General features: G+C 49.2%; 2 protein-coding genes across 3 annotated transcripts; one reads left to right on the top strand and one right to left on the bottom strand.

Moving 5' to 3' along the window:
* Positions 1-11296: 11296 nt before the first annotated feature.
* VANGL1 (VANGL planar cell polarity protein 1) lies at positions 11297-59759 on the top strand. Of its 2 annotated transcripts, XM_032361734.1 has the most exons (9): positions 11297-11471; positions 12227-12395; positions 20573-20778; positions 27635-27767; positions 31718-32325; positions 49797-49930; positions 51406-51538; positions 52418-52652; positions 56908-59759. In XM_032361734.1, the coding sequence occupies exons 3-9, from the start codon at positions 20708-20710 to the stop codon at positions 57166-57168; spliced, it is 1575 nt and encodes a 524-aa protein (XP_032217625.1). In that variant the 5' UTR covers positions 11297-11471; positions 12227-12395; positions 20573-20707; the 3' UTR covers positions 57169-59759. The 2 variants fall into 2 exon arrangements, with proteins under 2 accessions (XP_032217625.1, XP_032217624.1); XM_032361733.1 differs by lacking the exon at positions 12227-12395.
* Positions 59760-68591: 8832 nt separating this feature from the next.
* On the bottom strand, positions 68592-69219 carry LOC116567402 (bromodomain-containing protein 4-like). The gene is made up of 2 exons (XM_032302431.1): positions 68959-69219; positions 68592-68600 (listed from the first exon to the last, which is right to left on the bottom strand). Exons 1-2 carry the CDS (start codon positions 69217-69219, stop codon positions 68592-68594), a joined length of 270 nt encoding a protein of 89 aa, XP_032158322.1.
* Positions 69220-70517: the final 1298 nt, after the last annotated feature.

The following is a 70517-nucleotide window of genomic DNA, read 5'->3' as shown; positions in this document are numbered from 1 at the left end:
TACTCCCCAGCCTCCTCGGTCCCTTGGTCCCTTGGTCCCTCCCCTCCTCTATCAGTGTTTTTTCAAGGGTGGCCTGTGATCACTCGAAATCAGGTGCTTGTTAGAATGTCAAACCCCAGGCCACACCCCAGATATACTGCATCTCTGGGGATAGACACAGCAGTCTGCCTGTTTGAAAGATGACCTATGCACAGCAGAGTTTGAGAACCATGCCCTCCCTCATTGTCTATGCCTTCCTTGGATCAATGGAGGTGGTATCCTATTCCCTATCGTGAATGACCTTGGAGTGAGGGCTCTCTTTACCCTCTGCTTGTGGACATCACCTCTTACCAGCATGACCTTTGCAATGAGTTCCTCACTGGGGGTAGTATGCAGCCAGGTTACTGAAATCTCAGCGTGCCCTATTCCATGGCTGGACTTACTATTCTTGCTGAATTTGACTTCTTTAATTTCTTATTTAATGATAATTTATTCCACAGATGTCCCCCACACCGTTTTAACAACTTGAAATGCTAATGGCACTGTTAAATTTCTCTCTTGGCTAAGCAAAACTTCCACCTAATCAGGACATTCTCTGAGAGGCCATTAATCACAGACTGGTGCCCTTCAGGCCAAAGAACTACTTCCGTCAGTTAATCACAGAACCGGAAGCCCGTACTCAATTGTGCAGCTACAGTGGGATGCACTTCCGGGCAGGGAGACAGCCCCCTTTTGGAAAGGCAGTCACTTCTCTTTGGAAGACGCTTTCAGGTTCAAGCTGCAAATGAAGAGGTCACTCAGCTGCTGGGCTGGCCAGGCTGCTGGTGAGCGAGTCTGGGCAGCTGACTCGGAGAAGCTCCAGGCAATGCTGGGAAGCCCATTTTTTGTCCCCCTTCTGCTAAGGAATAAACTGTCATGTCCCTTCAGGTGGACCCCCAGTCCTGCCCTTACCGGCTGTAACACCACCTGCCTTTGTGGGTTCTAAGCATCCTATCTTCCCTGGCTTCCCCAAGTAGACAACTGCTAGATGGACCCACACAAGGTATTAATATTTGGTTGTGTTACCTCATCTTCTAAGTGTATCTGCAGGTTCATGGGATAGCCACAGAACCTCAGTATGTCAGACCTTAGATCATCTGGTCCAGCTTCTCCTCCATGGACAAAGAAATGGGATCGAAGTTGGGGAATCACCTGTAGAAGCACACATACTGGAGCCTGGGTAGGAGTTGTCAGAGCCCACGCTCATTTCCAGAACCTTCTCTAAACCCTCCTCCAGTCCCCTAGCTAGATGGTGGTGGGGGGAGGAACCCTCTCCAAACACTGCCCTACCTCTCCCTGTCCATTGCTATCTCCAGCACATTCACTTTCTATCCAGAACCTCACTTGTCACTGCCTGCACAGTTAGATCAGCCACCATTTCCTTGTATTGCAATGGCATTCTAAACAGTCTCCCTGCAGTCTACACTCCAAGCAGGACCCAGGAGCCCATGGCTCTGCCCTCTTACAGGCCATCATGGCTCCCACCTGATAAAGCTGTAGTGTTCACGCCCCAGGAGTCTTGTGTGACATGATGCCTCTTGGTCTCACTTCTCCCATGGCTCCCCGCTGCCTCACGCTGCTGCAGCCACCCAGGGCTCCCTATACTCCCCCTCACTTGCCCAGCAAGCTGGGGTCTCCAGACCTCTGTTTACCAGCCCCCCCTCCACCGGCCCGAGATCTTAGAAACTCATTCCCTCACTTCCTTCAGGCCCTACCCAAATTTCACCTCATGAAAGAGGCCTTCCAACTACCCTACAGAAAATTCTAATAGTGGCCCTTCCCCCAGGATCCCTATCTTCTTATTTTATTGCTCCCCAAAGTACTTACTATCTGACCTATTTCATACTTCCTTGTTTAGTTATTTTTTTATTACCCTGCTCTAGAACATGACCTCCATGATGGTGGAGAATTTGTTTGCTGCTAAATGTAGAGTGGTACTTGGTCAATAAATATTCGGTGAATGGATAAACGGACAATTCTTTTGGCAAGATGCACATTATCTCATTTCATCCTCATGACAGACCTGGAAGGTGGGTATCATTATCCTCCTTTTACCCATGAGGAAACGGACATTCAGAGAGTTAAGAACTAAAAACAAAAGATTGAAAGTGCTCATTGTTGGCAATTGGTAGAATCAGGATTTGAACTCAGTTCTCATGGATTCAAAGCCTTTGCAATTAACGTAAGATTGAACCAAAAGAATGAAACTTATCACCCTTAGAAAAATTAGCATTTTAAAGACATGGGTTGGAGAACAGGGAACAGTATTGAATCGCTGAAGGTGGGACTCCTACACTCTGGCATTAGACTTTCCCCAAGCCCTCAAGGCATTCACGAAGGTGCCTCAACCCTGCCTCTCAGCTCACTCGGTCTGCACGCCAGAGAGCCTCACCCAGTCCCCCCAACACAGCCCACCTGGAAGAAGATTCCCAATATGAGCTGTCATTGTTACCCTGCTGGGCTAATTCTGTCTCATGTGTAGCTGGACACCTGCATCTGAGCAAAACATCCACACTCAAAGATGAGGCATATCTCCAGAGCTGTTTCGAAATTATAACAAAATTAGCAATTTAATTTTTGCCCGTCTCTCCTCCCCTTTGAGTATCCTCGGAGTTGTCTCCCACCTTTGCTGGAGCGCTCTCCTCCTGCGGTTCTGACTCACAGCCTTTCTTTCATTTCCCATATGCAACACCAACCCACATCTTTCCCCCATCCTCAGCTCTGGACGGGCAGAACCTCAGGTGGAGAGAGGAGCTCTGCGGGAGAGGAAGGGCATTGCAAGTTAGAGGATACCTTGAAGAGGTCCATAGCGTCAGGAAAAGGAATGGCATGCTTGAGAAATGGCGAGTAGGTGAGTATGTCTGTATGGTCCATGGTTGGGGGAGGGGGCAGGCTGGGTGTGCCGGGAGAGCGCAGCTGTGAAGGTCAGTGGGACAGACAGTAGAGGGCACAGCGCAAGACATTGGCCTGGCCCCTGAATGCAGTGGAGATGCTCTCATCACACCATCTCAATGCCCCTTCACCCTGGGTGGGGCAGTTCTTGGCCAGTGAGTTTTCAGAAAGCCACCTGGCCAGGCTTTTTGTTCTTGGTTGATCGCTGGATTCTTGCCTCTGACTGAGGCATGAGTACTGTGGCCCTCACTCCATGGACAGCCTCAACTCCCCATGCACTCTCATCTGCCAGGACCCTCAGCCTTTCTGCCTGCCCCATCCCAATAAAGCCCTCATACACTTCTGGTAGTGGAGAAGTCCCAGAGCCATGACCTACCAATGGAGAGCAGGATCTCTCCAAGAGCCCAGCTTCCCATGTGTAACATGGGGGACTCTCCTCTTCTGGCTCTTGAGAAAAAGAGTGAATCTGAGGATAAGACAATGAGGCTTCCACTCAGGATGAAGAAAGCTGGAAAGAATGTTGTTCCCCCCCAATGATGACGAAAAGCTGGATAAGCTACAGAATTATAATTTCTTATGGAGCCCATGAGAAGTCTGACTTCACAAAGCTGCCAAGTAAACCAAATTCCACAGAGGGACAGAAGGCAAAATGGGACCCACAGCGGCTCTCCTCTGGCAGAGTGTGAGGAGTAAGCTCACACTCTGCCAAACAAAGGAGTAAGAAGTAAGCTAAAGTGTTAAGAAATTCTTGGAGGCCAAGGAAGGGTCAGCATGTCAGTTTAGAACAGCTGGGGCCCCTAGACACCAGCAGAGCCGGTTCTGTTGTGAGTTCTTCATGACCCCCCCACTGGGCACTCCCAAGAACGACTGGGGCAGGGAAGGGGACTGGCAGAGTCTCCTCTCTAACCCAGGAGGCAAGAGGTAGCAGAAGGCTGAGGGGGATAGGCACAAAGCCCTGCTTGCTTCCCTGGCCCCTTTTCTCCTCTGAAGCAAAAGCACAAAGCCACTGAGGGAAGGATAGTGAACTTTCTAGATCCGTGGCTCCTGGGAGAAGGTAGAAAAGCCTCTCCCAGGAGACAGGCAAAGAACCGTTGTTGTGGGAAGAAGAGTAGACGGAAAAACCCTCTATCCCCAGGGACAGAAAGAAACATCTTGGGTCCAGAATTCTACACTGGTTCCAGGAAGATGCCGACAAGGCTGGGGAAGAGTAGATCCATGGAAAGGTCTAGCGAGACCAGAAACAGACTCATGTCAATAGAGTCAACCATATCTGCCAAAACACAAAAGCAACGCAGTGGAGCAAGATGGACTTTCCCACGAATGGTGCTGGAACACCGGAACCGGACATTCACGTGCCGAAAATGTTACTATTTTTTTTTAAAGATTGTATTTATTTATTTGACAGAGAGATCACAAGTAGGCAGAGAGGCAGGCAGAGAGGGGGAATCAGGCTCCCTGGCAGGCTCCCTGCGGAGCAGAGAGCCTGATGCGGGACTCCATCCCAGGATCCTGAGATCATAACCTGAGACAAAGGCAGAGGCTTAATCCACTGAGCCACCCACACATCCTCAAAAATGTTATTGTTGACCTGAAAATGTAAAAATAATTAGACGTTCAGAACTTCAGGTCTTTTGCAATTAAAAGAAGGAATTTCATTGTATCTTGGAATTTATGATTGATTTGTCTTTCAGTTTCTCACCAAGGCGGGAAAGAAACACAAAGATCACGGCAATGGAATTTTTTTTTTTTTTTTAGGAAAGGTAGAGAAAAAGAAAAGTAGTGGAGGATGGGGAGGGTAGTAATCATTAGAGAAGGGGAGAGGGAATCAAGAAACAAGAAAAAGGAATCTGTCTTAGCGATCTATGACCAGCCAGTGAGAAATTCCTGACTGGGAGCCAGAAGGCCCGGGTTTAGGCTCCAGCTCGTGAGCTTGGGGATGTCCCTTTACCTGCCTGAGCTTTTGTAAAGTATACACATTATAGTATTACCAGGAAAATACCACTAAATGAGATAAGAGATAAAAAATGACAATTATAATGCCTGATAAATAATTTTTAAAAAACCAACAAATAATTTCTTCTCTCTGGTCATTTATATGGTTCACAAATCAGCAAAGTTTCCAGAGAAACTTGCAGAAAATAAAAAGTCAAGATGAATACTTTTATGGAGTATTCCTTAAAAGCCATTAATCCACCATAGTGACCCAGTCATAGTGACTATAGTCACAGTCTAGAGAGACTATAGTCACAGTCACTATGACTGGGTCACTATGGTGGATTAATGGCAGTGTCCTACCCTGCCCAAACTCGCCCTTCCCCTCTGCAGTACCCAGGAAGACCCTTGACGACACAGGGGGAGGTGGCTCTGTGTGGGGGCCAGAAGCCGGGGCCTTCTGTCCATGCCTGTGGCTGCTGCTCAGCCCATAGGGGTCTGAGCCCAAGCCTGCAGTGCCGGAGGCTGCTTCGCCCTCAGGAAGTAATGCCACCTGGTGTTCGTCCAAGTAATTAGCTTAACGCGGTATGCAGGGTGTTATTCGTGTTTCTCATAAATAGGTAATGAATTACTGATGATGACTCCGTAGATTAAAAACAACACCGACGAAGAAAACTTCCAGGCCCCAGAAGGTATTATTAGCCAGTTCAGCCCTGCCCACGGCGGGCCCTGCGTGTGATCCCCTGCGCTGCCCAGGCAAGTGGAATGGCCCTGGGAACACGTAGAAGCGCCAAGGCCATGTGCACAGACTGGTGTCTCCATCAGGCTCCTCGCCCCTGGCGCTCTCCTTCCACTGATAACAGGGCCACCGAAGCTGCAGGGGTTGACTGTGGGCTGGAGGATCCTGCTGCGGAGATCTGAGCCCTACCTGACATTTCGCTCCCTCCCAGCCCCCAAGGTAATGATAGCTGCAGGGCCTGGGAGTGGGCCCGCCTGCCCGGACCTGCTGAGCAGCGGCGTGGGCACGGGAGCCCGGCCTCACTGGGGAGCCAGGAGTGCACTTGGTCTGTGGCCATGACTGCTTGGTTAAGCTCCCGTGGGCCCCGTGTCTTCACACGGAGCACGTCTGCTTTTTCAATGTCAGTGGCTTTTTCAAGTTACCACTGCACATCCTTCCCTCACCTCACCTCAACTCCTTAAAGATGACAGATCTCAGATGCAGAAGAGACTTCAGAGAGCACTCACTACGTCTGGGGTCCCCGAAGGCCTTCGGGGTATGTGAGTCCATTCAGATTATTTGAAAAACTGGGGAATGTGTATTTTTCTGTGGTTTCCATCCCAATGGCAATCAGATTCTCAAAGACCCCTGGGAAGCCTTCCATATGCCTACCCACCCTGGCCTGACTTCATCTCCCAGCTTCCCAGTTTCTGTTGGAGCTTCCTGCCTCCTACCTCATGGAGAATACCCAGACGCCCTTGACCTCTGATGCCCAGCGGTGCACTCACCTCTGTTTCTCCTGCGCAAGACTTGTCCTTCCAGCTGTCTCCCTGGTTAGTCTTTCTTTCTGATATTTCGAAATCTAAGATTTCTTCTCCTATAAACAAGCTTGAGGGCTTCCTCTGTCGAAACAGCACGACTGTGTCACCTACCTGCTCACCTCTGTCGGTCCCTGTCTTATCTCTCTGCCTCTCAGTCTGCGTTTTCTCTACCCGCTTCTTGCTCCTTTATCTATTGCATTGTCAACAAATCTCCAAAACCTTTCTGCAGCCAGTCTCCTCCCGGTACTAAAACCACACTGCCAGAAAGCCAGAGAGCTCGGGGATTAAAGGGGGCATCTGCGGTCAGCCAGTCTGGGTTCAGAGCCTGGCCTCCCTTCTTAGCTGCTGTGGACCTCCTGTCACATATTTCACTTTTCTATGCCTGAGTCGTCTTCTCTGTAAAACGCAGATGATATAATACCCACACGGTGAGGAATAAGTAAGACCTGTAAAATACCAAGTTCTGTTATCATTTACCCCTATCCACCCCAACGGTACTGACATTCAACATGCCTCGAACGGACCTTCTCTTCCCTCTTTGAACTTCTTCCTCCTGGCTCCCCACCTGCCCAGGATGGTGGCATCTGTCATTAGGATTCCCTGTGTCTCACCACCCCTCATTGGGTCCTCGTGCCTTCACTCCTTCCGCAAATCACCCTGCACGCCTCAGACAGGTTCGTCCTACTCCCGACTGCCTACCAGATAAAGCCCAGTCGTCCTGCTCACCACATAAAGCCTTCAGGACCGTGGTGTCCGCCCCCTCTTCCAGGCTGTGTCCACCCCTCTCCCGCCCACCCCAGCCCTGCTCCTTCCCTTATGCTCACCCCCCTAGACACACTGCTGGATGGTGCGTGCCGCTTCCACATCTCGGCCTTCCTGTGCTTGCCCCCTGACACCACAGGCCCCGGCGTGCCTCAGGCCTCCAGATCTGCAGTCCCACGCCGCGTCCTCCTTGCCCCGCTCTCCACCAGTCCGTCAGGGCTGCACACCGCCACCTGATACGGCCTCCTGGACATGCTCTGCCACACTTCTGTGCCTTTGCCCAGAATGTTTCCTCCCTCTTTATCGGCCAAATACTCATCCTCCAACTTTGGCTCCCAGGGTCATGGCCAGGGGAAGCCCTGCTGCTTCTGCAAGCCGAGCTGGTCCTTCTTTCTCTGCACCCGCAGTTCCCATCCCATGCCTGGGTCCATCACAGGGCTCTCATTTTGGCTACAGGGCTGTAAGTAGCAGCCTAATCCAGCAGCCTGAGCTCCTGCAGGAGAGTGAGGGGCACACACTCACCCCCCTCCCTTATCTCCTCTCCTGCTTTGTTTTCTCCTTAGTGCTTGTACCCCTCTGACCCCAATACACATGGTCCTCATTTGTGCATCTCTCTCTCCCCTCTAGAATATACACTTGACGAGGGCAGAAGCTTTTGTCTGCCTAGAACAGGGACTGGTACATAGTAAGTACTCGGGAAATATTTGTTGTGTTACCTGTGTATCCCTAGCAGCTCAGACATTGCCTGGCTTGTAGTAGGCACCCAGTGTATGCTTTTGAAAGAATGGATGGGTGAATGAACACTTTACCGTGTTGCCAGCCCTATTTTAAAAAGTTCAAACACTAGAGTTGGACTCAAGATTTTCTACCTTCTAATCCGGCCACTCAGTTCTGAAGGCTCTGTGTCTCAGTATGAGTGCTTATCTTGAGCCCAGCTGCTCTGCCACTGCCCTTGACCATATCTCAGACACTGCTCTCCCCACACCCCTATCCATACTCCAAACAGAAATACTATTTACCCATTTATTCAACTCGTATTTATTAAGCACTTGAGGTAGCCAATCCCTGTTCCAGCCTTGTCATCCCCCTCGGCTCATGCTGTTTCTTTCTTTCCTCAAGGTAAGGACAAGTTGACCATGACTGCCATCCAGTCCCCTGTGACTCTCTCCTTAGACACTAATAACCCATATTTTAGCATCCCATCACTGGCATTGTTAACCAAAATAATACGTGGCTTTTCCATACGTGGCCTTCACAGAACATTTCCTTTTAAAGAATCAGCACTTTATAACATTTCAAACATTTTGGATGGAAATCCTTCCAATTTTTTTTTTCAATTTTTCCTGTCTTCTTAGACTACTGTATACAGAATATCCATCTAGTCTTTATAACTCAGGCTCATCGCTATTATTCTGTGATGTGACAGTGTGCCAAGAGAGGTAACTGGCATTTAGGAGTTAAACAAGCTTCCCTTTGCAGAACCTGGGGTCTCCTGAGGTCACCTCCTGCTCTCCGTTGTTAAGTGTCTAATTGACAGTAGGATTAGAAATCAGATGATGAAGCTTATTAGAAAGGTTTGTAAACAAAGTGTAAACAATATCTAATGTGAGGGTGTGAGAGAGATTCTCCTACTTATAAAGTCTGTCCACTTCAAAGAGTGGATTTTGTACGGTCTATTTTGTTGATCAGAGACCCAAATGCTGTTTTTCAGGTGTATTCAGAATTCTCAAGGCTGGGTAAGTGACTTCTTAAAAAGTGTGCCTTTACTGCATTTAGTATTTTATATATTTTCTTCTGTTATTAACTCCGTTTATGTGCATCTGTCAAAACTTTTCAATTAGATTGTTCCCTGATTAGATTATTAACTTCCCAAAGGCAAGTTGTATTTTATAGTCCTGCATTCATTTGCTACGGTTTTTTGGGGTTTTTTTGTTTGTTTTTTTGTTTTAAAGCAATGACTATGTGGAAAGATCTCTACTGGAAAAAAGATAAATAAGACGTGCTATTACACATTATTGGAGAGTGGAATAACCAATACAAGGTAAGAAGGTGAGTATGGAAACCCAGAATGCTACGTGAACTCAAATAGGGGAGAGGAATGTTTTCAGCTTGTGAGAACTAGGGAAGACTTTGGGAGGAGAGGGCATTTGAGCTGGATGTTGGCAGACCCAGGAGAATTTTAGTTAGTAGAATTCTACCCATGAGAATGGGCAGGAAGGGAGAAATACACACATTAATTTGTGAAACATATATTGCCATGCTGGAGAGAGCACCGAGCACAGAACCACACTTTCCTAGTTAAGTCTGGAACAAATGGAGCAGTGAAACAATGGAGTGGCAGATGGAACCCACAATTTTACCTTCATTACTAATTCAGGTTAAGCTGGAGAACTCAATTTTAGGCAAGCACGAAATAAGCCTGACCCACTTGCTGGTAGAAAATGGGAGCCAGGGCAGGCCTCCAGGTTATACAGACTGTCCTTCAGCTTCGGAAAAGTTTTCCAGCTCTTACCTTTTACACTTGTATACGTGAAATTATCAAATTAAAATACAGAGTAGATGGCATTTAAATGTGAATTTATTGTCTTAAAATAGAGTTTATTTTGCACTGTTCCCCTTTCCCACAGAAGCACATGGTGAGGTGTCTAGATTTCATAAGCTACAGTGAATTCGAGTCAGTTCCCATCAAGATTTAGTGAGGATCTGTGTATTTCACAGGGACTATTCAGGAGCCTCATAACTAGGAGCAGAAATCCCTGGCCTGTTGTAACCTTGGAGGGTCTGCATTTTAAAGATGAAAGACACGCTTTAAAAAATAAAGCTCTGTATTTCTGCATCTGAGCATGGTGGCTAGACCACTGGATTTACCCTTCGGAAGCCGGCTGCTCGAGTCAGAAGCCCCTGGCCCCTGGAGATAGGTGACAGATTGATGAGGGGTGGGCAGATGTCCTGAACTGCCAAGGGTGAGCAGAGGAAGATGGTGGCAGGCTGGGGGTGGGGGCCAAGGTTGGCACATTGAACATGTGATGTCCTCTGAAGAATTGCAACATATAGGAGAGACCATGGGGACTACAGGGATGGGGGAGAGCGATGGAGAGGGGCCAGCAACAGCTTTGGGAGCTCAAGTTCCCCAACTAAGGCTAGCTCAGGGTGGGTGTGTGTTTCCCCACACCAACTGCCCACAGTACTTGGTTAGGCATGCCTCTACAAGAGAGCTCATCATGTAAGCAGCTTTGGGTTCCAGCCAGATTCCAGACTCTCCACAGGGATCCCTAGCCCTACCCACACAAGACAACTAAGTAAGAAGAAGGCAAACATTCACAGAAACAGTTGACAACTGTTCAGTGCTTACTGGGCACCAGCTACTGCCCATACTCTTCACCTGGAGCCTGCAAGATTGCCATTCTTAGCCCCTCACTTTTTGGACAGGGAAACAGAGACTCAGAGATGGAAGCCCACCCTGTTAAATCAGGACCGAAGCCTGGGGTTGCCTGACTGCCTTCCGAGGTGTGTTCTTCCAGCAATTTCCAGAAAAACGAGGTGGTGGTGGGGGTGGCCACAGTGATCGTTCTGTTAGAGGAGGACGAGGGGGAGGGGTGGCTCTGGGGGTCTGGGTGTGTGTGGTTATTTGTGGGGTCATTTCCCAGGCTGTGTGTGAGTTTAAGTGTGCATAATGTACATTGGTTGTGGTGTGGGTGTATATGGATATTTATAGTTCAGTTCTAAGAATGTGTGTGTATATGTGTGTGTGTGGGGGGGGTCTTGTCCCTGGGCTGTATGAACCTATGTAGGTCTCCGGTGAAGGCAAACAGGCTTGGCTTATGTGCATGATTGTGTGTGTGTGTGTGTGTGTGTGCACGCGCATGTGTGTGCGTACACGCGTTTGAGGGTGCAAGTATGCTGGGGTGCAGGGCGGGGTCGATCCCGGGCCATGTGTTAACTATGTCTGAATGTGTGCGTGGTGAGTCCCGGGGTCTGTGTGTGCATGTGTGCACGAGCGTGTGTGACTATGAGCGCGCCGTGGCTGTGGGGAGACAGGGGTGGGGGGCGGGGGCGGGGAGACGCCGGCCGGCCCCGCCCTCCGCTGCAGGTGGGCTGGGCCCGCGGCGGGGCCGGCCGCGCTCGCTGCTCTTGGCTCGCGGCCGCGCCGGGCTCGCAGGGCTGGGCTCGGGCTGCGGGGCGGCGCCGGGACAGGAAGCGGAAAGCGGCAGTGCAGCGGCGGCGGCGGCGGCGGGGCTCTGCCTCTAAGGGAGCCCAGCGCAGGCCGCAGAGCCCGGACGCTGTGAGCCGAGAGCGCGGGCCGCGGAGCCCGCACGGCCGGCGCAGAGGTGAGTCCCGCGGGAGGCCGGGCGCGGGGTGCATACCGCGGGCGCAGAGACGCCCCCGCCGCGGAGTCCCCGCACCCCCTACCCCGCACTGGGACCCCGGGTCCCCGCCCTCCCCGCCTCCGCGCCGCACCCCTACCGTGCCTCCCGGGATCCCACTCCTTTCCCAAGCCTGCGAGGTGCGCCTCTCTTGCCCCGGCCCCTGCCTGCCCCGTGTTCGCTGCTGCGCCCCACTACCCCGGCACTCCCTCCCCGCGCCTTGGACGCCGCCTGCTGCCCTGGCCGCACTTTGGGGTGCGCCCCGGGGTGCGCGTTCCGGCCGGCCGGCGGGGAGTGGCCGACGTTCCCGGGGCACCGGGTGGCCCTACCGGCCCTGCGGCGGGGGGGAGGGGGACGGCGGGCCGCTCTCCGTTCCCCGGGAACCGGGCGCGCACCGCCGCTCCCAGCCCGCCGCGGGGCTCGACTCGGTAACCGCCGGCGCCCGGAGCCGCGGGGTCCTCCCTGGGTCAGAAACCCGCACAGAGCCGGCCTGTGTTCGCACCTCGCTTACAAAATTGAGCCGGCCCCAGAGGCCTGGGGGGCGAGTCCGGTTGCGCCCGGGAGAGCGCAACAGGCAGGTAGGAGTTTACTTTCAAAAAACGCCGGGGTGGAGCGGAAGACATCCGGCAAGTCTCTGCCCGAGGTGTCCCGGTTGGAAGAAATCTCTCTCCGCGCCGGGGCAGCCTTCGCCACGGGCAGGACCTCATTTCCTCCTGCAGTCTTTGAACTGCCCCAAGCAACGCGCCCAGAGAAGTGTGAAGCTTTATAAAAATTTAAACGCGTCGCCGGTGGAGGCAGGCGTGGGGCCGAGCCGTGGCCTGGCGGAGATGAGCTGGTGAGCCTCGAAGCTGAGAAATCTCTTGCTCAGTTTTCACATCTACAGACCAGGTATAATGGCCCAGCCGGGAAGGTGTCGTGAGCCCGTTTAGCTCCTCGTTAAGAGACGTCAGAGCGCTTTATTGTGATGATTGTGTGGCTGGCGCGTGCATTTTGTTAAACCCTTAGACCCGGCTGTGGTTGGAAATGCATGTATTTTTAGACCTTTATGCCAAAAGCTAGCAAGCTGTAAAGAATCTGGCATTTTCCCTGATATGTTTATGAATTTTACAGAGTTGCTGGAAAATATTATAGCTTGTGTCACCAATCAACAATGCTAATTAGCATTCTTCTTCCTGGGGGGTGGGTTGTTTGATTACACAGCTCCTAGGCTTTTTAGTGACATGGCAGAAACTGTCTAAAACCGGGGAGAAGTAATTAGTCATTTTATGTAACCACTAATTAGAGTTTTTAGAGTTGAATTAAATCAGTGTGATATGGCTGGAGCTTTGATTTCTGGGAGGAAACTGTTTTATTCTGCAGTTCAGAGAAACAACACTCTTTACCTACCCATGGGCTTTTAGCATTCCCAAACATTGGTGTCTCTCAGGGTAATTAGTGGAACATATAGTGTGAAGTTTTCACTTTGCAGGGTGACTCGGTTGCAATTTAATTTGTAAGTAGAGTGGGAGAAGAATTTTGGGAATGGCCTATTTGTAAGGACAGCTTACCAAGCAGGACATTTTTGTTGTCTTAGGTGTTTGAACAACAGGACAGGACCATAAAGGCGAGTTTCCCTACAAGCCCCAATTCCATGTCACACCAGCCTGCTGAAGAATAAACAGATGTTGGGTTAAAAACATCTTCTCCCTCCATCCCCTAACATACACAAACACACATGCTCTCTGCCTCAGACCTGGCATTGCGTGCGTGCTTATCACATTGTATTTTAATAGGCAGTGTGTACCTTTTGGCTGGGAACCCCTTAGGAGCTCCAGCTGTTTCTGATTCTTTTCTCCCGGACGCCCCACAATGCTTGGGACGCTGAACCTGTGAGCAGGAGTTGGAATTGCAAAATTCTTTGTGGGTTATGTATGTTTTGGGACGACAGTCCGTGATTGTTGCCTACCCTCTGAGATGTAAATAAACAGTTCTGGTAATTGCTGTATTGCTGTACGTTTTCCATGGTTCAAGCCCTGGATCCTTCGCTTACTGTGACCTTGCTTTCCTTAACTGTAACTTGACCTGAATGCTTGTTGTTCCTTATATGGCGTGTTCTGAGGATTAAGTGAGATATTACATACAAAAGACTTAAACAGCCCACAGCATATAGTAAGCACAGGATGAACTGTAGTCTGTTTTTTATTAGTGCCAGGCACTCTCTCTGTCAAGTGAACTAGCTATGGTTATGGGACTAGCTGTGTGTGGACATGTGATGTGGGCATCGTGCTGTGCCATTTTCCAGAAGGTGGACAAGACAGGTGTAAGTGGAGGGGCGCCTGGGTGGCTCAGTGGGTTAAAGCCTCTGCCTTTGGCTCGGGTTATGGTCCTGGGGTCCTGGGATGGAGCCCTGCATTGGGCTCTCTGCTCGGCGGGAAGCCTGCTTCCCTCTCTCTCTCTGCCTGCCTCTCTGCCTACTTGTGATTTCTCTCTGTCAAATAAATAAAATCTTAAAAAAAAAAAAAAAAAAAAAGACAGGTGTAAGTGGACTTGAGCCTGGACCATGTCTTCGCTAGTGGCTTTGGTCTTGCCTGAAGCCTGATGAAAATGTGTGTGCCTCTCTCCCATCAGGGTCTTTCTGAATCCCATTTATTGGACAGTGATCATTGGACTTGGCACCATGGGATTTACAGAGAAGGTAGTACTCGTAAAATCTATTTGTCGAAGCTTAAAAATCTAGCAAGGGGATAAGGGGGTCACTTGATAATAGATATGCATCACAGAACCCCAGACATTTTAAGCATTCACAGCTCTTCGGAAATCTATACGTAGCTGCTGGGGGTGTTTCAGAGGTAGTTAGGGCCTGGAGCCAAGAGCAGTTATTCTCGAAGGTGAGTTGAAATCATTGGCAAAACAGGTAAAATGAGGTTGACATTTTCTTTGCTTGTGTACAGTGGCCCGGGACCATTCACCTGGAAGAGGTCTATTGTAATTCAAGTATCACTGGATTTGTCACAGATGTCACAAGCCCTCTGATCCCTGTATCAGTCACCTGGATGACGTGTTATGGTTTATAGACCACAAGTTCATCAAAATGTTTTGCAGAGCTTGCCATACTTCTTCCCACCTTCCCTTACAACCCCAAGGTCCTCCAAATAAATGCAATAACACACAGTCTTTTCTGATCTGCCTGATATTCCCTTCCAACCTGGTACTAGCAAAAGGAGTCCCAGGGAACAGAATAGACGTTACTAGATTAGCTACAGTTAATGGTATTCGTTCAGGATAGAGTAGTACTGACCAAACAGTGCATGTTAAGAGTATGCAAGGAATACAGAGGTCTCATGCCATACCCACATAACCTTCCTAACTTCACTTTACTGATAAACAGTAATGCCTAACAGTAGTGCTTTCTGCATACAAGGCCCTATTCTTAATGCCTTTGAATTCTCTCATGTATGCAAGCCGTTAAGTAAAATATAATTCTGTTGTTAGAGTTAGGGAAACAGGCACAGCAAGGGTAAGTAACTTGATCTGAGGTTATACAGCTGATACACACCAGAGCCAGGATTTGAAGGGTGATGGTGTTAACTCCAGAACTTTTGTTCATTGCTTCTCCTCCGTCGAGGAAGAGCTGACCGTGAACAAAATTATTTCAGTTTACGTGTTCCCCTTGGGTGCCCTCTAACCGAAACGGGGTACCTTGAGAAAAATGTCCACCGTAACACACAATAAAAATAACAATTAATGGGGAAAAATAATTAGTGGAGTAAACGCTTTAGCATTCTATGCATGATAAAAAGTAGTAAGCACCACCTACCTAAACGTAAGAGTACCAGAACCTTCTTTCCCTTGGAAATAATCTCCTCTGAGGAAGAAGCAGAGTGGCTCTTGAGATTCAGCGTGCCTCCCTGTACCCCTTGAGAGAGAACTTTCTACCCTCCAAACCAGAGTTCCCTTAATTACTTAATAGCTGTAGGCAGAGCCGTTGATGTTTTTATAATTTCCTTTTCGCCAAGGTTAACTTAATGTTTACCACTGTCATTACTGTAACGTATTATTTCCCTCAGATGATTTTCTGAACACTGTGTTTTTCTTTTAAGTAGTAGTCAGGCACATTATATGTGGGTGAACCTAACTTTAGGGAGAGATTCTCTTGGAGGCCACTGATGGTCATTTTGTTCTGAATAAAGTGTGGCGAAGGGGCTTCTCTGGGACCTTCTGCCGCACAGCAGAAGTGCACTGGTCTCAACTTTGCAGAGATGTGAACTGACCAGCTCCAGCCCCATGCTGGCTTTTGCAACCAGCCCCCCCGCCCCCCCTGCCCAGGCAGTACCTGCAGCTGCTGCTACAGCCAGGGTGCAGGGTGGTGGATGGCAGGAAGGCAGGGGGAGGTGGTGGGGCCAGGCACTATCGGGCAGCAGCGGGACTGACATCATAGCCGACTCCTACCCTAGCATGTCTGGAAGAGAAACGTTGCCGCTGAGGACACTGTCCCATGATCCAAAAGCTGGCGGTTCTGATGTTGCTGCTCCGCTCATCGCCGTGTTGCCCTCCCCTCCTGGAGTGCGGAGAATGGCAGATGGGCAGCCTCCAAGGTTCCGTCCGTGGTGCCTCTGTGGCCTCCACAGCCTGAGGTCAGCCACAGACACCCTCCCTCAGCACACAGTTACTGAGCATCTGGTGCATTCCGGGAACTGCACAGACGTTGCCGATGGTGGTCCAGGGTGCTGTGACGGGCCCCCTGTCACCTGGAGGATCTGGAAAGGCCTCTTGAGAAAAGCAGTGTTGTCATTAAAAGCCCCAGAAGGGGAGTGCAGCTGGCCAGGTGGGCAGGACCCTGCGGACCCAAGGGAAGTTTTCGTGTTGTATTCCAACTGTAGTGGGACCCCACGGAAGGGTTTGAAGCAGAGAGGTGACATCCACATTGTGACGTGGAAGATCACTGTGGCAGCTGCCTAGCTGCACTGTGTGGGTCGTCTCCGGGGGCCCACCGTTCCAGATTCTAGGATCCATATTTCCACCTTTACGTGGTGGTTCTGTTCAGGCCCGTGCTGCCTCCTGTCCATTTATTACCCCGGGGGTGGGGGGTTAGGGGTGGTGGACCTGATTCCTTGTCATTGCTTTATTATCTTCCTGATAACGGGTCCCTCTGACCTTATTTGAGTTCTGCTAATTTCTTGTGCATACAAGCGAACTGTCTCCTAAACATATCATTGCAGTGATAAGCTTCACGATGGGTGTTTTATTAACTACATCCACGCTCTTTCACTGGCCCTTAAAATGAGTCCACTCTGGATATTGTCAGTTTGCCTCCGTTGCTCTTGCTTAATCCTTACTCAGATCTGGGACAGGAGTCGGTAACTATGAGAGGAGCAGCATGACTTAGGGGAAGGAGCTTGAGCTCAGCGTAGACTGTAGACCAGATTCCATGGGGAAACTTGCAGGCTTTGTGACAGGTTAGCCCTCTGTCCAGGGAGCCTGGGGCAGGTGGGTGGCCGCGCTCCAGGAGAGTGAGGGGAGGCTCCTGAGGACAGTGACAGCGGAATGTGAGGGAATCCCGGGAGAGAGTGTCACACCTGGCATGGGGCTGGGTGGACAGGATTGATGTGATGACTGTATCCCCCGGCAGAGGACACTGGAGAGAATAGGCCAGGACTCCAGCAAGCACTGGTGGGGATAATGATGATCCCAAGGGGAGCAAGAGGCAGCCGAGTGGGAGATGTGCACTGGGGATTTACTCTTTCAGTGTTTGTCAAGTACCTAATACGTCCAGAGTATGCTGCGGTAGGGAAACCGTGGCTCCTGTCTCCAAGAAGCTTACACTAGAGTAAATCCATGGATGGAGAAGAAACATGGATGAGTTTTGAGCCTTAAGGGATAACCTGATGGGAGAGAGGGTGGGAATATTGGAGAAGCGGTGGCAGCAGCGCTATCCTGTCAGAGGATGGACGGCCGCAGGAAGCTCTGGGAACACAGGCAGGGCGCCAAATGTGCGCCTTGTCATTGCTGTGTCCTAGCATCGCCTAGCGTGCTCTCCTGTGGCTGCTTGCTAAATACAGAGAGAGATGAATACAGAATGGGATCAGAAGGTCCAGGGAAAGGAGGACGAGGGTGTGACCTTTGGATGTGGCCCACTTAGAGCTGTTTCAGTGGAGTGTTGAGGGAGGAGGATTGGGATGGCAGTTGAGAGGGAGGGAGTGGCAGCATATACAGACCACCCCTTTGAGGAGTACAGGGAGGACTTGGGGAGAACCTGGACATGGGTGCTGGTAGAGTCGGGTAGAGCCTTTCCCCAGAGGGCACTTGGGAGCCCTTGATTGCCTTTGAGGGACGTGCCTGGAGTTGTCTTAATGGATGGCCAGAGATTTTAATGAGGACTTGGAATGATGTCCTCTTGCAGAGGGGGAAGGGGAATGGAGCCTGGGTTACCATGAGCCTTACATAGGGAGCCTGGTTTATTGCTCTCAGGGACCTAGGAAGAGCTCGCGTTAAATGGCCTCATTTTATGGGGGGCGGGGCAACAGTGGCTCAAGTGATGTCTCCATCAGGAAGCATGAATAGCACCAGCCCAGGTCTGTAGGGCCTGGGTCATCTGCCTCTGAAACACCCCAGCAGCATTTAGCCAGAATTAGCTGGAAGTGGGGACAAGAAGGGGGGTGATCCGGAGGGCCTTCAGGGAAAGAGGCTCCTCCTGCTGGGCAGTCCTGGGGATTTGGCTCACCTCTTGGTGTAGGTGTCAGCCAGGTACAAAGCAGATGAACAAGCAGCAGACCCCAGAGCAGAGAGATGAGAACCGAGGGTGCTGGCAGCTCCCTGAAATCGCTGGTGGAAAACGGTGGGAGGCAGAGTTGGGCGCAAAGAGGGTGATTGTGATGGTCTCTTGCTGTCTTCTAAGGAAGTGGAGGTGGTCCAGAAGCAAAACTCACATTCTGAAAAAAATGCCACTATGTTTTCACAGTCAGCCCACAGACTAGGGGCCTCATTTGCATTTTATGGGTGGGAAACTGCCTTGCTTGAGTGCACAGCTGGTTACCAACCCCCGGGGGCTGAGATGCCGTCTGGAGATGGGCTGCCAGTGGCGGGGCGAGCTGGGCACTGGCTCTGCCCTGCTCCTGTCCAGGGCTTTCTCTTGCTGAGAAAGACAAGGAGGGACATGAGCTTTCAGAGCCTAAGGGAAGTCTTATAGCCCTAACTCTCACTTACCCGCTGCCCCTGCCGCCTGTGCTGGGCCCACTTGCAGCTGGAGCCCCCTTGTTTCTCCCGCAGCCCTGGTTCTCATACTCGGCAGTGCGGGTTCTCAGAGCTCAAGTAATGTGACTGAGGTTACGGAACCAATATGTGGGGAAAGCCAGGCATCGGAACCCAGGCCCCGATTCTGTATGTGTTTCCTTTCTCGGATCAACCCTGTGATTTTTTAAAAAAGATTTTTTTATTTACTTTTTTGACAGAGAGAGAGCACAAGTAGGCAGAGTGTCAGGCAAAGGGAGAAGACTCCCCACTGAGCAGGGAGCCAGAGGCGGGACTCGATCCTGGGACTCTGGGATCATGACCTGAGCGGGAGGCAGCTGCTTAACTGACTGAGCCACCCAGGTACCCCTCAACCCTGTGATTTATCCCAGTTTGACAGATGAGGAGTCTGAGGGGGAAGAGGGCAAGTGGCTTCTCCTGGGTTCTATCAGACGGTGAAGAGCTCTGACTAGAACCCACTGCTCGCCTGGGGCTCTTGATGGCAGAGGAGGTGGGAAACCATGAGTCACGAGACTCAGGACAAGGGAGGCTAGCCCCTTGGTCACAGTGCCTGGAAGTGAATGCATCTCACTTTCAGGCAGAATGAACGCTAAGGGCAAAGCCCTCTTAGGTGGTATTTGAGACTGGGAGCTGTGTTGGTGTGTGGCAGTGACCAGGAGGTTGGTTCTGGACCTGCAGGTTACTGGGGGCGGGGTGCTTGGGAGGGGTACTAGCGGGGGTGCCTTGGCCCCTTCCCAGTAGGGGTAAGGCTGTGGCATTTGCAGCTCCTTTGTTCTCCCTTCACACTTAAGTCACTGGCTCTGTTTGCACTTTCAGCTCCCAGGGGAGGGCAGGGGCACTGGAAGGAGGAGCCTTGAGGGGCAGAGACCAGCACTGGGGTGCGGGATGCTGGGAGAGACAAACTTGTGCTTCTCAGGCCTTTAGAAGTAAAGGGTTTTTAGCACTCAGGCCTCAGGAATGTACTTGGAAGTGTTTCCAGTGTATTTTTATTGCAAAGCAATAGCTAATGGAAACGTGGGGCAAAGACCCCAGAGCCTGCAACTAATAAGTCACCTGCTTTCCTTCATTTTCTGATGTTCCCTCTTAATCACTGTGTTTACGTAAGCCTGCTATATGATTTTAACTGTAACAGCAGGCTCAGGGTGTATCCATGATCCTGTAGTCTGGCCTTTAAATTTACCATTATGTTGTAAAACTTCCCATTCTTCCTGATTATTTTAAACAGCTATGTGATATCTGTCTTGGGTGGAGGAACGTGTTTTCCTTACCTATTCCAGCACTTTGGGGCATTTCGCTTATTTCATGCTTTCTTCTGCTGTAAACAATGCGGTAATAGTTTTTCTTTGAAAAAAATCAGTTCTTTAAGATAAATTTTCTGGTGTTTAGATCCCTGGTTTAAAGAGATAGAGAATTTTTTTTTTATATTGTTTTTTGGAAACTCTGAGCAAAAATCCCTTAAAAGCCGCTTTCCTGCGTATTGTTCTTGTAACCAGCAAACTGGCAGCGGGGACTGGGCCCTGTCTAGGCTGTGGGAAGCCACTTCCTCCAGCGTGAACCCGGGTGGCGAGGTTGTGTGAGGCTGTGTCCAGGAAATGGCCGGGGGCCAGGTCTCTCCCACGTGTGTTACGCGGCTGCTGTGCTAGAGGGGTAGCCTGCCTAGTCCCTACCTGTCTCCCTCCTGGACCCCTAGGGAAGCACTTAGCGTTCAGATGCTCCTTCCCTGCTTCCTTGTTCTCCAACAGAGACCCAGAGGGGAGGTGGCTGCTGTCATTTATCTTCAGAATCTTTAGGTTGCCTTTGGAAGTTGATTATCCTTTTTTCCTCCCTGCTTTTCTTAGAATTTGTTCCTGTCGAAGCGCGGCTCCTGGATCTCCAGACCCTTTGCAGCTTTCAGAGTCTAGTTGGTGAAATTCTCTACCTCCGAGGAGAAACACTGCTGCTGCTCCTTTCTCAAGAGCAAGCTCCCCATTGCTATGGATACCGAATCCACATATTCTGGATATTCTTACTATTCCAGTCATTCGAAAAAATCTCACAGACAAGGGTACGTAAGCTCTAGATTGTTCCGCATTTCCTGGAAACTCACAGGTCAGTCCAGCCTTCTAGACTCACTTTCCAAGTGGTGAAGCCGGGTTGCGGGGCTGTTGTTGCTGGAGGGTCGGTCCAGCGGCCCAGGAGAAGGCGGGCTTTAAGAGCATTTAACATGTGTCGGGAGTAACTATACCACCAATTTACATTTTATAGCTGCCATTATGGTTGATGATCTTAATTTCTCACAATTGATTTTAAATTAAAGTTTCTCCCTGCAGTGGAAATGGTTTTCATTTCTAAATACTTCTCACAGACAACAGGTCTCCCGAAGCTTTACCAAGATTATAAATGAAAGTTTAAAAAAAAAAAAGGTGTTGATTTGTTGCTTTTTACCTAAAGTCGCTGACTCATTGCCCTTTAGGCATTTGCAGTGAGGTTTATACACTAGGTGGTGGGATTGGCCTAGTGCCTTATTTCTCTCTTGATGAGTTTTCCCAGTAAACAAGCCTGGGTAATGAAAACCCGCCTTGCAGGGTGATGGGGGCCAGACTCCCTCCCGCGCAGGTCTTCGCTGGTGTTCACAGCGCCTGCAGTATTGCAGACCTGGAGACTGATTGGTGAGCAAAGGAACAAGGGAACGAGTGGATGGAGAGGCTGAGGAAACGGTTGGTGAAGTGGTAGTCCCACCTCGTTCTTAGACTCCTCATCTGTGAAATGGGTCCAGCCGCCTCGCGGGGCTGTTGAGAGAATTCTGTATGTTTGTGCATGTAAAGCATTTAACATGGCCCACAGTGGGAGGTCACTAACCGGTGACTGTATGAATGCTGTTAACAGCCGTGGCATTTCAGCATCACACTCAAAGGTCCCAACTGGCCACTGCCCAAAGGCCCAGCTGCAGTCACACCCCGTGAGGACTGGGAACCGGGTTTCCCTGACCAAGCAGTTCCTCACAAAAGCAGCCAAATGCAGAGTGGGACTTTTTTTTGTAATGCAGCGATAAGATGTGTCGACCTAATAGACTTATTTATTTGTGAGCCTGTCTACATGTACACAGGCAGCCAGAGGTCTGGAAGGATATTCTCTGAGCTGCCCACAGCGGATCACCATAGGAAAGGGGCCGAACACAAGATTGTGGCTGATGGGAATTTTGTTTTTGCTTTATTTTTCTGTACCTGTTCAGTCTTCTACAAGGGTGTGTCTTGCATTTAAAAATCTGAATGAAGTGAAAGAATGAGAAACAACAATTTTCACAGATTGTTTAATAACCTGAGGAATCATGTTTAAGATAAGAATCAAAACTTTGTGCTTTATAATAGTTATGTATTTTTATGAGAAGATGAATGGTAACATTATTGGCCGTGCCTGTCTGGTCTCTGAATGTAGGGATTATTAAAATTATGGGTGGGTTTTGTGTTTTCGTTTTTTTAAGCCTTCATTATTTTCTAAATTTTCACGTGTTGGTCAAAGTCATAAAAATGTGGAAAAGGGTGTGAAAGAGCTCTTCCTGGAGGCTGGGTCAGTCTTTCTGGCAGCATGCTGAATAGAAGCCCACTGAGGGAGGCCTCAGGTGACACGGCAGAGCCCAGATCTCTGGAAAGTCAGAACGCCTCTGGGGAGCAAAGATTCATCACCAGTTTCAACCAGCGAGTAAAACATTAGATTCATCCTAAAACACCAGAAACAGCTGTTTGGAAACATCCAACTGGAGAAAGCCATTCCTTTGTCAGCATACCAAGCTTCTCTTTTCCACATGGCAGTGACAGAAGTAGGAATTTGGAGTGCCACTCGTGCTTGGGGATGAATGGGGGACGACGTTTTACTCGACTCTGAGGAGGAACCATCTCGGGTCTTCTCTGCCTACACATGGGTCCCAACTGTCCTATGTGTGGGCCCCAGGCTGTGCTCCAGTCTTTTCTCAGGCCCCTTGGGGACCCCAGAAATTGGTCCAGCAGTGCTCTTGTGGTGATGTTAAGAGATAATAACTTCCAATTAAAACGGCATGCCAAACTCTTAATGTGTCCCTTGGACCCATGTGGAAAGTACTTGGCAAATGAGAGTACAAGCTGAGCCTTTGAATAAAGTAATCAAGGAGTGCTGCTGAATGCCTGTTCAGAAAAGCTCTGGGTGGAGGGAATGGCCATCAGAGATTCCATGGGTTCTTGAGGAAAAAACAGCACCCACATGCGGTGAATTCCCTGAGGGTCCTGTAAGGCGCAGTAGCTAATTACGGGGCAAAGCTTGTAGTCTGTAGATGGTGTGGGCCCAGGAGTACTGTGTCGGGCATAAAGAATATTAAGCTGTAAGATTACCCCTCACCAGTGTGTAAGCAGGCCCTAGCGCCTGCCAAGGGTATGGTATCCCCCAGGAGGGTCCCCGGGAAGGCTGTTCTGCTCAGGGATTTGTCAGGAATTTGAATGGAAAAGGAAGAAAGGGGAGGGACCTTGCTTTGGGGTAATTGTATTAGGCCTCTCACCCAGAAAGGAATAATGAAGTGCACCAAACTTGATATGCCCAGTGACACCGTGATCATCTGTGGGGGGCTGGCTGGGTTCCAAACAGATGACACCTGACTCTTTTCCAACAAAGAGGCCAGCAGGCTGGTTTTGTGATGTCTGCTCTCTCCAGAGGGTGTCCAGTTAGTCAACTTGCTGGGAAAATGGTGCCGACTTCAGCTGACCTTGTCTTACCTTTTGAGCCTGGAGTAATAGTTCCCTTCGTCACATACTGCAGCGGCCAGTGATGCTAAGGAACACTTGGTGGGCACCTGTGAGGACCCTCAGCTCCTGTCCCCCATCCTCATGGCTATCCTCGAGCCATGGTATTTATGGTATTGCCCCATTTAGCAGGCAATAACATGGGAGGTGCGGAAAAGCAGTGCTGTTTGCCTGACCTTACGAGCCTAGCAGGTACCCTTGGCAGGTTTCCGGCCTGACTCGTTGGCCTTTTGGAAGCCCGGCTCCTCCCCGGGCTGTGCTAGATGGGGAGCATCTAGAGGGGGAATGGGGGTGGGGCAGGAAACTCATGTGACGAATGTGCTGAAATGCACTGTCCAAAAGAGGATGGCCAGGATGGGGAGGGAATTGGCGCTTTTGTTCCCAGGCGGCCTCAGAGTTGGTTTGTGCTGTGCCCAGCCCTCCCACCCGAGTCCGTTGCTGAGCCAGCGGAAGCAGCCAGACAGCCCCACCGCCAGCCAAGCAAGGGTAGGTAGTGGGTGTTGATGGAGAAGGAAAGGGCGGAGTGACTGGTGGGGCTGGCTTTCCCCAAATAGAAAGAGACCAACAACAGAAACAGAGGTAAATCGTCTTTCCCAGGAAATGCTGCCTGTAGTGGGAAGGGAAGAGGAACTGATGGGGGTTCTGGCTGGAACCAGGGGCATTTACAGCTGCCCACAAGGGCCCAGCTCTGGAATCATCTAAGTAGATGGGTTTATGCACATACACACGGCAGGTATGGACACCTGCCCGGGCCTCCAGTGTGCCGCTGCTTGCTCTTCCACCCTCTGGCCTGCACACACTCGAGCACAGATACGCTGTACCCTTACTGGTGGATGTTGCCTGGAGACTGATGCTGAGATACAGCGATTCTCGTAGCTGATGCACCTGCCCAGCAAAGGCACAAGGTGATCCCTACTACTCAGGCACATCTGGAAACCCTCCTTGGTGTGCCTGGGTTCCTAACAGCTGTTTTGTGGTTTGATAGCTGTACCTACTGCCCCCGCCATGCTCTGCCCCGTCTCCTGTTTTCACTCTTAGACTCCATGAACAGATTGTCTTCACCACCACAAAGCCCTCTCCCAGAGTGCACTTGGCCCTTGCTTGGAGTCCCAACGTTGGGAGTATTGAGATGAACACGTGGGCTCCTCATGCAGTGAAGCAGCCGTCCTGCGCTCCGAGCTTGGCACCCTGGACAGCACTGGATGGCAGTGTTTTTGTTGGACTTCTCTATTGAGAACCGGCTCGGACACCTTACTGGAGCAGTAGTTGATGACCAGTGATTTTTGTAAAAGCTGCATGGCCCATCTTGGTCCCTTGGCAGCAGGGACCAGCACAGACTGATGCTGAGTCCTGCTGAATGCTGGCCTGAGCCTTCCCTCCAGCCTCCTCCTCTGAATGCCGCTTTACTAAGGAAGCTACTCTACCTCGACATGACATCGTAGGGCTGTGCATAATGGGCCCGTTATTGAGCCCCTGCTGCATACAGGCACTTCACAGACAGCCGTACTTCTGAGCACTCACTCCCACACCCCTCTCCCCGGGAGCATTGGGGTGGAAGAACCCTGGGGAAAGTTTCCCGGATGCCCTGCATCCTGATCACCTGGGGTGCTGGTGAAAATGTCATTCCTGTTGTCTCTCTTCCAGAATTCCCTAGGGGTGGGGCCAGTGAATGTGCACTCAAATGCCCACTCCAGGTGGTGTCTCTGCACACTCCGGTGTGAGAAGCACTGGTTTCGGGTTTCTGGCTCTGGGGGATGAGAGAACCTTCCTGGAATTATTGAATGATAGGTTCCTATCCGGTTTACCGGATGTTACCAAGGGAATGGTTCAGGCTGGGCCTTCTCCTTTGGATGCTCTTGGGCCCTTTAAGAGCCAGTTGGGGTGGGCCAGGGGTCAGAGTGATGACTGGCCCTGGGGAGGCAGTTTCCAGCCCTGGGTGTGTCCCCGACCTGCTTTCTGCCTTGGCCGGGTTCAGGCTCCAGCGCTTGGCATTCAGTGAAAGAATTTTGGTGTCCAGTGGAATTTGTGCTGTCACAGGATTTGACCCATGGGAGTAGTGCATAGATAGATGGGGTTGGCTAGATAGACCTGACTTGGTGATGGAAATACAAGATAGAAGAGGAGACTCCTGGGAGGCAGGGATTCTAGATTCCGCCCATACAGGTCACCCAGAGGAGTGCCCAGGTGCCTGGGAAGGCTCTCCCAAATTGTTTATTGTTTCTCACACTCGGGCCTTTTGAAGTGATTGTCTTTGGCAACTCAGAGCATTGGGCTCATCGCGTTGTGCTGCCCAAGGTCATAGGGCATTTGTGCCTGCCAGCAGTAGTTCCACAGGCGGATTTCAGAGCTCAGCGGTTCAAGTAGAGGGTGCCCGGACGAGCAGTAGGAATGTTCATGCTACCGGATCTTCAGTCGTTCTTCAGATCAGTGCAGCCATAGTGGGTGTGAATCAACGTGGTGGGAGCAGACCTGGGGTCGCATCCTGCCACTTACTACGACTTTGGCAAGTGAGTTAACCTCTGTGAGCCTCGGTTTTTTCCATCTCTGAAATGGGGACACGTTTACTGGCTTCATACAGTCATTGTTAGGATTAGGATGGGGTGAAATTAGTATCATAGAGCACCTAGGAAAGCGCTCTCTAAATTGGAGGGGGGAGTGGAATGATCGACCTTGATAGATACATCTCTAGGTTAACTGATTTTCTGCTGTCCCCCTAGTTACCTGGTTAAACTGAAACACCCAAGTTGATCAGAACACATGCGTTTCTAGGCCCTGATGTAACAGTAGATCAGGATGGTAAGTTAAGCTCTAGCAATTAGAGATGCTCTCAACTGAGAGTTTCTGGGGCTGAGGACGCCTCCCTGCTCTTTGAAGGAACTAACCAGTGCTTATCCTAGAGAGGTGCTGATAAGGTCAGAGTTTGCCTGCAGGAAGTCTGCATGGGATTTTGTTGGCTAAAGAGCAGGTTATTAGGACACACACTGTGGAGGGGAAGGAGTCGGACCACGTGTTACTAGTTCCTTCCACATCTCCTCTGAGGCCCCTGTACTCATCTCTGCATATATTACCTATGTGGCATTATCATTGTCCCCATTTCACAGAGAGGAAACTGAGGTTTTCAGAAGTTGAATAACTTGTGCAAGGTCACAAAGGAGCATGACTGAGATCTGACTGTTGTTCCCAAAGCCGGTGTGTGCAGTGCTCTGTCCTGCCTGGGGGGACCTTGGGAATGAGAGCAGGTGTTTGAAGGGATGTCAAGGTGGCCTCTAAGACAGGAGGCCTTGATGGACAGGCTCCTGTGGGGGCTTCTGACTGACTGTCACAGCTGGGGACAGGAGTGTCAGTTTCCATAGGTGGTTAGTGGCCAGGTTGTGACTTGAGAGCTTTGCACAGCGATTGATTTCCTTTTATAATTTCAAGATTGACCCGAGGCAGGGTGCTCTCATAGTTACCCTGGACTACCCAGGAAGTTTATCTGGGGTAAAATGAGGCAGCAGCCTGCTTTCCTTGGGAAGCCTGAAAATACACACACATGCACACACGCACCTCTTGGTGTCATTTGTCCTGGCTTTTATTGTTCCTCTGGATGCCTTTGAATTCAGCCAGAACCTATGGGAATGACTTTCAGTTTGAATTCGTAGGATTGAGATGTAAATGCTTCTTTGTACTGGTTTAGGATTTCCTTTCTTCTCAACTTGTCCAAAGGTGTAGGGTGACAGCGTGTCCCAGATTTTTTTGGACAGACCAAAGTGTAAATATTTTGCAGTGTTGTCCCCACAAGAAAGCCTTAGAAAATGAATTTAGGCAAATTAGAACCAAATCAAGTCAGTAATTTTACAGTATAATGTGCCTCAGCTACAGAAATTTTAAAACTCACAATTTTAGGCTTTGAAAAAATCTATTTTCAACTCCACTGTTGAGGGAGGAGTGACAGTCTTTGTTTTGGATCTTAGAATGACAGAAAATACTAAATAGGGAGTAAAAATTAGCTTACTCCTTGCAGGGGGAGGCTTGGGTGGGTGTTGGCTCTGTGTGTGTGCGTGTATGTAGAATTTTCCTAAACTCACAATGAAATGTAAATTCGATGAGAGGTGATTCATACAGTATAAATGTGCTGGCTGATAACCTCCCTTTTTTTTTTTTTTTTTTTTATAGGGAGAGAAATAGAGAGAGACACAAATCACCCCGGAATAAAGATGGCAGAGGGTCAGAAAAGTCTGTCACCATTCAGGCTCCCACCGGAGAGCCCCTGTTGGCCAACGATTCTACTCGGACGGAGGAAGTTCAGGTAAGGATCAAAGGCGGTCTGTGAACACACTGCCCCTTGATCAAGACTCTTTTCAGTAAATGTTTTCCTAAGTCTTGTTGCAGTAGGTTCTCTTGGGTTTTTAATCTTTATTTTTCTAGCATGGTAATGAGTTTATCTATGTCTCGTGGTTTCTTGTTGGTCTAAGGACAGCCTGTCCTGCCATTGGCTACCTGGGGGATTCTTCTGAAGTGTGATTGGTTGGCCTGCTTTGAGTGGTGTTGAAAGAAGCCTGCCAGGCTGATGACAGGGCAGAGAAAGGGAAAGTTGCAGGCCGTCGTCTCCAGGGACGCGTTCCAAAGTGGAACAGAAGGCCAGGGGTGGAAACTCTCTCCAGAAGCCCTGAGTACTATGGGGAACAAGAGGTTAAGAGAGCCCAGACTGACTGCTACAAGGTATACAAAGTCAGTTGGGGGGCTGTACACTGAGCTGCCTGACAGGAAAACTGGATGAATGAAGTGGGCCTTGCATCACAGAGAAGGGGCCAGAACCTATCAGCCAAGCTCGGGGGTGAGCAGCAACCTCTGTGGCATGCTGTTGTTGGGGGCCATGGCATGGAGCGATGCAGTCTGTGGCAAACTAGAGAACATGTCTTCTCTGTGGGAGGAATGGCAGCTCCCCAGCTCTGGACTCTTATTACCACTCAGGAATGCGGGAATTCAGTGCTCCTGGGTCTAGTGGTATTGAAGAAAAGCTGGAAACTAGGATTTTATGTGAAGTCACCCCATTTTTGAAATATTGGCAATGTATTTGTCTTTAAAAAAAGATGCTGTGTGGGTTCTTCTCTCTGGGTCCTAACTGTCTGGCAGCCCACCTGATCTAAATAAACCCTGAGCTATCCCCAGAAATGTGTTGTGCATACCCTCCACAGCTCTGGAAGTATATGCATGGCCAGCCGTGGCCCCCAATAAACCAAAGTATGCTCACACCCGCAGGTATGCACACACATGCATGTAGAAGCAGGTAGATGGACTGAAATTGGAATTGCTCAAAGCACGCGAGGTGCTCTTGAGAACCAAAGCCCAGCTGTGGGATGGATGTAGAGTTTGTCCAGGATGAGTACCTATTGTTAGTCCTTACCATTGTACTACCTGCCACTGTGCTGGGAGGGCCAGAGCGATGGTTGGATGGTTGGATGGTTAGTTCTGATCTGGAGATCGGAACACCTTGAAGCACTCTGGGGGTCAGTTTCCTTCTAGATGGGGATTCAGAGGTACTGAGGGCCCGCTGGGAAGGCATCTCTTCTTTGCAGCTTCCGTACATCTTGTAGCTCACTGGGAAGCTGTATCAGGAAGCTGTTGATGTTTATACCAAGTGGATATGACAGGAAAAGCATGGCAGTGGGCATCTGGAGGCTCTGTTTCTCAGTAGCTCTGTGACCATGGCTATCCTGACCTTTGTGGGCCTCAGGCTCTTTAAAGGAGATCTTGGGTATCAGATTAGAGAATCTTAGATCCTTTCTGTTCTAAGAACCCCAAGCTTAAGAGGACCCTTCAGACATCTACATTTTTAAGGCACAGGTGTACATCCATTCTCAAAATGTCCAGGGGATTTAGTAAGCAGCTCTCTGGTGGACAGAAGGGTGAATAGCTGGTCAACAAAATGACCATGAGATAATAGTAATAATTACTTCCAAATCGATGATCAACTGAATATTAGGCCCAGTACAAAACATGAAATCTGGTATTTGTCCTTCACTCTTTCAGAGTGTTACAAAGTAAATTATTTTATGAACTTACTTTATATTACGAGTTGTCGCTATTTGTGGCAATTTTCTCCCCTATTGATGATTTTTTTTAATTGAAGTAAATTTACACACAGAGATAAGAACAGATCTAAAATGTACAGTTTGAGAAGTTCAAACAGAAGAACAAACCCATGAAACTCACACTGTTTATATGTGTGTGTGTGTGTGTAGATATATATATATATTTCTTTTTTTCTCTACAGAGTTCTTTTATGTTCTTCCCATTCAGTTCCCGTCCCCACCTCCACCTCTCCAAGACAAACCCTGTTTTGATCTCTATCACTGTAGATTAGTTTTGCTTGTTAGAACTTAATGTAATTGGGATCATATTCTTAATATGATTGGTATGAAATTATATTCTTAATTTAATTGGGATCATTGTTTTGAACTTTTCTCAGCCTTATGATTTTGAGACTTATCCATGTTTTGGTGAGTTTTAGCCATTCATCCTTTTTAAATTTTTGCTGAGGAATATTCTCTTGTATGAATTTATTACCCATTCTCCTGATGGATAGATACCTGAGGGGTGCCATTTGGGGTATCATGAATAAAGTTGTTAAGAACATTCTGACACGAGTCTTCTTGCAGACATATGTTTACATTTATTTTGGATAAAAACCTGGAAGTAGAATTGCTGGATCGTACAGTTGAGCATATAAGTTGAATTTGTAGGACGCTGCCAGGCCTGTTTTCAAGAGTGATTGTACCATTTTACCCTTCCCTTAGCCATGTGTGAGAGTCTTGGTGGCTTCTGGCTGTCGTCGTAGAGAGTTCTTTCTTTCACGGTATGCGACACTTGTAACTTTCCAAGTTGAAGAACTCTGTTCGTAGGTCAAGACCTTTGCCACTGCCGCCACTCCTTGCTATAGCCTGTACATTCATAAATCATATTTTTCTGATCATGACTAGATTGAAGGTTGTTGTTTGGTCATGGGATCCCTCCCTATCTTGCTGATTTGGCTGTTAGCTTAAACTTGATTTTTCTAAGTTGGTGCCTTCCACATGAATTTCACCCGGCTTGCCCCTGCATCAGACTGTTTTTTCTAAGTTAAATCATACACACAAATCTCTGAGCCAAAACCTCTTTGGACCCCATGTGGCTTTTCATTGCCTTCTTGCTCTCTTGTTGCTTTGTAGTGGAGTCAGGGTTGCCAGCAAGATGGCAGGATCATTTAGAAATCCTAAGAACCTGGATCTTGTTCAATAAAGGGACTGATCAGTCCTCCTGGAAAATACCTCTGAGTTTAAGAAGAGAGAAAGCAAGAGAGTCAAAGACACATTGCAGTAAGCCTGGGAGTTCTGTGCCCTCGATGTTCACAAGAACATCGTGTGTCACAGGAACGCGTATTTGGGGAGGAATCTTCGTGCTGTCCTGGCCAGCGCTACTTGAATTTGCTCAGCTTGCTCAGTGAGAAACATGGTCAAGGAGTGCTTGACGCTGATAATTATTAAACAAAACAAAAAACACTACCGGTCAGCTGTGATTCGTACGTATAGCTTTTCAGAGCTATTGGAGGGTATTGTAGTGCCCCACTTCCAGAACTTGGATTTTGTCAGCCTTTCTTAACCCAGCCAGGAGCTGAGAGGCAAACGCAGTCTTCTTCCGCCATAGGTGAGCCCTCTAATATTAGTCTCACAGCAGACCCAGAGCCTCAGGAGATTCCAGAGTTCTTGTTCAGCACTCCTGGCATACACGGGCAGGACTTTCTCTAGACGGTCTTACTTTGTGTTTGCTGGACGATTTTTCTGTTTTCCGCCCCAGATTGAGGCGGGGACTGAGGTCAGGGACTGGATCTCCCTCTCACCCCATCCCCAGTGCCTGGCCTGGAGCATGGCATACAGTTGGCGCTCACAAGGGTACCGGTGAGTGGATCACCTGAGGTGACTGACTCAGGATAATCAAGGTTAGAGTATTGAAGCTCCCAACACACCCATCAGAAGGTTAGACTGTGTCTTCTCTGCGTGAAAGGGTAAATATAGCATACAGCTTGAAAAACTTCAGCGAAAGCCATCAAGCTTCACAGTTCCTGAATTTGACGGGTTCAGCCTCCATGTTCTGGGGTTGCCCGTGGGTGTGGGCTGGCTCGGGGAGGCGGGCCCTCCGTGTGTCCGAGTGCTGGCTTCGTGGCTTTTCCCGGTGACCTCTGCCTGTGGCTCTTCACACTCCCTGTCCTCTCCCCATCAGGATGACAACTGGGGGGAGACGACGACGGCCATCACAGGCACCTCAGAGCACAGCATATCGCAGGAGGACATTGCCAGGATCAGCAAGGACATGGAGGACAGCGTGGGGCTGGACTGCAGGCGCTACCTGGGCCTCACCGTGACCGCCGTCCTGGGACTTCTCGTGTTCCTCACTCCCATCGCCTTCATCCTGTTACCCCCCATCCTGTGGAGGGACGAGCTGGAGCCTTGTGGCACCATCTGCGAGGGACTCTTCATCTCCGTGGCATTCAAGCTCCTTATCCTGCTCATCGGGACCTGGGCGCTCTTCTTCCGCAAACAGAGGGCCGATGTGCCACGGGTGTTTGTGCTCCGTGCCCTCCTCTTGGTCCTCATCTTCCTGTTTGTGGTTTCCTATTGGCTGTTCTACGGGGTCCGCATCCTGGACTCGCGGGACCGGAACTACCAGGGCATTGTGCAGTACGCCGTGTCCCTGGTGGACGCCCTCCTCTTCATCCATTACCTGGCCATCGTCCTGCTGGAGCTCCGGCAGCTGCAGCCCATGTTCACGCTGCAGGTGGTCCGCTCCACCGACGGCGAGTCCCGTTTCTACAGCCTGGGACACCTGAGGTAAGGGGCCCGATCGAGGAGCAGAAAGGACTGCTGACTGCCGTCGTGCTGGCAGATAACACGAGAAGGGTGAGGATGGGTGCTGGGGGCCGGGACCAGGGTCTGAGACCCTTCTTCGGGTTTTGGGAGGAACTGGGGGAAGTGGGGGGGTTGTCCATGTCCGTTGACACTCCTGACTGCCAGGTGGGGTGACACCGTTGCTGGCTTCATCCACGGTTGCAGTCTTACTGGGCCAGCTCTCAAACTTGGCAGCTCCCAAAAGTGATGGAGAAGGGGCGCATTGTGATGGCTGCTGGCCTTGCCCCTGAAATTGGCCTATGAACAATGGACAGAGTAACCAGCCCCTCCAGTTTGCTCAAAATACTACATCTGGTTTACACCCTTGTCCTGCTGGGATTGTTCCTCCTCCCTGCCCCCCCCCAAACTCTTAGAGGTGTCTCGGTTTAGGCACTAAACTATATGGTCACCCTAGGGACCCCCAGTAAAGAATCAAGTGCAGGTGAGAGACCTCAAACTTGTGAGCACGGAGTGTTTTGGAAATGGATACACACGATAAAGTTAGAAGTATATTGAGATGTCATACTTTAAATCTATGCATGTCATGTATTTTGTGGTTAACTAAAAAAGGGATAATCGTATTTTATTTATTTTTATTTATATTAAGGTAAGCACTTTGTATAGACTGTCAGGTTTAGTCTTCATAGAACCCTTTGCTTTAGGTGTTACTCATCCCAACATTACAGATGAGGAAATGGAGGATTAGGGGATTTAAACAATTTTTAGAAAATAACGTGGCAGGCCTCGTTTAGGATTTACCCAATTGTCATGAAGCTGGGCTTCAGTTAATGACCCCATAATGGCATTTCTCACTTTGTGTTTCTCTAAAGGGTTGTTCTGTTTGTTTGGCCATTAATGTTATTTCCATTTTATTTTATTTGCTATTATAAGCACAAATCTTATGATCAGGATTGTTATTGTTCAGGATTCCTGGTGCACATGGGCAGGGCTTTCTCTAGGTAGTCTCTCTCTTTTTATTTATTGGATCAATTTTCTGTCTCTTTCCTGCCACAAATTGAGGTGGGGCCTGAGGTCAGGGGCTGGGTCTCCCTTTCACTGCATCCTCAGGGCTTGGCCTGGAGCATGGCATACAGTTGGTGCTCACATGGTTACCGGTGAGTGGGTTACCTAGGATGACTGGCTTTGCCATCTTGTTGGGCTCTCCTGCCTCCTCCGGTGACACACGCCGATGTGTGTAACCTTCTTGACCCACGGCGAGCACTTAGTTAATTATGGCCATTACGGCCTGTGATTGTGTACCTGGCAGAGCGGCCAAGACCAGCAAGGGCATCCTACTGAATATCAGAACAATGGGCTTTGTCATATTTTTGGCCTGGACACAGGAAGGTGGCCCGGCCCTGGTTTGGAGTTGGGTCACACTGCCAAACCATCTTTCATTCCTCTGGCTTAGCTTGTACCCCCCGAGGACTGGGTGGTTTAGCCCTGGAAGCGGCTGCTGTCCTGACGGGTCCTTGGAGGGAATCAGTGTCTGAGTCACAGGCCCGGAGCAGCAGAATCGTATGTCTCTGAGTCTTTTGCAGATGCCTGTGGGGCTCTGAGGGCGAGGAAGTCCCTGCTGCTTATTCATCTCTGCTTTCTTCCAACCGCCTCTACCCCCCACCCCGTTTTCGGTGGAGAATGACCAGCAGACTTGCATTAAAAATCAGCCACAGGTGGGACGCCTGGGTGGCTCATTTGGTTAAGCGGCTGCCTTCAGCTCAGGTCATGATCCCAGCATCCTGGGATCGAGTCCCGCATCGGGCTCCTTGCTCCGCAGGGAGTCTGCTTCTCCCTCTGCCACTCTGTCTGCCTGTGCTCACTCTCTCTCTCTCTGACAAATAAATAAATAAAATCTTTAAAAAAAAAAAAAATCAGCCACAAGGACACCTGGGTGGCTCAGTTGATAAGCATCTGCCTTTGGCTCAGGTCATGGCCCCAGAGTCCTTGGATCAAGTCCCACATCAGGTTCCCTGCTCAGTGGGAAGCCTGTTTCTCCCTCAGCTGGCTGCTCCCCCTGTTTGTGCGCGCGTGCTCTCTCTCTCCAAATAAATAAGTAAAATCTTACCCCAAAAAATCTGCCACATGCAGAGCCCAGCATTGAGGGTACCTGAGACACAATGCTGCCTGCCTTCACAGCTCTGTCTGGAACTCATGGGGTTTACTGTCCCTTGTTGAGAGACCAGTGCCCCGCTGTGTTTGGACAGTTGCCGGCACAGGCCCAGGTACCAGGGGTGGGCACATGGGAGGAGGAGGCAGTGGCAGCCGGAAGCAGTCAGTCCCAGGACAGGACAGGTTTTGCTCAAGCTGAAGGGGGTGGAGAGAAATCTAGCTCTGGTTACAGTAGAGACTAGTGATAGTTGGAGCTCTTCATGTAAGTGGCCAAGACGCTGGCTTCCGCCCTCATTGGTGCAAACCCCACCTGTGGGGTGGAAAAGGAAAGGGAGTTGTCTCCCCTTGGGTAATTCCAGTGACTCCCCCCTCCCCCCACAGCTCCCACTTGGCCCCTCCCTCCAAGACTGGATAGGAGCAGGGGTGGGGAGGGGATAAACAAAACAGCCCAGGGGCAGTACGCCTGTGCTGTGTTGAGAAACTTGGCAGCAGCCCTAGAGCCTCACCATGGCTCAGCTGAGGGGGGTTGGGGGGACACCTGGGTGGGAGGGCAGGGCCAGCAACACCGTGTGACCCACAGGCTTGCTGCACACCCTTCATGCCTGTCCTTGCCATGACCAACAACTGCTCAGCCCTAACTTGCTAACACTGGAGCCACCAACCCAGCCCCTGGGGAGACCCACGGGTGCCACTTTCCCGGCAGCCCTGGGTGGGGGTGGGGGGCACATGTCAAGGTTCTTGGCTTCTCTCCAGGACCCATTGTTCTCCTCCTTTCCCTGCCCTCAAGGAGGCCCCTTTGGTCCCTCGCATGGAGGGAGACCGTGTTGATGGGGTGGAGAGCTGGCCAGGGACAGAGAGGTGCCTTTGCTCTCAAATCGAGCCCTCCGCGTGTGTGAGCTGGAGCGGGCTTGGCATCTGTCCCTGCTGGCACTGTGTGGGCTCAGCCGCCTGCCGCTGCTTGGGCTAAATCTGGTCTGAACCCAGCGGTGGCTGCTGTAAGAGTCACGGGGCCAGAAATATAACTTCAGAACCCTTTTGCAGAGCGTGGAAACAGGCAGGAGGGATGGGGGAATCAGAAGAGACAGAGAGCGAGTCCGGGGATCAGAATAGCAAGTCGTCCTCAGCTGACTGGCAAGCCGTTCCCCTTCCCTTTCTGGAAAGCTTTCCCTTAGGTGCAGAGCGGTGGTGAGTGCTTTTGTGGGGGTGTTCTCAAAGATGATTTGATGGAATCGACTGAGCTATTTTTGAGGGTTGTCTAAAGAATGCCTGTTCTTCAGTTTCTTAAAGGAAAGATGCTTCTTGTTAGCTCTCATAAAAGGTACAGAGTCCCTGCTTGTTGGCACGAATGGAGTTATGGGCTTATTTAAAAACTTTCAGAAAAATGGAAGGTTATTGTAAGGTGAGATACTGTAAATAGATTAAGATACTTCTAACCTCTCTGCCCGGTGCCTGGGAGATGACAGAGGGCTTTTCAGTTGTTCCATGTCATTTACCGCTCCTGCCCTTCAGGGCGGGACAGGTGGTAGGGGGCGGCGGCCCTGTGAAGAGGAGAGCCCCAGCTGTGGCTTTGGGGACTGTATGCTTCCTCGGGGTCGCACCCCTCCCCTGTGCCTTGGGATAGTTGTGTTCATGCTCACAGCACTGCTTTCGGAACACTCGAATGAGCTCAGAAGCATGTTTGAGTTGTGTATCTTGGGCCAGGCTGGACCCTAGCTCTTTTGTTAAATACACGCTTCTGTTTAACTCCTAGCTTCAGGGTTGGAAAGGGGAGAATGCAGAGGGTTAGAGATGTCTGGCTTGCATCCTGCAGCCATTTCTTAGCCTGTTGCTTCCTTTGTTCAGTTAGCAAACACCAGGACCTTAAAACCACACAGCAGTAAGGGCGCCTGGGTGGCTCAATGGGTTAAGCCTCTGCCTTCAGCTCAGGTCATGATCTTAGGATCCTGGGATTGAGCCCCGCATGGGGCTCTCTGCTCAGCAGGGAGCCTGCTTCCCCCCACACCCACCCACCACCCCCCACCCCGCCCCAGCCTGCCTCTCTGCCTATTTGTGATCTCTATCAAATAAACAAAATCTTTACAAAAAAAAAAAAAAGAAAAGAAAAAAGAAATGACTCTTGGATTGCTTTTAAACATTGCAAGTTTATGATCATGCACGCTCATAGCATTGCTGTGTTGAAAGACACTGTTGTGGTTCCCCCACCCCACCCCTGCAACTCATAGGTGGAAATGAGAAACATGTTATTGGATAATGGCGGAAAGACCATTGTTTTTATAAGTGGCAAGGAACTTGGCTGAGCTGTATTGGTGTTCTAGTGTTCTGTGGCAGGTAAAATTTGTGAGTGAGGGATGGAATTGGATATCTGGCTGAGGTATTTATGTTTATTTTTTTAGAGAGAGGGAGCACGCGCATGTGGGCAGGTCTGGAGAGGAGGCAGAGGGAGAGAGAATCTTAAACGGGCCCTACATCTGGCATGAGCCCATCACAGGGCTCAGTCCCACAACCCTGAGATTATGACCTGAGCTGAAATCAAGAGCTGGATGCTTAACCAACTGAGCCACCCAGGCGCCCCATAGCTGAGGAATTTCTAAGCCAAGTGTTGAAGATGCACCCAATAAAAGACGGCAGCGTGGGTCCTCCATCACTGCTCATATAAAATGTGAGAGGAGGAGGCTGGGTTGCAGAAGGAATTCTGCAAACAGGAATCCATACTTGAAGATTTGGAAAATTCTCAGCCTATCCATAGTATAAACAATGATTAAGTGTATATTGAAGAGGACACCAAGGGTGTGGTCACACAGCTGTTTGACTATTTGTTAAGTTTGTTTGTTTGTTTGTTTGTTTAAGTAATCTCCACACCCATCGTGGGGCTCTTGTGAACTCATGACCTGGAGATCAAGAGTCCCACACTCCACTGCCTGAGCCAGCCAGGCGCCAACTCTTTGATTTAATCAGGATTTAACCTGCTATTCCAGCAGAAGCCAAGAATAAAGATGGGAAGGTGGGATCGTACCAGTGCAGCACCACTAGCACCTGAGACTAAAGGAAACAGAAGAGTGGGTTGGGGGTGGGGGCGGGGGAGGGGGGGTTGATGGAAGGAAGGCTGCGAACATGCAGTATCCTTCAAGGAAAGCGAAGAATGACCCCAAAGGTGATCCAGAGATCATTAGGGCACCCCTCCCACCGCAGGCCCAGGGGTCAGGGTGCTTCCTCACTGGCTTCATAGGATGGGCCCCCCACCGTGGTGGGCCAGGTGGCCATTGCTGAGAGTGCCTGGACAGGGCCACCCCCAGAGCCCCGAGGACACAGCATTGAATCAAAGAGGATTATCCTGAAGATCAAGATCTTAAGATCTAATGGGATTGGCCCTGCTAGGTTTTGGGCTTATTTGGGACCCATCACCCCTTTCCTTCCAGGTTCTCCCTTTTGGAACGGGAATGCCTATCCTCCTATGCCTGTCTCGTGACTATATTGGAAGCACATAAGTTATCTGGTAACACAGGTTCACAGCTGGAGAGGGACCTTACCTCGGTATGGGTTTTACTGTGAGTCTTGGCACTTAGGTGAGACCTTGCACTTTGAGCTGGTGCCTGAATGAGTCAGGACCTGTCAGGGCTATTAGGATGGAATTGGTTTATTTTGCACAGGAGAAGGACATGAATTTTAGGGGTCAGGGATGAAATATTACAGACTGAATTGTGACCATCCAAAATCTATAGGTTGAAGCTCTAAACCCCATGTGTTTGGAGATGGGGTATCTGAGGAAGTAATTATGTACGGTTCAGTGAGGTCATAGATCTGCTAAAATATGTGTCCTTATGAGACAGAGGGAGAGAGTATGTGTAAACTCTACTCTCTCCCTCTCTCCCTCTGCCCATGAACCAAGGAAAGGCCACGTGTGGATATCACAAGAAGGTCGTCATCTGCAAGCCAGCCACAGGGCTCTCCCCAGAAATGGAATCAGCGAAACCTTAATCTTAGACTTCTAGGCTTCAGAACTGGAAGAAAATAAGTTTCTGTTGTTTCAGCCACTCAGTTTGTGGTATTTTGTGATGGCAGCCCAAGCTAAGACAGGGGCAGTATACACGGGTGACCCTTGACCCCAGAGCCCCAGGAAAGCGTGGGATCAGTGGGCACAGTTCAACCCTGATGAAACGGAGCTCATATTATCCTTCTCTGGCTCACGCCTGCGTCCTCCCAGCTTGAGTGGGAGCCCCTCTTCTCTAGAATGTACTTCGGTTTTCTGGTTAGAAGTGAGAAAGGGAGCATCTCCAGGGGAGATTAAGGTTAATCCAGTAATTCCAGGGTAAGTCCAGCTCCCCTTGAAATCTTATGTCTGTGATTCTGGGTCAAGTGATACCCACCCAAGTCAGTGATGACCAGTGAGATCGGACTGTCGCGCTGGGCTGTGGGCCCTCCCTCCCACGTTGAAGACCAGCAGCCACGGTTTGGGGAGGACCCAGCACCATCAGCTGTGAAGTGGGGCGGTGTTTTTAAATGACCGCCAGAGGTTTGGGTTCATGTCACTTACGATCATGGTCTCATACACAATTTCACTTTTAGAAACGCCTGTTTTGTTTAACTGCTTTTCAGTAAAGATGTATGACGGTCTTCACTCCTACCCCCTCCAAACACAAGGGCTAAAAAAAAAAAAAAAAAAAAAAAAAAGAGCAGAGGAGGGTAGAGTGGAAAGGTTTCTGCTCAGATCAGCTTTGCTGTGGGAGAACCTTGAGGGCGGGCACAGAGCTGCCGTTTGTGGTTTGGCCGCAAGGTGCCTGTTCAAAGTGGCTGTAATGAGAGCAGAAGGTGCTGGACACTGCAGCCCTGTGTGTTTGCACAGCTGCCTCCTGGCAGCCGCTGCAGCTGGGAAGGCTTCCCTCGAATGCTGTCTGCCCAGAAGGCTCGCTCCAAGGCCCAGAGGAGCCACCCCTCGAAGAGCTCAGCCACTGACGGCCAGAGAGCCGGGGCCAGAGAGCCGGGGCCACAGGTGGCTGGGCCGTGGATCCCATACCCTGGAGAGTGTGCTGTTGCTTTTCCCGCAGGACTCCCACTACAGACAGGGCCTGGCATCCTGCGTGTCTCCCCGAGGACTGATGGGTGGGATCTGATGTAGTGTGTGACTAGCTCTGCTAATCCTCAAGAATGCCAATGGACGGGGGTCTGCTGTCCCTGTCCTGCTCTGCTCTGTGCCCATTCTGGCTCAGTCCCTGCCAAGAGAGGTCCAGTTGCCCAGGCTGGCTGCCCTCAGACTCCAGACTCTTCATGCCGTGCTTCTGTGGTTCTCCCCAAAACCAGAAGTCCTGCCGGTGAGAAATGTGAGGCCAGATGAGAGAATGCCAGGCCAGCATCCGGGGTGGGTCTGGAGGAACCTTAGTTCCTGTCTCAATCTCGGTCTTCGAGAGCCCTCAGCAGCCACTTGTCTTTGATGTTTATCTGGTGTGATTCAGCACAGTCACTGGAACCATCGAGAAAGTTGCATTTCCATCCCAGGCGGGGCAGGTGCAGCCCGAACTGGATGGTGCAGGGAGGTGGCTGCGCAGTGGGGTCTGGGCCCTGGCCTGGAAGCGTGGCTGTGGGCTCTCCAGGTGGACCGTGGCAATAGCCAAACCTGTCACTCACAGGGAGCATTTCTCACGTCTGGCAGCATCTCTGCTGTGGCAAAGGCAGTCAGGTGGACAGTTGGCCATGATGGGATCAGCTGCTCAAAGGAGGCTGCCTCGGGGTGGACACCACACGTAGAACTTCCCGATGGATGGAGGCATTTCAGGCAGAAAGTATGACATGTGGGACAGCTTTCTGTTGTTTAGTCCCTGAAACCACCAGGCCGGTGCTTCTAGCCATTACTCCTTCTCAGCCTCACGGACTCCCCAGGCAAGACAGAGTGGGTCTCCTCTGGACATGTTCTCAGTGTGGTCTGACTGACCTTAGAGGGCATTTTCCAGTGTTATCCTTCATCAGGGACAATAAAGTGCAGAGGGAGGTGCTCTAGAGCTCCCCAGATGGTGCTTTCGAGCCCATTCCACGGTGACCAACTCCTGTTGACTCTACCTCCTCTGAGCTGTCAGAGCCGATATTCCCAGCTTCTGGTCTCTCTCCTGGTGGGGAAGCCATGCAGGGCTTGTCTGCAGCCCCGTATTCAGTGCCCAGGCCAGGGCCACTTGGCAGCCTATGAATATGGGTTCAGAGAACTAGGTTACACTGCAGTGACCACTCCACGGAGCTGGGGAGCCTGCAGGCCGGGGCCCCCCTGGGAATCCATGCGGCCTAGAGAAGGGGCTCCACAGGCCATCCTTGCAGGACAGGGCCCCATCTCTGTGTCTTCTGTCAGTCTGCCTCATGTCCCCAGATTTCAAGCACCGGTCTATGTCCCTCTTGGCCTATTGTGACAGAGTCCCCCAAAATCTAGCCTCCCAGGTCTTTGTGCCATCTAATCCAGCTCTGTCAGTAGACACAAGCCATGCTTCATTTTTGCCCCTCCCTGCCCTCAAGTTCCAAGGTGCTCATTGCCTGTTATCTGTGTGGGACTCGTGGAATCCACATCCCCAAAGGCAGTTACAAGAGAAACATTTTAATTAAAAGGTAGGAGGTCCCGGAGATGCAAAACGTGTGTGCTGGCCTCCCAGCAGAGGCGGCAGTGGCGTTTGGGGGTGAATTATACTCGCGTCTCTGAGACTCACATGAACATTGCTGCAAATTGTCCCAACTCCTGGTCACCCTGAAGTCACTTGATCTCTCCGTCCAGGGGCCAGTGAAGCTCACACATCCATGTGGCAGTCTTGCTGTCTCTTCCAGGGAGAGGTCAGTCAGATAAAACTTGGCCCATCAGCTGGCTTGCCTGCATTGGGAGTTTTCGTAAAATGCTGAAACTTTTAGAGTTTTCTCGAAGACCCTGGCTTCGGGCCTAAAATGCAGTCCAAGGAGCAGGCACACCTTGAAGAGTAGGAGAGGAGGAAGCCTTGGCACCGGCAGCCTTTACTGTTGCCATCCTTTGGGTCTTCCCGGCCTGCTCGCCCTCTCTCCCACCCACGCGCTCTCTGTCTGTCCCGCCCTCCTCACCTGCTCTCCTTTGCCAGCCTCTCAGCCTCCTTCCCCTTGACCTGCCTCCATCCTTCTTGCCCTAAATACACGTGTGTTCGTTTCCTAAAGCTGCTGTAGCAGAGGATACCACACTAGGCGGCTTAAAACAGTGGTCTCTCAGGCACCTGGGTAACGTCTGTTTTTGGCTTGGGTCATGATCCCAGAGTCCCAGAATCAAGCCCCGTGTCAGGCTCCCTGCTCAGCGGGGGTCATGCCTCTCTTTCTGCCCCTTCTCCGACTCATTCTCTCAATTGCTCTCTCTGTCTCTCTCTCAAATAAATGTTTAAAACAAGTAAAAACAAAACCAGTGTTCACTCTCAGTTTTGGAAGCTAGGAGTCTACAATCTCGATAGTGGCAGGACCATGTGCCCTCTGGAGCGTGTAGGGAAGAATCCTGCCTTGTCCTTCTAGCTTCTGATGGTGGCCGGCCATCCTCGGCTCTCCTTGGTTTTGCGGCCACATTGCTATGATCTGTGCTCTGTCGCCACATGGAGTTCTTGCCTGTGTCTCCTTTTCTTAGTAGACACCAGCATGGCCTTTGCTTAGCACACTCACGTCTGTGAAGATCCTTTTCTGCGGTTGTGGGTATGCACGTGGATTGGGGGACATGCTCTTCACCCCACTATAGTAGGTTCTCACAGCTGCTTTGTGACTCAACAATGCGGCCCTGTCACTCTTACAGAAGGTATTGAGGAGGATGGTTTTACACCAGCCTGCTTCTGCCCGCATTGCTTCCTCTGCCTGGAAGTGGCTTTACAGTCCATGTCCACATGGTGTGGCCATCATTCATCATTTAAGACTTAACTGGAAAATTCAGCTTCACCTCCTCAGCAGATCTTCCCCCTGAAGCCCCCATCCCGGTCACATGTTCTGTCCCAACCCAGTGGGGGTGGGGGATCATCACACCAATGGGACCTTACGCCTCTCAAGGTTCTCTTCACATTTATATCCAGGTCCTTGGGATTTAGCTGGAGTTCTTAATTCATACTGGCCTGTGAATGGTGTTGGAGAGACTGGTGGTTAAGATTTTTGGGTGTCAGCATCCCTCGGTGCCTCACAAGGTAATGAGTACTTGCCCCGAAAGCAGGCCTTTGCAGATTTTACTGTGACTAGAGCTCTGTCTCTTCAGTACTTTCCTGTCAGCACACACTGAGGTGATCAGCTTCATGGTAGCTGGCATTTATGTGGGGTGTTGACGTGTAAGAGATGCTTCCACGTTTTTCATGCATAAAGAAAGCTGTTTTTGGTTGGCAGAGCCAAAGAGGGCAAATGAATATTAGAAAAGATGTGGCTAAAGCCAGAATGAGGCTTCCCCATCCGGCCCTGTCACAGAGAGAGATAGCCTTTCTCGCTGCCCTGGGAGACAGTAAAGGCTGTGAAGTATGAGGGTCTCAGACTGCCTGAGCTCTGAACCATGAATGTTTTTGTTTTAATAGCATGTATTTTTTTAAAGATTTTATTTATTTATTTGTGAGAGAGAGAAAGAGTAGGGAGAGGTGCAGAGGGAGAGGGACAAACAGACTCTTGCACTGAGCTCAGGTCCCAGCACGGGGCTCGATCTCAGGACCCTGAGATCATGACCGGAGCCAAAATCAAGAGTTGGCTGCTTAACCAACTGAGCCACCCAGGCGCCCCTTAATAGCGTGTGTTAATTGTGGAGGCTACAACCAAATCCAGGGAAAGGTGGATGAAATAGGTAACTCCTTATGTGTGCGTGTGCATATGCATGTGTGTGCAGGCGTGTATTTTGTGCACACATGTCCACATGCTTTTATAGGCCTTCGTGTTCTTCTGTGCACAGTAAGAGAGTTAAAGGGGGGAGGTAAATGGCCACAATTGTTTCCCTCAAGTATTTGGTGAGCCTTCACAAGAAAGGGGGCTTGGGGTCCAGAAGGAAGCTGTGGGTGGACCACTGGCTAGAACTTTTGAGAAGGGTCATCCCAAGGCCAAGTGAGAGTGAATTTTTTTTTTTTTTTTTTTTTTTTTCACGAGAGGCTGGCGGCTGTCTGGGCTGTTGTCAAGGGAGTCAGTACATGGATTGGGAGTTTGGCCTATCTGGACCCTGATTTCTTTGCTTCTTGTGTCTCCTCCTGGGTGAGAACTAAGGTTCTCTTCGTTCTCTGAAGAGTAAAAGTTTGTGATTCCGTGTAAGTGGAGCTGAGGTCATGCTTTTATGCCCAGAGACTGTAGGAATAATCTAGCCGCCAGCAGCCTCTTCTTTTGCTGCCAAATGACCGTTTGTAGTTGCCTGATGCCCTGTAGTTTATAAACACGTTCCCTGGCATGATTCTGTTGGCTCTCCCCGACATCCACACACAGCAGTCGGTGCCCTCCATCCATCACGGACCAAGAAACAGGCCCAGAGCGGGCAATGACTTCTTCGGGGCTATACGGGAGCAGGAGCGGATCTGGGATCTTGGCCTTCTGAGTCTGAGGCTGGCCTGTTTATACCAAGCCTGCTGAGAGTGGTCAGGAAGCACTGCATAGAAACAGAGAGCGTAGGGTTGATTCACTAAGAAAGCAGTGCAGAGGGCATCTGCCCTGGCTCATTTCCCGTGGCAGTGCCCTCACGGTGGGCGCTGAGTTGAGGGGATAGAGCAGGAACACTTGGGGACAGAGGGCCTCCCCAGCATACCTGGAGGTGTACGCTTGTCATGCTTCCATACAGGAGCCATTTGCTTTGGGCCAGGTGCTTGGGAATACCGTATCTCATTTAATCTTTAACACACACCTTTAAAACATTCCCTCCTTGGGAGCAAGAAAGTAGAAGTGGACTCCCAAGTCTCCGGGACTTTTCCCAACCTCAATGCCAACTGACCTTGAAGCCTCGGAAAGTCATAGAATCTAGATTTGCCCCGGTTGATATTTTGGCTCTGGAATTCACTGCCCCAGCTGACACCAGGCTCTGGCCAGCGCCTGGCGTATTTGGCTTTTGCTGTCTATCTCTGGAACTTCTGACCCGCTACCCACACCAGCCCCAGTCATTTCGTTGACCTTTCAGTGATACATTTTATAGAGTTGAGCGTCTTGGAGCCAGCTTAGTTTTATAGCAGGGCTTTCAGTATTGTTCTTCCCATCCTACAGACATAGAATCAGAGGTTTGGAGAACAGAATTATAATGTATTCAAGTTCAAAGAATAAATGGTAGAGGCAAGAGTCTTGCTGTCTGGGGCAATTCTGTCAGGCAAAGCTGTCTGGTGCCATTCGCTCTGTGCATACTTCCTCCCACAACAGACATGCACGGGACTGCAGGAAGCGTGGACACAGGGGATACTCTTTCGGTTTTGGCTTTGGTTTTCAGAATTCCTCTTTCAAAAACATGTCTTTCAGGTTTTTATGAACTCAAATGTGAACTCCGTTTGGAGGTGCTTCTCTCGGCTGCAGCGCGAGCAAGAGCCCCTCGTCTCCGTTGCCGTGGTGGCCGTGTGACCGTTGTCAACAACACTGGAAATGTTTTCCTGGTTGATAAGAGACAAAAGGCCACAACCCTTCTCATTCCACCGTTTTTGTCCTAAAAAGAGACTAGGCCACTCGGGCAGTGTGGTCGGTGATGAGTCTCACACTGAAATGTGGCTGTTGAACTGCCACAACTCTGTGCTGATCTATGGCCAGCCTATCTTGTGCACAAGTTCAAGTTGGGATCAGCCTGGGCCGGGCAGAGTTGAGGGGCTTGCTTTCACACGGGCAGTAACATTAGCTTCTTCTGACACTAGATATTGCCTCACGCGGTTGTCTTACATGTGCACGTCTTTCTGCACAAAGTCCTGTCACAGCCCCGCGTATCACCATACTGGCTTCCGCAGCTGTTTGTGGTCTGGGAAGGGGTATGTCCCGGGACAGGGAGATGGGAGGGTGGGCTGGAACACGGTATTAATTGAGCTCAGCATTCTCTGTCTTGGGAGAGTGCTCCTTGCCGTGGGGTTTTGGTGGGGCCACGTCTATAATCTGTACATCAGGCTCCACCTGCCTATTATATGGGGTTTCTGTATAAGGATGGTTTAGTCAGATTACTGTTTCTCGAAATCGGATGGTGATAAGAGAGGTGGCAGGTTTCTCACCAACTTGCTTTTTCTTGCCTCCCTCCTTCCCCAGAGATGATCTGGTCTGGAGACTAGGACTAGTTAAAGGATTTGCTTTTCCCCATCCCTGAGGCCCCTTTTGCCTTGGAAACCTCATGGTTTTTAGGAAAGACATGCTTAGGACTAATCCTACACATGTTGGAATTCTAGGGTTTCCTACATGAACAAGTTGAGCCAGTGAGTATACTTGGGGGAAGTTGTAGGAAGTGTCCCTTGTGCACGGGGCCTTGCCTTAGAGAGAGAATAACATGCTTGAAGACCTCTCAAGTCCTGTGTGGGGGCTGTTGGTGCTGTGCATTTAGGGGGCCAGAGAGTTAGAAAAGGCTTCCCCAAAGAAATCGGGCCTGCTTTGGCCTTGGAAGACACCGCATTTGGAAGGTGGCGAAGAACAGAGGCAGGAAGATACTGAACCTTGACATTGGCCGAGAAGAAGGGTGCTCCTGCATGCTGGCATTGTGAGCCATGGCTGAGGCCAATGCTGGGTGCCTGGCAGACTGTCCCTTCAGTGGGTGCTGAATTGCTCTTTTACTGAAGAGCCAAATGATACATTAGTAGCAAGTTCCTTGGAACTGCAGTCAGGTATCTGACAAACTCAGTCAATTCACAGCATGAATCAGGATCCAGAACAGAAATGAAAAAGACCTTCGGCCTTGGACTGACACAGACCACAGACTCCCATGCCACAGCGGGGATCACTTAGCTGGAGCAGAGTTCCTCACTTGGGTCTCTCAAAGCCCTTTTCCCTGTTTATACCCAAGCTGAGGGTATATGAGAATGGAAAGATGATGGCCCGAGGCAGGTAGATTGACGGCCTCTGGGAAGGACTCTGATCGCCATAGTCAGGGAATATGGAAAGGATGTGAAGAAACAGCTGAGTGCTCATACTGCCCTGCGTCGTGGGGTGTGGGAACAGGTGGCCTCTGTCTCCTGTGGGGGCTGACATCTTTGCTGGGCTGCCTGTGTCGCACAGCTCATGATTAAAGTGTGAACATTCATCCTGAGTCACCAGCAAGGCTTTTTCATGTATAGCTTCCTCTCTTTAAAAACATGAAAAAAGGCATATTGGATTTTAATCCAAATTTCACAACCATATATATATATATATATATATTTTAAGTTGGGTACTTCAGTTATGCATTGTTTTCTGTTGCATGAAGCTTCTCATACCTTGACATTGCTAAATCTGTTGGGTGTTGTGCAGTTTCCCATAGGTTAGGGTGTGCAGCCCTCTTAGATGCATTTCTAAACTTCCCGGGAGAGTCCCTCAGCTCCTGCGTTCACTTGTCAGCCCAAGGGGCTGGCCGGGTCCATGGCTGCTTCTGGAAAATTCTGATGCATCTGTGGAGATGACAGTGCTGGAGGAAGGGAGCACTGCCTGACTTTTCACCCCTGTTCAGTTCCCCCGAGCGAAGGTTCTTGAAGGCTGTGAGACCTGCACACATAACATCAGCAGCTCTTGCCCCATCCTGGAGCATTCCCTGGTCCCACTGGGGCTTTGGCACGGCTGGGCTTTGAGGGGTTCCTCAGACTTGCCCCAGTGTGGAGAGCATCTGCCTGCAGCCCTGTCCTGGAAGGGGGCAGGGTGTGGGGTGTGCACCCTTACAAGGGAAGGCCTGCCAGAGCCAGGCATGGACAGAAACCCCTTCTCCGGGCAGCGCATTGTCTGTGGTTTGGGGGAGGAGAGGTTGGGAAATAGAGCCACCAGGCTCCCCTCCAGCTTTCTCTCAGCCGCCTAGCAGGCCCTGGCTGGGCTAGTAGGCTCCCCTGGACTCCTCTTTGTGGCCTGGCTGAACAGAAGAGCCAAACCCAGCAACCACAAGAGGGTTTGCTTTGAAGATGGGCCTGAGAATAACCTCTGAGTGGCCTTTCAATTTTTCAAATTTTGATCAGGGCGATAATTCTCTGCTGGAATCCAGGAGCCGAGAGAGGTTTTCATGTCCGTGTGGGGATGTGGGAGGAAATATGTGCACCCCAGCATGTCTGTTGTGCATAAACGGGGACATTTCAGTGAGGAGGGGCGTCTTATCTCACTAGGCCCAGAGCCTCCAGAGATGCACGGGGCAGGAGGTGGGATGGTGCCTACGAGGGCAAGTTTTTTTGAGTGTGCACGTGTCCCCAGGCCCTGGAGAGTCTCTGGAGGGAAGGGGGTGGTGGAGAAGAAATGCTCGCCCCACTCTGGAAATTACCAGAGTCAGAGGTCAAGGAGGAGATGGGGTAGTGCTAAGCTGAAAGCCACAGGGCAGACTTGCATGGGAACAGAAGGGACTTTGCCACAAAACCTCAACTCAGGGACCACTTCTTTGCTCAGGGGGGCTGCTCTGGCACCCTCCCGAGTCTGGGTGTTCTGAAGCTCTTCTCTCTGCTACCCCAGCGCACGTGCATTCCAGTTAGCTCCCTCGGGTTTAGGGTCTCTGCCAGGCTAAGGAGCCGCTCCTTGCATCGTATCTTTGCACTCCCAGGGCTGGGCAGATGGGGGCGCTCCACTGTGGCCGCAACAATGAGCCGCTAAATGATGAGGGCTTTCAAAATGTGGGTTTGCCCTCAGGACTCTTCTACTTCCCTTATACAGGGTGAGTCTCGCCAGATCCCCAGCACCCCCACCCGCCCCCCACCACCACCTCCCCTCATGAGTGTACGTATCAGGGTTGATACTAAGCATCTGAGCCCTGATCATGGATGGAGGGACTGTCGGGATGTAAGTGAGAAAGCTTTGCCGTGACTCTGCTCTCAAGGAGATTAGCTGATTGACTTCTAGATTGTTGCTGGACTCCATGCTAAACCAGGGGAGCTGAGTGGTGGGTTGACAGAGCGTCCTGCTGTTAGTTTAGACCCTGTATGGTCTCAGTGTGATGTGAGAATCCCTGAGCCACGTGGAGAGTTCTGGCAGTCATCCAGGCACAGAAGGCAGCCCTGTCCTGGCGCCCGGGCTGTTGTAAGTAATCTTTGTCACCGCACCCACCTAGCGAGGCCTGGGAGGGAGAATATCAAGGACAAGATACAAAGAAAATTTGTGGAGCTGGTGTGGGTACGTCCACTGCCCCACAGAAGCCACACATTGCAGGGGAAGAACACAGGCTAGAGCCTTGCGATTCCAGATTAGAGTTCCAGCTCTTCCATTTGGTATGCATGCCGTGTGCCGGTCAGAGATTTTCGAACCTCGGTCTTCTTACTGTGAATGATTGTGGAAGTCAGACAAGACGGTACATGAAAACCCATGCCTCATGAGTACAGGTTTCTCTTTGAAGTGGTGAGTGGCATGCATCCACGACCAAGAGCAAGTTCTTTAGCCACCAGTCGGGAGTATGGGCACCTTCCCTTTCCACCCTCCCACCTGTCGGTATTACCTCCTCTCTGCTTCTCTGCTGCTGTCCGAGGGGCCAAACAGGTGACAGAGGAGAGGTTGCAGGACATTAGAGCAGAGGGTCCTCTCTGTACACCCCTGGCGTCCAAGGGACAAGAAAGATCGAAGTCTCAGCTGAGGACTGGGAAGGGGGTCTTGCTTCCTTTCAAAGAGTGAGTTCCAGCTGGCCTGGGGCAGAGAGGACAGAACTCAGAGGAGGGATCAGGATTCATTAATGTCTGCAGCCAGCTTCCTTCATGTGTTTTCTGCCCTGTGTGCTTGTAGTTAGTTCTGATCCATGGAGAAACGAAATCCCAGCCTTCCTTACAGCAGGGGTCATGAGGCCTATGGGGAGACCCTGCCCTGGAACCTGAGAATCTGAATCTACACTTTGTTCTTTCACCCATTAGCCTTGCCACCGCCTCTAATTCTCTCGACCATTTGGGGATCCTCAGTTTCCTCTTTTGTAAACTTGGAAAATAGGAAAGTTCTGTGCGGCCTAAACCTGATTCCTTTCTCAACTATTAGCCAGATGGGATATGGCTCATGACGTATCCTGGGAGAAGGCCAAGAAGCCACTTGATGACTGAACTCAGTCTCACCTTGAAGTTCTCATCCTGGAGACAAATGGTGTGGTAAAATGTAGGGCCCTGCCATTATGAGAGGCTGCCCATGGTACTCTGCTGTTCTATCTGACTCCAAAAGAGGATTTTTATTTTATTTATTTATTTATTTATTTATTTATTGGTCACTTAGAACCTGCTTCTTCAATGAAAAAGCATTGCATTAATTTTGCCCTCTTTTCTCAGTATCCAGCGAGCAGCATTGGTGGTTCTGGAAAATTACTATAAAGATTTCACCATCTATAACCCCAATCTCCTAACAGCCTCCAAATTCCGGGCAGCCAAGCACATGGCCGGGCTGAAAGTCTACAATGTAGATGGTACGTGCCTTGAAATGGTGTCTGAGGTTGGTGGGTGCGGGGCGCACAGTTCGGACAACTCTTAAGCTTAAACTCTGGTCCGTTTGGTTCTTCTTCCCCTCGGTGTCTGTCTCTATCATACATTCTCATTTCAGAACAATTTTTCTTTCCTTTTCTTTTTTCTTCTTTTGTTTTCCTTTTCTTCCTTTCTTTCTCTCTCTCTCTTTCAGCAAACATACTTTCAGAGGAATGTTGATTTGCAGTCTACACATGTGGGAGGTTCATTCATTTGAGGGTTTTCTGATTGAAAACAATAGTGATGTGTGTTTCCTGCCTCTTGGTGGGAACATCTATGGAAAGCTGCTTTTCAGATTTCGGATAAGTTACCCAAGGATTCAGCTCCCTAGATCCATGAAGCCTGTAGCTCTCAGTAGTTCAGCATCTGGTGAGATACTTAGATTTCTCAATCTTGGCCAGGAGCTGGGGCTGAGTGGGTGGCAGGAGGCCAGAGGCCAGGCTGAGGACGTCAGAGCTGCATTTCAGGCTATCAGATAGTTAAGTGCGAGAAACAGGACACAGTGTCATTTCTTGCTGGGTGCCTTGGGTCAGGGCAAGGGCTTTGTGGACCCTAGAAGAGGATCATATTGTTAGCAAGTCAAGTGATTCATGGATGGTGTCAATTTTTAGTGGCCATATCCTCCCCATTGTGGCGGGGGTGCCTGGGGGTAGGGGGAGGCTTTATGAGATGTATGCTCAGTTGGGATTCCCAGAGGACTAGTAAATTTCACCTGTGATCTGAAAACTGAAAATTCCCACCAGCGAAACCACATCATTAGCCAAGTAGTTGATACAGAAGAAAGCATGGGATCTGCCTTGTCCTTCTCAAAGTTAAGGCGATCTGTGGTCAGGGGAACAGGGTGGGGAGTTCTAAGTCTGTATTCACAAATGGGCCATATTGTGAGTCCTCAAGTATTTTATTTTTTAATGAAACATGGTGACTACCGTTGACAGTCCAGCATGGCTTTTCGTCCTGTGCGTAACCAGTGTCTCCATGTCCTTTGACTTTCTTTTTTCTCTGTCCTTGTTCTCCCCTTCCCTCTCATTCTCACTCATTGTCTTGCTGAAATGTGATGCTCCAGCTACCTTATGGCCAAACTGAAACTTTTTGTAACAGATGGTGAGTAACATCTTCAGCATTCTCTTGTGTGTTATTTTTGGCCAACATTTTCATTGCCCGGCATTCTTCCTCTCCTTCTGAGTTCTTTTTCCATTTCCACAGATGACATGGGTTTGGGGGAGATTTCCTTCCTCTCATGAGCATAGCAAATGTGAGGCACGAGTGCTGTTCGCCCTTCTGGAAGTTTCTTTTGAGATGGGTGGATGTGCCTCTCAGGGGTTGGGTGGACGGTATCGACAGACTGTGGTACTCATTTCCCACTCTGTTTTGCAGCCCCATGGCATTAAACCTGTTCTTCCTCCACTGTCCTTCCCCAAAGGCCCCAGTAACAATGCCACTGGTCAGTCCCGGGCCATGATTGCAGCAGCTGCTCGACGCAGAGACTCAAGCCACAATGAGTTGTATTACGAAGAGGCGGAGCACGAGCGGCGGGTGAAGAAGCGGAGAGCGAGGTCTGTTGCCCGTGCACCCGCCCCCGACACTAACACCCTGTCATAGGGGAATTTTAATTTTTTTACCACAAGAATGAAATCTGAGTGTGTAAACGTGAGCCGCTCAACCTTAGGATTGTATCCTGCTCCATTGTTTCTCATGCGCCAGCGGGACCAGGAAGGCTTATTAAAGCACAGATCTGAGGTTCTGGGCCCCACCTGCAAAAATGACTTACTCCCTCTTCAGTGGGGCTGGAGTTGGGCCTCAGAGTATGCATGTCTTCCAAATTCCCAGCTGATGCTGAAGCTGTTGGCCCACACCCCACACTTTGATGCTCCCCGCCCCCAGTCCTCCCCTAGTCCCTTGCTGGCTCTCAGGTTCTGATCGTGTTAACTGAAGCGGACCAGGTTGGTTTCCGTCATGTATCCTGGGCCTTTTCCTTCCTTTTCCCAGGGGCTGCTGTTTGGGTGGCTTAATTGAGGGGGCTACGGCTGTGCTGCTTTGCAAGGCTTCTTCTGTGTCACCAGCCACCTCTCAGTGTGTGCAGAGCCTTTTATGGCCAGATTTTGAGGAATCTTAGAGTTGTTTTCATCTAACCCTTCACTGTAGAGATGGAAGGATTGAAGTGAGTCCCCAAACCCTGTAGTGGCAGAATTGAGAACAGAGGTCAATCTCCTCGTCCCAGGGCTCCTTCCCCTCACCCCTGCCCCCCCCTTCCTTCCTCCCTTCCTCCCCTCTCAGCCATCTGGAGGGGCCATAATGGAGGGGACCCTCGGGTGAGCTAGCTGGCAGCAGGCTGGGACACAGAGGCGGGTAGGAGGCCCTCCAGCCCCTGAATGTCGTCCAGCCTTGCAGCAGGCCCCATCCTGGTGACCGTCTCGTTGCCCCCCTATCTCCAGGCTGGTGGTTGCGGTGGAGGAGGCCTTCATCCACATCCAGCGTCTCCAGGCCGAAGAGCAGCAGAAAGCCCCAGGGGAGGTGATGGACCCACGGGAGGCGGCCCAGGCCATCTTCCCCTCCATGGCCCGAGCTCTGCAGAAGTACCTGCGGACCACCCGACAGCAGCACTATCACAGCATGGAGAGCATCCTGCAGCACCTGGCCTTCTGCATCACCAACAGCATGACCCCCAAGGTGCGACTCGCCACAAAGCTTGGCAGGTGTCACCTGTCGATGGTTGTGCTCAGGAGCAATGGACTCCAGGATTTCTCTAAAGCCCTGACTCAGGAGGATGGCCAGTTCCTACTTACTTTATATTATCTGGGTGCCACCGGTTTTTGCAATTGCCTTTCGACAGCCTCTAGATTCAAGCACAGGGAAGCCTTCCATCTAGAGGCAGTAGAGGCAGCGGGGAGGGGCACTCTGTGTGTTCTGGAGCCCAGCTGACACGTTCCAGCCTGGCTCCTCCCCGTACAAGCTGGTCGCTGCTGTGGGCAGATCGTTTAATGGCTCTGTGCCTCCCTTTCCTACCCTGTAAATGGGGGCTGGTTGTGATACCTACCTCACGGGGTCGTGGTGGGAAATAAAAGAGATAGTTCACGTGAAGGGCTTCAAGCTGTGCCTGTCATGTGGTAAGGTCTGGATAAATGGCTGTTCTTAGTGGTGAAATGATGCCATCACTCTCCTAGGCATTTTGGACGTCAAAGAGTTAGTTTTACTTGGCCTCTTGAATTACGATATGAGTACACTTTTAGGGAGATTGCAAGAAACAGCCATGTAGCTGGGAGAGTGATGGGGCCAAGGAAGCAGAATAGAGTAAGGCTGAGCAAATGACCTGCAATCGGGGGGTGGGGGGGATGCTTGAGTTCCTGGCTCCACCAGTTGATTGGGTCATGACTTTGTAGAAGTCACTCTACATTTGTTTCCTTTTATAAAACAGGGAGAATAGTAGTATCTACCTGATTGCATTGTTGTGTGAAAATTATATTCGATATGGCAACATGACATGTTGATCACGTGGAAGAGAGTAAATGAGCTTCGCCTATAACGCATGTGGAGTGGTTTTTGTTACAAGGATCCATGTTCAGATGCTCCCTGTACATATACAGCATATGGTTGCATTGTCACCATTAACAACCCTTAGGAAAGCAATACAGAAATATTCAGTAAGAATCTGTAAGGGTTTCCATATTCGTTGACTTAATAATCCCTCTTCTAGAATAAGCTCTCAGCACAATCAGACACATGCACAAATAATAATGAAGTTGATTTTTGCAAAGTGATCTGGAATAACTCCAAACTGGACATAACTTAAAAGTAGAATGGTAGGGGGAAAAAAAAGTAGAATGGTGGTGGGGCACCTATGTGGCTCAGATGGTTAGGCGTCTGCCTTCGGCTCAGGTCATGATCCCAGGGTCCTGGGATCGAGCCCTGCATTGGGCTCCCTGCTCATCAGGGAGTCCGCTTCTTCCTCTCTCTCCCCACTGTCCACCCTGCTTGTGTTCTGTCACTCTCTCTGTCAAAAAAATAAATAAAATCTTAAAAAAAAAAAAAGAACAGTGGCTTATAAATTATCATGTATCACCTGTTAAAAATAGAAGAATCTTTGTTAGAATATTAAGTTACAGGGGCGCCTGGGTGGCTCAATGGGTTAAGCCTCTGCCTTCTGCTCAGGTCATGATCTTAGGGTCCTGGGATCGAGGCCTGCTCAGCAGGGGACCTGCTTCCCCCTCTCTTTCTGCCTGCCTCTCTGCCTACTTGTGATCTCTCTCTCTCTCTCTGTCAAATAAATAAAATCTTTAAAAAAGAATTAAGTTATCAAAAACAGAATGCAAAAAAGTATGAATAGTTTATCTCCAATGAGTACAGTATGTCTGCATACCTGCTTGTACCATGTAGAACAAAAGCCATTGTTTTCCTTTCTTCAAGATCTTTTAGTTCTTGATTGCTTTCATTTTCATTAAAAAAAAAAGTATACTTTTCTGAATTAAAAATAACTGATACTCTTTGTAGGAATCCAGGCATTAAAGAAAAATATAATGGGGGTGCCTGGGTGGCGCAGTCGGTTAAGCATCCTACTCTAGCCTTCTGCTCAGGTCATATTCTTAGGGTCGTGGGATCGAGCCCCATGTCATGCTCCATGCTCAGCTCAGAGTCTACTTGGGATTCTCTCTCTCCCTCTCCCTTTGCCTTTCCCCCCTCTGCTCACACATACACTTTTTCAAATAAATAGATCTTTAAACAAAGTTAAAAAAGGAAAAGGAAATTATAATGTGCTAAGGGAAGTTTCCATTCTCCTCCCCTAAAGTTTTTGGTGTGTATGCTTTCAGAGGGGTGTGTGTGATTAAAGAAGGAGTGGGAAAAAAACAAACCACAAATGGGAGTTCATACCAAACACGCACACACACACACACACACACACACACACACACACACACACACGGGAACTTGGAAACTTGCTTTCTTCACTTAAAACTATCTCTACAGTGTTTTCCCCTGTCAGTACTTCCAGCTCTCTGCCCTACAGTTCTAATTCATTCTCTTTAATAGCTGCATATTATCCTGCTGAATACCGTGATTTGTGTAACCAATGCTTACAATGCACATTTGGATTAATGTCTTTCAGTAGTTTAAACCGGGGCTTGGCTGTTTTTGTTAATCAAGTTTTATTGGAACACAACCCCACCCTTTTATTTCCATATCATCTATGGCTGCTTTCTCTCTACACAGGCCAAGTTGAGCAGTAGTGACAGAGTGTGGTTTGTGAGGCTGAAAATATTTATGTTAGAGAAAAGTTTGCCAACCCCTGGTCTAAACAGTGTTGCTGCGAGTATGTTTTTCACATACGTCTTTGTATATCTGTGCAGGTATTTTCAAAGGAGAAATTTCTGGTAGAGAAACAGCTAGATCAAAGGTAGAGATCCTGCCAAATTGTTCTTCCATGGGATGTTACTCTTTCACACTTTGCCTCTGGGATACAATTCTGTTTACTTCCTGCACACACTTGACACATTGGGTGTTACCATTCTTTTTACTCATTGCCCACATAAGAGGCCAAAAAAAAAAAGTGTTTGAATTCATATTTCATGAGTTATCAACGTGGTAGAGCATCTTTTGTTAATTTTCTATGAATATTTAGTATCCTATAAATTATCTTACTACTTTCAGTTCTCTCATTGCTGAGTTGTTTCTTTTTCTTAGGATTCATAAGAGTTATTTTTATATTAGAAGTGTGTTTAGGCATGGTTCTGCTTCCTGCCTTGGAATATAGGCTTATGGATCAGAAATAATGTAGTTGGCAGCAGCAGTGAGGTGTGGATGGAAGGGGATACCATGTAGAAACTGCCCTTGACCTGTGTCTAGGACCAGAGTGACAAATCCCAGTACCTCCTGACGGAATCACAGACTTGCTTTTTCTTCTCTTTTCTTACAACGAAACCAGCATCTATTGATTTAATACACACATACATCATTGAGCTCCTATTATGTCCAGGCACACTGGAAATTCAGATTTAAAAAATAGTTTCTGTCGGGGGGGGTGGGTAAATTCCAGTGTGGGGGACAAACACGCAAATCCGCAGCGATCCTCAGGAAAGTAAATGTCACGGGGGAGCCAGGCCAGCAATTATAAGCACCTGGAGGAGGCTGTGTTAATCTGCCCAGAGGTTCAGGGGGGTGGTCTGAGGAGAATTGGAAGGCCCAGGAGGAATAACAGATACCAGTGGGTGGGTGGAGAGTTGGAGACCTCCCACAGGTGAGCACTGCTGGAGCAGGGGGCTCCTGAGAGGGACGGGCACATGGGTTCTGGCACCGCTCGGGCCTGCCTGTGCCCACTTGATCCCACAGGAAGTCATCATTGCCCGCACTGGTTGGGCTTACTTTGTGCCATGAGACGGTTAGAGGCAGCCATGTCAGCCTCACTGCCGCCCCGTGAGGAGCTGTTACAGGGTGGTCAAAGCACTTGTCCAACGTCACACAACCCGTGAGTGGCGGAGCGTGCGTTTTTGCGCATGCGTGCAGGAATACCCTAACTTTTTCAGCTTCCGCTTCTCGAGGGCCTCTCTGCGCACGGCCCTTGCCCTGAGGAGCTGTCGGTGTGGGAGCAGGCAGGCCCAGCACAGGTACAAGCGGTGGCAGGCACCGTGTGGGGCCATGGCTTGGCCGGGCTGGTGCCTCGGAGACAGCCTCCACACACACACAGGTGCCAGCCCTCCCTCCAGCCCCGCTTCCAGTTGGAAGTTGGTGGAGGGGAGTGACGAAGTCCTCGGAGGCCTCCCTCCGCGACAAGGACCCCTGTGGGAGGGCCTGATGGGAATACGGCCGGATGAGCCGGGCTCTGTCTCGGTTTGGTGGCAGACGTTTTCACCGGGATTAGGTGGGTACACCGCTGCCGTCGCTGCCCTTGATGCGGGCTAGTTCTTTTCTCATGGCCTTTCCCCCTCTTTTTCAGGCCTTTCTAGAACGTTACCTCAGCGCGGGCCCCACCCTGCAGTATGACAAGGAGCGCTGGCTCTCGACGCAGTGGAGACTGGTTAGTGACGAGGCTGTGACGAACGGATTGCGGGATGGCATCGTTTTCGTCCTGAAATGCTTGGACTTCAGCCTCGTGGTCAATGTGAAGAAAATTCCATTCATTGTCCTCTCAGAAGAGTTCATAGACCCCAAATCTCACAAATTTGTCCTTCGCCTACAGTCTGAGACATCGGTTTAAAAGTTTTATATTTGTGGCTTTATTACAAAAAAAAAAAAAAAAAAAGAATATATAGATATATAGATATATGTATACCAGAGGGGCATCTTTTTTTATTATAATTCTTCATTGCTGACTGACACTGGCAGATGACAGACCAGTATCCTTCGACCATCCGCACTTTACTTGGAAGGAAGCAGGGTATGTCCGCCCTGGAAAAAAAGCGACTGACGACATCTGACTCTTGTGGATGGGACTTCTCACGAAGCTGTTCCCTGGCGTTTTGTAACAGCTGTAAACCAAAGCGGAGCAGGTGGCCCTCGGGAGCCTCGCCCTTCAGTGGCTAGTCCCCGCCTTTCGTCCAGAGCCACGGCCTCCTGTTGCTTCTGGCCCGCCCCCTTGTAAGACCTCCTGGGGGACGCGTCTTCATTCTGTTTCGGGAAACCAGGCACGACATGTCCACATGGGTGCTTGTGTACGTGAACGTCCAGTAACACTTCACCCATGGGAGCCACTGGCCCTTCCGGAAATAACTGCCTTCATCTTTGTTCTTTGTTGCCTTAGGTTCTACTGAGAAAGGTCACAATGAAAAATGTGCACTATCACTTGACAGCTCTAAATGATTTTATTTGGTTTTCTCCCCAAAGAGAAAACCTACCTGTCCTGTTTCTGGCCCTGTTTCCCTAGGTTTGAGCAGGTAGCCCGTTCCTGACCCTCTGATGGCCTGCCCATCTCCCTCTATCTGCCTTCCCCTACACGCACCGCACCCCCACCCGGTTGATGGCCCTGGCCAGAGGAGCCCAGCCTGCAGAGCTGCCCAGGACCCAGCTCTCCATGTGTGCTCACAGGCTCTGTGCACTGCCTCCCGTGGGTGCTGTGGCTTGTTTGCCTAGGGAAGCACAGAATGCCAACCAGGTCGAACATAGGGACAGCAGCCTGCCAGATTGTCCCTTTTAGGGTGCAATGGGAGCCCCTCTCCCAGTTCCTCCTCCCCACTGCTCGCAGGGACCAGGGGAAGACTGACACCACGACTCAGGGACTGGCAGGTGTGGCTTGGAGCCTCTAATTTCCCCGGGGAGAGAAGTCCTCACAAAGCTCTGTGGCAAGCTGCCCTGCCCAGGGAGACCAAACAGTGTCCACTGCAGTGACAGCTCCTGCTGTCCGGTCCCGATTTCTGACCACCATCACTGTGCAACTCATGACCTCTGCCACTTACTACCAGGGAAGGGGCAGCTTCGGCACTGGTGTTGGAAGTCCTTGTAGTGGTTGGTAAAGTGGAGAGACGGAATGGGTAAGCAGCAGAGCTTGGGGAAAGGAAAGGGAGAGAGCCGATCTTGGGATGCTGGGGGGCAGGTGGCAAGGCTACCGGGGAGTTCCTGTCTGTGCCTCCATTTGCCTTCCTGTATCTACGGCCAACCTTTACAGAGTATTCACCCTTGTTTTTCCCAAGAATCGGGAGTAGCCAGTCACCTCACATTAGACGAGGAGGACACTGTCAGAATGCTCTACGTGTTTGCGAGCACCCTTCCTGGTTTGGGCATTCCAGAAGTGCTGCGGTATCTGTGTATCTTCTTTAAAAATCAAAACAGGCTTTGGATATTTGTAATACACCTGTACCTGCAAAAGTAAACAGCACTCTTGAACCAACAGCCTTCAGCTCAAACAGATGTGTTGGAACAGAAGAAAGGAGGAGCCAGTCGGTGTGGCGTGGAGCCAAGATGCACTATGTTAACTGCGTGGTTCTGTTTATGGAAAGCATACCGTGGAACCATGGTGCTTTTGTTCTTAGTTTCTGAACTAGACATTCCTTATGCTGATGATGTCTTTCTCAGGAAACATATTTTGGGAGATCGGGCAAGGAATGGTGAAAGCGTATGGGACTTCGCCTGGGTCCCGGTTGTCATGCCCCAGACTGTGCGTGTCCGAGGCTTCTGCATCAGGGCACAGCTGCTGGGGCTGCTCTGAGTACTTCTTGTAGGTCAGATACAGAACATGTGGTTCATGGCGACACTATTATCTGCATTCTAAAATACTGTGCTTCCAGCCCTGTCTTAAGTTACCCGACCAGAAGGGGTTAAGATGGAGTCATTGCTTTGCTGCTGGTATTCCCAGCAGGGTGAAGAAAGGTTTAAATTAAGGAATTTATTTTCTCTCTACCCTCTTCTTTCTCCCCCAGTCTTTGCATAGGAGAATGTCAGACTTTCTGAAATTATTGTTTCAGTTTTAAATTGGATATCGATTTTTTTACACTGACTTTGTATCGAGTCCCTTTTGAAAGCCTAACAAAATAAAATGCAGGATCTTTGTATAAAGCCTTTGCACTTTCAAAATCTTGATAATTTGAGTTACTGGTGCAGTGGGAACAATGTAAATGGCATTAAAAAGATTTAAGGTTTCAGAAAGCTGCGTCACCCAATCGAAAATGATGCATTTTTATTTCAGTCCTTGGAACCAAATCGGCCATTCTTTGGGAAAGTGGGTAAGCTGCCCTAGGGCTAGTAAAATATATGAGACTTAACAGTGGAGGAGGCAAGATTTCATTTGCCTTAAATGTTTATAGATTTTCTATAACTTTCAACCTAAGTTATTAAAACGTGACTGTTAAATGTTCAGAGTAGAAGACCCGAATCAGGAGTGCCCGCCGGGGATCACTCTCTCCCCTGGTGGTGTTTTAATCAGTGGCTAACTTGGGTTCCTCGGTGTATCCTTCTGAAGGTGGTGATAATTTTTAATCATCCGTGAACTGAATGTTAAAATGTCTGCATGCTTTGAGTTGAAAGGGAAGTTAAGGTTTTATATCTCCATCCTTTGCGTTATCAGTGAAGTCGAAACGCAGAATACCGTTGCTAAAGTTCACCCTAATATAAGCCCTTGAGAAAATGCTTGAGCACGTTTTTGCCCAGCTGTCACCATCCCCCTTCTCCCTCTGTCCTTCACTTTCGAATCTACAGACAGGATGAATTCTGTGCACAAGTGGCGCTTGCGCCTCCCTGGTGTGTTGTGTGTTTGTGTGCATGTGCACATCGCACTGGGTGGTTTGCTGGAGTTGGAGCTCCTTTTCCGTGGGAAGGAGGTAGCTGGGCTGGTGCGAGGGAGATGAGATGGGGTGTCCCCCCCCACCATCACCATACTTGAGACTTCTCTTCATTTTGCATGCACGTATTTCGAAAGTGCTGTTGTAGCTCTGTGACAAGCCCCCTGCCCGTCGGGATGGCAGATGTCATTACCCTGCCCCTCCTCACTCACCCCACACCTACACCAGGGGAGGTGTTAGTCACACTGTGAAACCAAGAGAATCGGGTCCTTGGTTCACACCCCCTCTGGCTGAGTCCTGTGGGGCTCAGGACTCAGGCTCCCCAAATAGGGGCACATACTTTTTGGTGGGTATGCATTTCCATGTATGTGTGCATGGCCCTGAGTGTAATTACCAATATTATGTTAGCCATCTGAACATCTGTGTCGCCTGTCGCTGGTGGGTGTCATGTCAACCGGTAACTTTCCGCATGTGTTTGTATGGATGAGTGTCTGTGTTTCTACCCTGTGCCCTATGGTGGAGAGATTTCCTAATGGCACCCATCTTTTGGAAGGCTGCTCTAAAGCCAGTTTACTTCTCCCTTGGCTCCTTTTATTCCTTTCCCTCCATGACACTGGCTTCTCCCCAGGAATAAATAGCTTTAGCAGAGAAGAGTCTTCTGGAAAGCTTGATGTCCCGCAGGCAATCCATTAGACTCTTGCCTCAGGACCCTATGAGGTGAAAACAGCAAGAATCAGAGAAAGGTCAAGCTCTGTCATAATTATTGCTCCAACTTCACTACCCCGAAAGCCTTACTACATATTTCTCAATATAACTTAAAAATTGAGCTTCACAAAGAAAACCATAAGACTGATGACTAAAAGTAGCACAGAAACATTAACATAATATTAATGCAGCAGAGATCCTTCCTGCGATTATAAAGTGATGTAAGTATTTCTGGGTAGCATTTATGCTTTATGGATCTTGTTACAAAAAAAATAATAAATCACTACTGTGAATTTATGATGTAACCTTGTCCTATTCCATCATAAATAAAATAAGAACTGTTCTGAAGCCCATAGCACAGTCCTTGAATGGTGTTCAGTGCAGCAGTCAACTGAGGTAGTTTAGACTCTATGCTGAAGGTGGTGTGTTGTACTTTAGCCAAGCAGATGCCAACACAATCAGACTTCAGGTCATGTTTTTGACAAAACGTATTCTGTTCAAACAAGGAAGAGAATGGTAGCAACACACATTTATCTGGTATTGTTGTGTGTTTGGGTGCTGTTCCAGAACGTGAAGTCCTTTGAGGCAGGGTTCTCTCAACTAAGCAGGTGAGGAAGGGGACCATCAGAGAGGGGGGGACTTGTCTCGCATCTCATGGCTCCTGAACGGGATTTCAAATCTAATGTGATTCTAGCCCCTTGCTCACTGTGCCTTGAGGTGTGATCTAAATGATCTGGCATTTTGGAAAATGGGGAAGGAACGTGAGGACACTTAACCTGGACTCAGAACCTAGGGTGAGGAAACCTCACCCTAGGTGGGTGGTGGGATCCCTTCTGTTCTTGCACTTTACACCAGAGCTGTGGCCCCCAGGGGAACCTCTCCAGTATGCTGGCAGATTTTTCAGGATTTCTAATTGAAAGAACCTGAGAATGCCCCTCCCCCCAGAAAACCAGCCCCGCCAGCACCACACCTGCTGATAGACCCAGGGACTATGGTTCAGCAGCCAGCCTTTGCTTTTGCCCCTCTCACCCTCTGCCCTGCCCCTGCTGGCTTGGGCAGGTGGGCATCTGGGGTCTTAGGCATAGGGAGCTGGGCCGAGGCAGACCTGGACTCTTCCCAAGCTGAGGAAGCCTCTTTCTGGTGTTCGGCCTCCCAGGTTAGGGCGGGAGAGGGAGCACCTGCATGTCCAGCCCCTTCCCAGGTCTGGAACGGGGGTCCCCTGGCCTCCCTCCTTGACCTACGTATTCTCAGCAAGCAATTGCAGCCTACCGTTTTCCCCCACGTTTGCCCTCAAGAGTTTTAACAGACATAAAACAGAAGTCTGAAAACACGGTTTTCCTCTCTTCTGAGGTCTTTAAATTTTCATCCTGTTGTGCACAAACCACCTCTTTCTGTCCTGCTGTTCACTTTGCGTGGAGCACAGGAAAACGAAGATGATACATCTCTCAGTGTGGCTGCTCATTTGGAATCAGGGCAGATTGTCAAAGGGTAGAAAGGGAATGATAAAACTAATAAAATAGAATCTGGGGACTCTGTGACTCTCCGTTGCCAGGCCCTGTCCCATTTCTACTTAGATAGCCCAATTTTCTTGTTTCACCTGTAAAATAAATCTCTTGAATGGATTGTTTTCAAGTTCCCCCATTAGAACAACAGATTTCTGACCTCTTAAGCAGTAACGGGAAAGTCACAGCTAATACGACACTAAAAAATCTACAATTTATATAATTTTTATATATAATAAAAATCTACGATTTATATAAGATAAAAAAAATCTTAAAATTTATCTTGCGGCTTAAAAACACCAATGTTTTGCCTTAGTGGGATAAAAGTACTTACTCATCTTAAGCCTGGGGAACAAAATGTGACAAACCCCAGACTTCTAAGAGTGTCTTTGACATTTCTTTTGGCACTGAAATAATTCATAAAAATATTTGAATGTAGAGTTGTCTGGTTTTTGTTTGCTTCTATTTATCGGTGCTTTACCTTGTACTGTGAGCTTTCATTCTGAAGGAGCTGATCACTTAGGAGTTGTTAAGATCCCCCAAAAGCCCAAAGCCTAGGGAAGCTTCTTCTCTGAGGCCCAGTGACTATTGCTCAGGGAATTAGCAATGGGACCCAGGCAGCTGGTCTGTGGGTGACAAGTCTAGTTTAACTCCGCATCATAGGGAATTTAGACAGTTGCACATTGTCACCATTCCAGGGGCCAGGTAGAAAGAGGTGGCAGTGGCTTTTCATTTGTTAGTACCCCTCAGTCATAGAAATAATGGAATGTCCACTTAATGTTGTTCATTTTTTTTAATGCTGTTCATCATTCTTAAGAAAAGAAAAAGGAAGGTAAAATTCCAACGGTGGTGGTAATGCCTTATTTTTATGATGGATTCGCTGTGGGCTTTAGTTATGTATAGCAGGCTACCCTGAGACCCCTGAGTTACAACATTGGCCAAATGTGATTTCCAAGCAGTTGTTTATGAGAACAACTATTGTGGAGAGTCCAGAATGCTAGCCAGAGTGAGGATGGGTAGATACTGGCTCACTGGGGTGATCAACATAAATCGCCTTATGAATGACCCGTTCCTCTACCACGATGCTAGGGAGAAGTCAGGGACACCCGAATCAGGTCTTCTTCAGAGTTCATTGGACAACTGCTTTTGTGTTGAAAGAACTTTTCACTTCTGGATTTCGAACCCAGAAAGTTCAGTGACAAAATCATCTGATGATTTTCTATCTGATGGAATCAGCACTGTTTGAACAAAGATGTGGCCAGAGGTCTTTGTGTTCTTCCTTAGTAGTTAATACTGCACTTTATAACCAGGAGGGGCAATTCTTGTCAGTCTCTTCTCCAGTCACCATATATGTCGGAGAAAGTCTGAGTATGATTACCTGCATAAATGGGTAGTGGGCCCTGTTGAGGCATTTCAAACATCTAAATGAATGACTCTACCAGCAACTATCTGCGTCAGCACGTTTATGAACATTCATATGGTGTATGCTATGAAATGTCTTCTCATTGTGACATCCAGCAGTAAGAATGTTAACGTTTACAACTGACATGGCGTACCTGGCAGCCAAGTTATTTGGTCCCCTTTTGGGTCCCCCATCCCAACTGACTGTAAAACATTTTACGTGTTACATTTTTTTATACCGTACAACTTGAAAAATAAACTGAAATCCCAAATTGGATTTTGTTTCTTTTTCTCGTGTGATTATTTCAATCCAAAGATTTGTTTGCTTTTTTAGAGAGGGTTTTCACTCTTGTATAATTTTTATACCCTTTTAAAGACAACCCATCAAGGGACACCTGGGGGGCTCAGTTGGTTAAGTATCCGACTCTCGCTTTCAGCCCAGGTCATGATCACCAGGGTCCTGGGATTGAGACCTAAATTGGGCTCCACGCTCAGTGAGAGTCTGCTGAGATTTTCTCTCCATTTGCCCCTCCTGCTCATTCTCTCTGTCTCTCTCTCAAGTAAATAAATAAATATTTTTTAAAAAGACAACCTATCAAAGTTTCTATGAAAACCAAGCTGATTGTTATAGATTGAATCAGAAAGTGGATTGTCACTGTAACAAAAACTATCTGTTGCAATCATTTTATGCTCAAGAGAATGTTTTAAATGAATAGATTACTGAAAATTAAAATCTTAGGGTCTAAAAATGAAGATGAAATGGACCTTTTGAATAAATCAGCAAGTGAATAAAGGTCTTTGAATCAAGAAAAGGAGAAGAAAAGTGTCAGACCCTGGATTTGTGAGGGGGAGTGAATATTGGATTGTTTTTGTGAGTGGCTTGGTAATTCAATTTTAATTATTGACTAATTTAAAAATAGGTCTATTTAAAAAGAACTTGATAGGGGTACCTGAGTGGCTCAGTGGGTTAAAGCCTCTGCCTTCGGCTCAGGTCACGATCCCAGAGTCCTGGGATCGAGCCCCGCATCGGGCTCTCTGCTCAGCAGGGAGCCTGCTTCCCTTCCTCTCTTTCTGCCTGCCTCTCTGCCTACTTGTGACCTCTGTCAGATAAATAAATAAAATCTTAAAAAAAAATAACTTGATAATACAAGAAAGAAATGTTGGCGGGATGGGATGGGGGCATCTGGCAGGCTTAGTGGGTGTAGCATGTGACTCTTGACCTCATGAGTTCAAGCCCCACATTGGGTGTGGAGCCTACTTGAAATAAAATTAATTAAAAAAAAAAAAAAGAAATGGAACTTGGCTTCTGCTACACTCAGCTATTTTTTTTTTAATCTGCATAGAGTACTGATAGTGCACAAATTCTTACCTATTCCATGGACAGGAGCTAGAGAAAGCAATCGATTTGAAGATTTACTGTATAGATTATCGTAAACTGTTTCTGTGGGCCATTGGCCATGACGTGCATAATTTATATCTGCAAAAGCAAACCCTGCTAGGGAAAAGATTCGAGTTGTCTGCAGACATAAACCAAGGACTCTTCTCTTTTTCATTCATTACCCGTCATATAGCTATAGAGTTTTGGAAGAGTTTTCAGACAACCAGATGATAAATGATCAGATTATGGAAGTGGAGCAAGGGATATCAGGATGGCACCCATTAAGTCACTGTGTGCACACCCAAGGCCAGAGACAGGGGCCCTCCGGCAACGGCAGAGCAATGGGCAGTATCCCAGCTTCCAGGGAGACTTGGCAATTCCCTGTCGGTGTCAAAACATCGTTCAAGCATCTTGTAGGTAGGCATACAGGCTAATGTGGATATGGAAAAACAAAACTACACTTGACCTATGGCTATGTTCTCTGTATTTACATCTGAATGTGTAACTGAGGTTGTGAGAATTTTAATAGTTCAGACCAAAAGATGATAACACAGGTACTTGAAACAGTTTTCTTTTCTAGATGTTTGCCCAGGCCTCTGATCTCACCCACTCATTTTTGCCTTCTGGGATCTGCATTTATCAAACAAGCCTTGAATATTTGAATGAATGAGTGAATGAGAACAAGATGGCTTACTCTGTGCAGAAGCTACCACCTATACCCTAATCATATATGATTATTTTATGGGAATCATTGGGATTTTGAAGGATCCTAGGGTTAACAGTAGGAATTCTAGCCATCACTACTCTGAAGAGTTCAGACTGGTAAAATACCAGATTAATTCAAAAGAAGTCCTTAATTTACCTTGCAAACATTTAGGTGGGTCAGCAGATACATTAAAATAAGTGAGTGATGGGCGCCTGGGTGGCTCAGTGGGTTAGGCCTCTGCCTTTGGCTCAGGTCATGATCCCAGGGTCCTGGGATCGAGTCCCACATCGGGCTCTCTGCTCGGTGGAGAGCCTGCTTCCCCCTCTTTCTCTGCCTGCATCTCTGCCTACTTGTGATATCTCTCTGTCAAATAAATAAATAAAATCTTAAAAAAAAAAAATAAGTGAGTGGGCACTTAGGTGGCTGTTGGCATTCTGTTCCCAGAGAGTGGGGCCTGGGACTTCTGCTGTCATCCCCATGCTGCTTCGCTTGCCATCATGATGCCTGTATTTCTAGGAGACTTTGCTGACCTGAGTAAAGAACACCGCACATCAGAAACTCCCCACTGCACCAAAGAGATTCTGTGTTTTGAGTTTTTTTTTTAATCCCAATTTGCTATTCTAAGTGGATCTGAAAAGATGATACCATTGCCAAAAAGGTTCTGATTGACTTTTGATAGTCACTAGCATATTTTTAATGGTACTAAGAGCTTTTGATAATCACTAGCACATTCTTCGTGGTACTAATCACTGTTAAATTAGCTTTACATAGGGCTTAGAGAGTACTTAGTCAACTTGTCAACTAAGTACTCTCTCAGGCAAACAAGTTGACTAAGTACCTATCAGAATATAGGCACTGAGGATAGAATGGAAGCCGCTAAAGCCTTTTCCCTAAGCTTGCTTTCAGACTAGCAGGGGGAGGAAGATATACATGCAGGATAAATTGTGATTTCTGTAAGAGAGCTCTGTACACAGCACAGTGAGGCTCAGTGCACGAGGGGGCCAATTCAACTGGGGTACGACTGGAACAGGCATAGAATGTCCCCCACTTCGCACCTCAGGTAATATAGTTGGGGGGTTGCCAGGCAGGTGCAGATGGGAAAGGACAGGCATTCTAGGAGATGGAAAAGCATGAGCCAAGGCTTGACATTATAAGCAGCCAGAAAGTTTCTCTCAACTTCTGGTTCTAAGTGTAGAGGAGGCAGGTGGCTGGGAGGCTTTGTGAGAGATGAGGCTGGTAAAGTGGACAAAAGGTAGCTCACACAGACCTTGCGTGCCCTGCAAAGGAAATTGGCTTTTACCAATTCTGTTCACACCTGACCCCTAGCCTGGTGCTGGGGGTGCTGACCCAACTTCTGCTAAAATGACAACTGGGTGCTATAATCCCAAATGAGGCTTGGGGCCGCCCTAATTCCAGACAGATACTCCATGTACACAGTGGAAATTGCCCCATTCAGCCCGATGCTTTGCTAATCCAGGAACCCAGACATCGCCAGCATCAGCATCAGCCCTACTCAGACTTTGCTTTCCTCAAAGGGAGGAGAGACACTTCAAGGACTTTGGGTTTTACGAGACCTATCCTGCTGTTTCTCCTCCTCAACCTCCCACCACACAGCCCAGCTCTACATTCGGCAGCCAACAATCGTTCCATTCATAGCTCACTCTTTGGCCTCTTAGTCTTAAAACAAAAAAAGTTTTTTAAACACCTACTGGGAATAGAGAACCATTAACGCATTTTAAGCATGTGCGCGACATGATCAGCTTCTCATTTCAGAAAGATCACTTGATCACAGCGGTGAGATGGGAGAGCCGTTGGAACCTTGCGGCCAGCCAGGTGAGAGACTGTAAAGCCTCAGTATCACAGTAGGGGTGGGCGAGAGGGGAGCACGGCACCTGTTCCCTATTCAATGCGGAAGCGGGACACAACACATGGCTCTAAGGCTTCCGGCTTGAGTGAGCGTTGTTGGAGGAGGTTGTCTCTTCCCTACTCCACTGCTTCTGTGAAGAAGGATCTTTTCCGGACTGCTGCTGGCCTTTTGCCTAAACCTTACTCCCCTCCAGAGATAGAGTGAGTTACCTGGTTAGTGGGCAATAGCCCTTTGTCCATGTTTCTTGGGGTGAAGTTCTTGGCGTGAAGTAATAATTGAAAGTCCAGTTTTTTCTCCTCCCTTTCTTCCTTGCCCACTGAGCAGCAATGGCCTGGGTCTGCTCTACAAGTCTGATTCCCTTGGGTGGCCTGCAGTTAGAGGTAGGAAGCTGGGAAGCCCATTTTCCTCATCTCTAAGTCTCCAAATTGCTGTTCTTCTATGATAACAGTGATTATTAATTATTATTAATAATTACTATGTTCACGGCTGACTTCTTGACCTAATTTTGGAGAGATCTTTAAACCCCAAAGCTGTGTTGATCCAAGGTCCCTATGGGAACTCCAGATGAAGCTGTCCAGGAGAGGCAGTTGGGGTGAGGGCTTTGGAAACAGGAGAGCCTGGCTAGAGACCGAAGATGTTGGCAACCACCGGCTGGGTGAGGTGACCTTAGGTTGTGGACCAGCTTTGGTCTCTGCCCTGGCTTGTGTCAGTCCCCAGTGATCCTTTCTAAAATACAGACTGTCAGGCCCCAGCTCTGGAGATGGCATGTCGCGGTGTCTGGACTGGTGAAAGGCATCTGTGTTTTCTAAGTAAGTTCAGCAGACAATATTCTGATGCTCACTGAGCAGGGTTCAGACACCCTGGTGAGAGTGGAAAGTTGGAGGACAGAGCCCCAGGACCCATCTGCACCTAGGAAGCATGTGTGTGTTTGCACGTATCAGAGATTGTTGATCAAAAGCTACTTGGTAATGATCTAATGATCTTACCAGTGTGGGCCTCTTGCATTGTTAGAACTAGGGCCTAGATAGTACACAGCCTTATTATGGAAAAGACAAGCTTGTTTCTAGTGATGAGATGTTATTTTTAAAAATACACCACGCGGGGATGCCCGGGTAGCCCAAGTCAGTTGAGCATCTGACTCTTGGTTTTGGCTCAGGTAGTGATCTCAGGGTCCTTGGATCAGGCCCCACATCTGGCCCCATGCTCAGCAAGGCATACACTGTTCTGCTGGGGCTGGGAGAGGGCTGCAAGCTGCTCGTGCACGGCTTTGAGCTGCTCCTGGAGCTCTGCCAGCCACTGGGCTCGCTCCTCTTCAGAGTCATCAGTGGAGCTGTCACTATCTGAGGAGCTATCACTGCTGCTGTCGCTGGACGAGGGTGGGGCCACCACTTTGGTGGGGGGTGGCACCGCCGGGGAGGACACGGCCACCACAGGCTCCTCTGGCTTATCTGGCATCTTGGCAAAGCGCATCTCCAACATGCTTCTCCCTTTCCCTCTCCTCCTCCCCCCATATGCATGTGTGCGGTCTCTCTCAAATAAATAAATATCTTTCTAAAAAATACACTGACAATGATCTTGCATTCTTGATAACACAACGATATTTTCCCCCAACAGGATGGCAAGTCCTTGCAGTTTTAATTAGCCTCCATTTCCAATACGGGATAAGGTAATTATGGCCTCCAGAAGGAAAAGAGAAAGAGTATCTTGGCATAAGCTATGAAAAGGATTATGGGAAATTCACTTGAGTCCATCTCAAGACACTATCTGAGGAAAAGAAATGGAATCCTTTGATTGATTAACTTAAGGAGTTTAATTTCATCGAAATCCTTGATTTAAGTATAAAAATGGGGTTACGCTTATACTCCTTTATTTTTTTTAAAGATTTTATTTATTTGACAGAGAGAGAGATCACAAGTAGGCAGAGAGGCAGGCAGAGAGAGTGGGGGATGCAGGCTTCCTGCTGAGCAGAGAGCCCGATGCTGGACTCGATTCAAGGACCCTGAGATCATGATCTGAGCCGAAGGCAGAGGCTTAACCCACTGAGCCACCCAAGTACCCCATACTCCTTTAAAGTGAATGTGTGACCCTGGGAGAATTTCTTGGGCCTTCTGCATCTTATTTTCCTTGTCTGTAAAATGGGAGGTAATAACAAGACTTCATAAGACCTTTGTAAGGATTAAATGACATAATACCTGTAAACCACATAGCCTAGTGCTCCATGCACATACCAAACATTCAATAAATACCAGTTTAAAAAGGTTTAGACCAGTGACTAAACAGCACTACTACTTACAGACAGTACTAGCTTACCACTCAGTCTTCTAACATGGGACTACCACACATTAACTTAATGCATATTACTCAGGCCTCCAGGAACAAAAGAATTTTCCTGGGTTGAAGAATAGACCACTTTCATGACAGACCACATTCCTTAGCTATTTGAAATATTAGCTTCAATGACTGCTTTGAAAATGTACCTCCCCAAGAGCTTATTAGAGGTGTGCTTGGATCTGGCCAGATGGCGTCATAGTCCAGCTTGGCAAGTGTCTGCCTCACTTTGTGAAGGTGAGAAATAGAAAAAAAGAGGTCTTGTAGCCATTGTTATCCAACAGTGCTGGGGAATTATAGGTATTCTGGTTAATCAATTATTCATCCATCAGTTCAATAAATGAGCATCCACTTTGTGCTGGACAGAGTGCCAGCTGCTGAGGATACAAAGTAAATTAATGCCTTGTCTCCAAGAAGCCTACAATTTAGCGAAAGGACAGACAAGTAAA

Source organism: Mustela erminea, chromosome 10, assembly GCF_009829155.1.
Source record: "Mustela erminea isolate mMusErm1 chromosome 10, mMusErm1.Pri, whole genome shotgun sequence".
Taxonomy (NCBI): Eukaryota; Metazoa; Chordata; class Mammalia; order Carnivora; family Mustelidae; genus Mustela; species Mustela erminea.
The sequence above is the reverse complement of the archived record's forward strand: the minus strand, read 5'-3'. Positions and strand labels throughout refer to the sequence as shown.

Coding starts and splice junctions, on each gene's coding strand:
- VANGL1 (XM_032361733.1), top strand. CDS start 20,708: ATGGATACCGAATCCACATATTCTGGATATTCTTACTATTCCAGTCAT. Junction 20,779..27,634: donor AAAAAATCTCACAGACAAGG/GTACGTAAGCTC, acceptor TTTTTTTTATAG/GGAGAGAAATAGAGAGAGAC. Junction 49,931..51,405: donor GAAAGTCTACAATGTAGATG/GTACGTGCCTTG, acceptor CCTTCCCCAAAG/GCCCCAGTAACAATGCCACT.
- LOC116567402 (XM_032302431.1), bottom strand. CDS start 69,219: ATGTTGGAGATGCGCTTTGCCAAGATGCCAGATAAGCCAGAGGAGCCT.